Source organism: Gossypium hirsutum, chromosome D11, assembly GCF_007990345.1.
Source record: "Gossypium hirsutum isolate 1008001.06 chromosome D11, Gossypium_hirsutum_v2.1, whole genome shotgun sequence".
Taxonomy (NCBI): Eukaryota; Viridiplantae; Streptophyta; class Magnoliopsida; order Malvales; family Malvaceae; genus Gossypium; species Gossypium hirsutum.
The window spans coordinates 9,706,434-9,774,799 of record NC_053447.1 but is presented as its reverse complement, the minus strand read 5'-3'; the positions used below and the strand labels follow the sequence as shown (position 1 = coordinate 9,774,799).

At 33.3% G+C, this 68,366-nt stretch overlaps 3 protein-coding genes and 2 long non-coding RNA genes across 5 annotated transcripts in view; 1 reads left to right on the top strand and 4 right to left on the bottom strand.

The window, feature by feature from the left end:
- Window positions 1–1,653, bottom strand: part of LOC121223724 (uncharacterized) — a 3,038-nt gene extending 1,385 nt beyond the window's left edge. Inside the window, exon 1 of the long non-coding RNA XR_005921065.1 lies at window positions 1,570–1,653. This is a non-coding gene — a long non-coding RNA (uncharacterized lncRNA). The remainder of the gene's footprint in view (window positions 1–1,569) is intronic.
- A 1,028-nt stretch (window positions 1,654–2,681) lies between these two features.
- Window positions 2,682–5,375, bottom strand: LOC107912276 (uncharacterized). Its single transcript, XR_001688112.2, has 3 exons — window positions 5,029–5,375; window positions 4,804–4,922; window positions 2,682–3,198 (listed from the first exon to the last, which is right to left on the bottom strand). It is a non-coding gene; the product is annotated as an uncharacterized lncRNA (long non-coding RNA).
- A 23,882-nt stretch (window positions 5,376–29,257) lies between these two features.
- On the top strand, window positions 29,258–31,605 carry LOC107912277 (protein DMR6-LIKE OXYGENASE 2). The gene is made up of 4 exons (XM_016840371.2): window positions 29,258–29,556; window positions 29,671–29,918; window positions 30,001–30,322; window positions 31,191–31,605. Exons 1-4 carry the CDS (start codon window positions 29,347–29,349, stop codon window positions 31,434–31,436), a joined length of 1,026 nt encoding a protein of 341 aa, XP_016695860.1. The 5' UTR covers window positions 29,258–29,346; the 3' UTR covers window positions 31,437–31,605.
- A 108-nt stretch (window positions 31,606–31,713) lies between these two features.
- LOC107912278 (protein CURVATURE THYLAKOID 1B, chloroplastic) lies at window positions 31,714–33,313 on the bottom strand. Its single transcript, XM_016840372.2, has 6 exons — window positions 32,805–33,313; window positions 32,605–32,726; window positions 32,439–32,525; window positions 32,273–32,335; window positions 32,156–32,193; window positions 31,714–32,041 (listed from the first exon to the last, which is right to left on the bottom strand). Exons 1-6 carry the CDS (start codon window positions 32,971–32,973, stop codon window positions 31,984–31,986), a joined length of 537 nt encoding a protein of 178 aa, XP_016695861.1. The 5' UTR covers window positions 32,974–33,313; the 3' UTR covers window positions 31,714–31,983.
- A 9,381-nt stretch (window positions 33,314–42,694) lies between these two features.
- On the bottom strand, window positions 42,695–45,864 carry LOC107912279 (transcription factor bHLH67). The gene is made up of 4 exons (XM_016840373.2): window positions 45,028–45,864; window positions 43,988–44,650; window positions 43,495–43,887; window positions 42,695–43,317 (listed from the first exon to the last, which is right to left on the bottom strand). Exons 1-4 carry the CDS (start codon window positions 45,058–45,060, stop codon window positions 43,249–43,251), a joined length of 1,158 nt encoding a protein of 385 aa, XP_016695862.1. The 5' UTR covers window positions 45,061–45,864; the 3' UTR covers window positions 42,695–43,248.
- Window positions 45,865–68,366: the final 22,502 nt, after the last annotated feature.

Here is a 68,366-nt window from a genome sequence, read left to right as displayed (position 1 = left end):
CATAAAATAACATAAACAAATTAACTCAAACTCATTTTGTCCCTAAACCTAACTAATTTCTAGATGCTTGCCATTCATTGAACATTTGGTTGGCTAGTTCCATCCTCCAAGTAGCCCAAGCATCCGATGGATGAATATTTAAAAATATTCAGTTCATCGTCATCTACCACATTACTAGGTAATCATTCTCCCACCTCCGCTTCAATAGGATTAATACTTATATGGGTTCGAATAAAATCATGGAGCAAACAACATGCAATAATGTATCTATTGTGCACTCTTACAGGATAGAATGATGGACTCCTAAGTATTCCCCATCTAAGTTTTAATAACCCAAAGCATCTTTCAATAACATTACGTGTTGAGGCATGTTTCATATTAAAAAATTCTTGCGGAGTACTTGGCTGAGAACCCTGACGCCACTTATTCAAATGATATCATTGTCCTCTAAAAGGTGTAAGAAATCCCTCATAATTTGTGTATCCAGCATCAACTAGATAATAACAACCTATAAAAAACTTTTTTTTAAATGATTAAGAGTCCCAAAAAAAGTTTGATCTTAATGAATAATTCAAAGTCCTCTAACTATCCACTTTACCATGAGGAACTTTTAGTCCATGTCTCCTACTAATGGCATCTCGAAGAACCCGTCCATCAGCAACAGAACCTTCCCAACCAGGAAGAACATAAACAAATTGCATATCAGGTGTACAAACACCTAGCATATTTGTTGCTATGTCACCTTTTCGCTTTCGATATCTAGGTTTATCAACTGTTGGAACCCTAATCTTGATGTGGGTTCCATCAAGAGCACCTAAATAATTCTATATCACATGTTATAAAATCTTGAGTTAGGATACTAAATTTAAATCTAAATCAACTAAATTATGTACAAGCTATATATAAAACTCAGTCCAATACCTTAAACCATTTCCACCTTGTGTTTGAAGAATTAGCTGTAATTGGCTCTGCCTTTTTAAATAACACATCTTGTAACCGTATGACAGCATTTAAAACACTATGAAATGATCTGCTAACAGTTTCCCCGGACCTATTAAAGTGATGCTTGATAACTCGATTTTTAAGGTAATGAGAAATTATATGTAAAAACATTGTCACTTGCTCATCAAGAAGCATGTTCCTTGACGACTTCAATCCCCCTAACGTTTGTAACATCTCACATAGTTTAAAAAAGTCAAATATATTCATCCTAACTTGTTCAATACATGTCTCGTCACTAGCATATATAAGCCTTTTCACATAATCCCGTTGTGCATAAAAATCTAAAATATAAGACCTAATCCTTGGTCTATAAGTATGTAGGCTATGGCTGGCACCCAATGTAAGTAAGAACCAACTCGCAATTCTACAAATTTGCAACCATATTGTCAATGCAATACCAATTCTTTTACGCCTCACACTTTGTGCAATTAAAGGCAGACGAGCCATTACTGCAAGATATTAATGTGTTCCATATTGTCAAATCGTAGTAAAAGTGTCACATTTCTCCAATCATAATTTCAATAACAGTAAAATTAAATTAAATAATTTAATTGCCAAAGAACTTACAGTGATTGTGTGAAAAGAAGACGTTCAACTGTGGGTAGAGGAAGCAATCAAACAAGTCGCTTCAATAGGAAGCAATAACACACTATCAAAGAAAAATAAACAATACAAATTTAGAATCTTTACGAAGCAAAAAATAGAAATTAAAATTATCTTTGCAACTTAAAATTCATTTCTTTATATGGATATTTGTTTCATTAATTTTATAAACAATTTATATTAATTACTTAAAGAATATTTAAAATTTATATCTCGTGTATCATTGTATTAAATTATTTAAATCTCATGTAACTTAACTATCTTTTACTTTGCACTATCATCTCTAAGAAGAACATTTTAACATTTAACCGTATTTTTTGACAACAATGTTACAAATTTAACATTAACAAACCACATTTTTCTTTAAACAATTTTTAAAAGCACTTTCAATCATAATAACAATGAATAATTAGTACTTAAGCTCGATTTGGAACTCAACTTGAGACACCCAAAAACTTCATTTAAATTTCTTAAAATGCTAAAATATTTAAAAAAAATCCATTATACAAGTAATTTATCCAGCATTTTAGTTAATTTTAATTAGGATTATTATTTGGTACCATAACCAAAATTATGAAATCAACATGTGTCTCATTATTTATTTTTATTTTTAAAAGAAAATTAAGAATAAAGTGATAGTTTCTCAACTTCAATGTGGATTTGAAAATTTTTTACCACTAATATATTGAATAATTGTTTTTTAATCAAGTTGTTTACTTGATTATATCTAATGATCCAATTTTTATTTTATTTTATTTACTCATGATTGGATTAAGTTTAATTTATAATGGTTCAAAAGTTGATATATATGTAATATTATTAAAATAATATTTTTAAATTTAATTATTTAAAAATATTTTTAATTAATGCGTTGTATATGAATATACACATTTAATTAGTTTTATTTTTAATAAAATATTTCTAATTAATTCCTTAAATTTTAATCACCTTACAATTTATTCATTGTATTATATCTAACGGCTCATCTAAGTAATCACTAGTGGTTTGATCCTATAATTTCGTACAGGTCTTGTAATTGCTCGATTAAAATTTTCGAACTAGCTCAACTTAAGAAATTCGATCCCAAATTCAAATTTTTCAATACCAATAAAAATCAACTTATTACATCACCACTTACAAAATATAAAGAAAAACATTACTATGGAGTAAACCATAAAAAAGCAGAACATATAGTTCTCATAGACACCGAAACTTGAGCTAAATGATGAAGTATCGTAATTGAGCCCATGATCCCTTAAATACTCATCATGGTCGATATAACTCCTCAAGGGAGCAACATCTATCACTCTATCACTCTATCAAAATCATATATATAAATTGATTAAGAAAAAATAAATCCAACACCCTACATTGCTATCCCATTCCTACATTGCTTCAAAAAAAGGTACCTTCCAGAGGCAGAGAATTAAAGCTCCATATAAAATATTCATTATAGTGCACCCTCACAGCTTCATAAAGGGAAAAAAAGAAGAGGGAAAATCTTGAAAATAATACATTTTCCTTTCTGATAAGCTTGCAACCTTCAATAGGATCAAAACCAGGAGGCAGATTTCCACTTGGGATTGGCTCTATCTGCAGAATAGAAAAGTTCCATGGAGGTTCAAGACTCCCTCTAAATGATAAAATGTACCTATTAAAAATTATAACCTACTTAAGTTCCATGCAGCAAAGGAAAAGCACAAGAATAAACTAGAATTAAAGTTGGATGACAGAACATTTGCTTCTAATAGAAATATTGACAACATCAAAATAGAACACATTCAAATTTATGGATTTTCTTATCCCAAAAGTTGTAGTTTCAGATTATATACAATCAGGTATTCCTTATTAACAGAACGGATAGGAGAACTTATAGAGTATTGTAAAAGGAAAGAAAATCCCAGCATTACTTTTTGCTTTAGTTTACTTTTGTAGTTAAAGTGGGAGCAGATATTCATACAAACAGTAAACTGAGAAGAGGGAAAAGCTTCATTTCCAAAAACACAAAAAATTAAACAAGACGACTTACATATATAAATTAATAATAATTATCATAGTTCCCTCCAATTCCCTTAACCAAAATATACTCATACATCACAGTTTCTCTCTCAATAACAAATCTTGGTTGTGATTTGTGGGATTCATTAATCCGACACACCCATCTTGTTGGTTGTTGTTGGCCTTGACCCTTTCAACAACCTCCTCCCCCATTCCTAATTTCTTACCCTTCTTTTTCTACTCTCTTTTATTTTTTTAATGTAATTTTATCATTTTTCAAACACTCTTAATAAACTATAAGACTTGCATACAACAAAACAAAGCTTAAGTGATGATACTAATTTTGCATGGCAGCCACAACAATTTTGTAGAAATCAAACCTCCCCTTTCACATCGTGGAGCAAAGAAAGATAGCAGGAAAAAGAAAAGGGTGAAATAAGGACAAAAAATATTCACCGAAAAACATTGGCAAAATGCCAACAAAATTAAACCTCTCTCTCTTTCTTACTCTCACTAGCAAACCCCTGTACAATAATGCTAGATTAGTCTCCATATCCCGATAGGCTGATTCCCATCTTAAATTTTCACCCTAAACTACTCTATAAGTTTAATACTGAAAATCGATAAGTTTTATAAAAATCAATACTAGTTTTAGTTGAAAGGTGCTGCATAATTCGCGCAGAGATGATTTGGATAAGTCACTGTAGAGATGTTAATATCAGCTAATTGTAAAATTTTAGAGTCAAATACAGAAATTTAATAAGATGCCTCCTTTAATCAAATTCAACCATAACTCATGCACTCATAGCCACTAGAGCTTATTTTAATCTCAATTTACCATAATAATATTACAGTTACATATACTGCAGCAACTGTTCTGTATCGCATATGTGCATAAACTAAAAATCAAGAATTACTTCAAACAAAGTTGACGCCAATCAAGAACCGAACAACAAAGTCCATGGAATATCCAAAATCAAGCAAGAATATGTTGCAACAAAAATAGAAAGACTATTCAGAAAATCTACATAAAACATACAAAATATTATCACAGGCACATCAAAGCCATGTTGCTCAGATTCAGGTATAAATGTTTGATACCCCGAACCCATGTCTAAAAACATGTCGAACACGAAAATTTCAAGAAAAATGAAGAGTTGGAACACCAAAAACATAAAGAAGATGAGGAACAGTGCTCACTTCTCTGATGAAGCTGGCAGTAGGAACGAGTAGATTTGAGGTCTTCTGGTATTTCCGGATCTCTTGAAGAGACCTAGTTCCTGCTCGAAAACGATGAGGCCTCTTCGATTTTCCTGGAGCTTAAACAATAAACAAGCAGAAAAATTGACGGGCCTCAAAATTATTAATTGAATTGATTCATTGCGTGAAAAAGAGGGGGAGTTATCAGATCTGAGAAAAACTCACTTGGTGTGGCCAATCCTCCAATTTTTTTTGCAGTTACCTTCAGGAACAAATCTGACTCATATTTCTTTTGCACTTGTAATAAAGAAGGAAAATAAAGGAAAATGTAATGGGAGGTTCTGTTTGATGTTGGGAGGGAGAGGGTGGATGTGGCTTTCGGGTTGGGAGGGTAAAACAGGGCAGATGAAATCAGGAGAACCAAAATGGAAGCAAAACTGAGCTTTCCTTCGGGAATAGAAAGCAGCAGATTTTAGGAATAGGGGCGTAATGTAATAAGCATTACACCCAACCAAACGACGGATTAGGTGGGGCCCACGGAATAGGGCTATAATGGCATACCCATTACACTCAACCAAACGTGGTGTAAGGATATATCATCGTTAAGAAAGCAACTCCCGCGACAATAATTTATTTCGTCAATTAATTCTCACGTTCTCTTACAAAATAACTTTATATAGAACTGTATTAGTACAGTTGAAGCCACTCTAAGTTCAGGAATGGTGATGGTAACTTTATTTCCTAATTTTACCATGGCCCTTCAAGATCCAAATTTGTTGAATGCCTTAAGAGTTCAGTTCCAGATTTTGGTGCTGAAATGGTCGAATCAGCAGTAACAGCTATCGGATAGTGGATAGGGTTCAAGATTACACCTTTAAGCTGTCACACCATGGTTCTGAAGATTCCCTTTTCATTACTGTCAGTAGTATAGAAGAACCTCACTGTGTGCATGTACAAAAACAAATACCCAAGCAAGAGTTGTTGAAACTTTTGCCAGAAAAAGTGGGTAACAAATTATGAGCAAATCCATCAGCATGATCAACCTATCAGATCAACCAAAAGTCAGATCATCACCAAATCAGATGGAACCAGTGAAGTTCGATTTGATCACAGTCATCTAAGATCTCAGGCTACACCACCAATCTTCCTAACATAGTTGATGATGCAACCTTTTCAACCTGGAAGTCTAGGACCAGAGTCAGCTCTTATAGAGAGTTTTCAAGCAGATGGAAAACCATTATATTATTTTAAAGATCCTATTACAGGATATTGTCCATGAGATCTTATGTGTTCTTGTGAACTGTGATATGAGCTAAAATTTGAAGAATGGGTTACAGGCATGGACAATAAAGCTTACAAGCTTCACAATAAAAAATCTCATAAGAAATCAACACAGTAAGAGTTTTACAAACGATGGATAAATGGTGATCCAAATATTGGTCCTCTAGGAGAGGATAATGGCAAATTTGCCTATCTTGTTGATTATTCTATTGATAAGCCGAAAAAAAAGCCAAAAGCTGAGCAACAGTTTTCCACACCTCCTCCACCACCAAAGAAAGATCCTCAAGACCAACAAAAATGGTTGGTCAAGCCTTTAAAGCATCTATGTTATAAAAGGATCAATAAATGGGTTCAAAAACAAAATCAAATTCAATCTTGCTCCCAACAAGCGCAGGCTTCAACTCCATCTCAGATAAGTCAAGAAATATGCATGTATCAGCCAGTAGCATCTTCTTATGATCAAGACTTTCTTCCTCTTGCAGAATTTTCTAACAAAGAGTATAATCATGCTCCAAAAATTCTTTCAAAGTTACAAGCAAATCCAGAAGGAAAACCAACTAAAATAGCGGCGGCACATGTTACTTTCAACTGGCAGACAGAAAATGCTTTGGCTCAAAATTCTGTTTTGAAAAAAATAGACTTGAAAGTCAATCAAATTGATTCAAAAGTGTCCAAAGTTGAAACCAGGGTTGATGAAAATTCAAAGATGATTAAAGATCTTATTCAGCTTTTCCAAAAAAGACTAAAGGAAGTCGCTAGTGAACCTGCTGCGCCAGGATAAGATTTTTTCTCTCACCTTGCACAGAGAGAAAAGGAAATGCAAAATCTCAAAGAACAAATCCGTATATTACAGAAAACAGGAAAGATACTACCTCTTGATACTTCTATGAATGGTATTGAACTATTTCCTTCAATAAGACAGTTGGATACTTCTCTATCATCCGAAACTCAAAGTATAATTTTCCCTCCTCCTAAAGAAAAGAAAAAACCCAATACTTATGATCTTTTTTTACAGATCAAGGCTCAGAAAGAAGCAGAAAGAAAGGAGGCAGAAGAAAGAAAAAAGCAAAAAAGAAAAGGCTTTAGGGAAAAGACCTGTTGAAGAAGAAAATATAGAAAAAAAGTCATTTTCCACCCAAACAGGTGTCAAAATCATTGATGATTCAAAAGGAAAACCATTCTGACCATCTGAGCAGTTGAGGGTGGGGTATATCCTTTTGTTTAAATTTTAGCATTTTAAGAAATGAGGACATGTCCATTTCAACAAGAAAGTGATTTCCTATAAGATGAAATTCAAATTTAGATATATCTTTCCTTACTGCAAGGATTTCTTTAAAAGTGGAGTGGTAATGGATTTCAGCATTGGTGAATTTTCCACTTTTATAGCCACACAGTTGTCTTTTACCATTTTTTCTTCAAAAAGTACAGCTCCCCAGTATTTATCACTTGCATCTGTCTACAAGATTCTTTTGCCTTCTGATGGAATCTGTAAAGGTGGCAAATTCTATAACTCTTTTTTCAACTTTTTGACCGCTTGGGTTTGTCTAGCATTCCATGGAGAAGAATTTTTTTTCAACATTTTTCTTAAAGGATTTGTAAATTTAGAAATTTTTGGAATAAAATCTCTGAGATAATTTACAATTCCTAAGAATTGTTGAACTTGCTTTTTGGATAGACTTTCATCTGGAAATTTTTGCAGTTATTCTAGAATATGTTTGCCAGGCTGATATTTTCCATCTTTAATATTCATACCAATAAATTTTGTTTCTTCTCTATCGATCTGTATTTTTCTTTCTGAGAGCATGATTTTATATTGAAGGACTATCTGCTTGAATCGAGCCAAAAGGTTAGCATGTTGTTCTTGTTCTGGGCTATAAAGAAGGATATCATCTATATAAATCATGGCTTGATCCATAATAGGCTGAAAAATCTTTATCATGGCCTTTTGAAACAGTGATGGAGCAGTTTTAATCCCACAAGGCATTAATGTCCATTGAAAATGTTTATTTAGAATGCAAAAACTCGTCTTAAGCCTGTCTTCTGGATTTATGCCCAACTGCTAAAATCCTGCTTTCATATCAAACTTAGAGAAAACTTTTGCCTTTGCTTGACTGAAGAATAGCGAATTTCTGTTGGGCAAAGGAAATTTATCATCTTGAAGAAAATAATTAAGAGGCTGATAATTAATTACTAGCCTCAACTTTCCTCTTGCTTGTTCTGATCTCTTGTTGACATAAAAAGCTTTACATGCCCATTGTGAATTTGAAACTTTAATCAATCCTTATTGTTGCAACTACTGACATTCTTCTTCTGCTAGTTTCTGATGTTCTGGATTCATTCCAGTGTGACTAGCTCTGGTAGGATTGATATCTTCATTCTTTTTAAAAGGAAGTTTGATAAAAAAAAATTCAAAATTTTTCCATAGTGGATTTTCACATTTCTGAAGAAATTCTGAATGAGAGCCTGTACAAGATCTTTCCTTCAATTCTTTAACAACTTCTTGGATATTTTCTAAGTGGACTATAAATAATTTAGGGATTGGACAAAAGGTTTAAACATTTGTTTATACCTTAGTCCTTCAGGCAAAATTCTTAATTGTTTGGCTTTTGTATAGAGATCAAAACCAACAACAAGATCTTTACCTGAGAGTTTTGACCCTAAAACTATTGTAGTCACAGCACATCTTGGGAAAAACTAAATTTTGATGGGTTTGCTCACCAAATGTGTTGCAAATACTTTGTCTACTGCAAAGTTAAAGTAGCGAATGTGTGGTTTCCACCATTCTGGTGGCAAAATTTCTAGATTCATGATTGTTGCTGCTGCTCCAGTATCAATAAAAGTAATAACAGTAATAGGTTTACTATATTTATCAAGGTAGATTGAGATTGGAATATGGGGAACAGAAACCTAGGTTGTTGAAAGTATCTAAGGCTGCATCATGTATATCTCACTTGATGAAAACTCAGTCACTGTATTCAAGAGTTTGAATTGCACATAGTGACTGCTTATTTGGCTCCTCATCAATCAAAAATAGAGACTCAAGATCATCACCTTTGCCGATCTTTATCCCAGATTCTTGTTGTATCTGCTGGATCATTTTTGCTTCTTTTTTATTATTGGGGCATGATTTTGCAAAATGTCTTTTCTGATTGCAGATATAACAGCAGGTTGATTTAGTTCCTCTGGAAGATCTTTTCTTATTTAAAAATCTCTATTTGGATTTTCTCTTTCTGAATGATTTTGGAGAGTTAAAGATCTTTTTTTTTCTGAAATGCTTCTTTTTTCTAGTGGGGCAGTAGCGAGATCAGTCTTTTCCACACTTGATTTTTCTCTTTCTGAATGATTTTGGAGAGTTAAATATCTTCTTTTTTCTGAAATTCACACCCTCAATTGCTCAGATGGTCAGAATGGTTTTCCAAATATTCTTTTGATGTTAAACACATTAAAAGGAAAACCAATGTTCTTGCTGATATTTTATCAATACCCTCTGAAAATTTCATGATAAAGCCTTCATCATCAAAATCCAAGAAAACTCAACCCTCACCTTCTTCTTTTTCTATACCTTACCTTCCAAATTCACACCCAGAACATCCTCCAGAAGTGTTGAGTTTAATCATGGAAAAGAGATTCCACAAAAAGGCTAGAAATATGATGCTTTCTTACCAGCTTAGTATCTTTCGAGATTTTGGCAGACTATGTCTTAAACCATTAGGACTTCATCCAGAATATCCATTCATTCATCCACTTAAAATTCAATTCACTGAATTTCCTGACGAATTAAAATGGATGATGTGGTATTTGACATACCTGTTTCATATTGGGGTAGAAGTCTTCATTGAAGATCTTTTATTTTTTGACTATGGCTACTCAAGATGAAATTAGTCTAGAGATGAAAATTTTAGCCATTTTCTTTAAATGGTTTTATCCTTTAGAACAATGGATTGACATGATCATGAAAGAACAGCTCAAAGATATCAGGGCACAATATATTGTATTATTTTTTACAAGCCTCAGTATTTTATGCAGAATGGTCCAGTAACACAATTAGGGTCATTCCCTAGTGCCTGGATACATAAAACATATTTTTCAGAGGTTAGTTCAAATCCTTATAATTATAAGGATTTACAAAAATATTTGTTCCAGGTAAATAGAATTATTCCAGCAGATATATGGCCACCGACACCTTGTCAAGAACAGTTGAAAAAGGCATTAGAAGACTACCAGTCAAACATACCAGATCCAAAAGAATGGTCATAAGACTATCCGTGGTTTTCTATCAATGCCATAGAAAGCACGCCAGCTTGGACTAATTCGCAGGAAAAGACATCACCTATGGATGAGGAAGATAATTTTGACAACTTACATGATGGTCTTGAACAACAAATTGAACAGATGGAGATAAAGTGCTACAGAGCTAAAGAAGAAAAAGCAAAGATGATAGAAGAACTGAACCTCACTTCTGATGCTAGCAAAGACTATGAAAGTGATTAGATGTTTCACTATGTTTGTTTGTTAAATGAGTCATAAAAGTAGGTTTGTTTCTTATGTAAAAGTATAAGTCAAAAAGCAGGTTTGTTTGAATCATAAAAGTATGAGTCAAAAAGTATATTTGTTTTTTATACAAGTCATAAAAGTAGTTTGTTTCTTACGTAAAGGAGATTCCTCCTTATTAGGTTTGTTTGTAAAGATTAGGATAAGTCCAAAAAACTCCTCCTCAAAATTTTCTTATATAAGGGAAAACAATTCTTAGATGTACTCAATCGAGGAATTTCTAAATAAAATACTAGTGTGTTATAAAAACATGTTTTTCTTCTAAATATTTTTTGTTCTCTTTCTGATCAACATAGGCCAGTCTTTAAAAGAAAATCTCCCGTGAGTTTAATTGTATGCTCTGTGTTTGCCATACAATAGATCCTACACAATAGAAATTAACTTAGACCAGGGGTACTAATTGATATTGGATTTAAGGAAGTATTTGGAATTAATGGTTTGACAACTAAAAGGCAGTGTCTGTTTTGTGGCCAATAAGGAGAAATGCTCTATTTTTGGCATGGCATACTTGTTGTTAAATCCATTAGTTTCTGATATCCCGGCCTTGAAAGGCAACACTAATTTATTTCTTCAATTAATTCTCACATCCTTCTACAAGATACACTAGAATCAAAAGGTTTTGGTTACCTTAAAATGTTCAAGTCTTAGCATATTGATCCATTTCATTTGCAGTTGCATGTGCTGCAGACATTGTCTTTCCAATCATAAGCATTTCACTCCATTATTATTTAATTCCTTCTCCTTATTATTAGATTGCATGACACCTAACAACCAATTGCATTTATATACTAAGTGAATATTTCTAGTTTAATCTGTAATCTACTTGTCAATTAAAAGATTGATTAATAAAGTGACATCTTTTAGCGTTATAGTGGCTTCCTCACATGAAAAATGAAATGTATACATTTTTGGCCTATATCTTTCTAATAAGATAGCAAGCAACTCTGATATCATATTAAACTTTGTCACTGTAACTGACACATATAAACTAATTGCCATCAAGTGCACTTCGATACATGTATCAACTTTCGAAAATTTTAAATTATGTTGAATTCAAAAATTTCGATCATCCTGCTTTTAGAAAATTACAAAATATTTAATCTCGTAACAACTTAAAAATGTTTTCCTAAAAATTTAAAAAATTAAAAATTTGAGTTTGAAGCTTTACGATATTGACAATAATGTTTGCAATATGTTCTTCCTAACACCTTAATGTGATTATTTTTCTATTTTTTTAGACTTTTGATAGGATTTTTAGTGGGAATAAATGACAAATGGGTGAGGTATTTATAGAGTTGAGGTCAACTTTCATGGTTGTCAACAGATAAATAAATTCCCTAATTAAAGTTCTAAGCTCTAAACTCGGCATACTTAGATGTCGATGAATATTTTATAGTACTTCACTATTTATATATAGGGCATGAACTCTTGTAGTGATTTGCCAAAACCCAGAATTTAACATTCATTAAGATAAGTATTCCTTAAGAAAAAAACATTTTAAAAAATAACTTTTGAATAACATAATTTAGTAAATAATAAAAAGGGTAAATTCTAAAAATAGTCCCTCAATTATTAGTGTATTTTTGTTTTAGTCACTCAAGTTTAAAATTTTCTAATTCAAACACTAACGTTATCGTAATTTAATACTTTGATCACTCCTTCGTTAAATCACTAAAGGTGGCATTTTATTGGCATAATAACATATTTAACCCTCAATGTTTATAGATTCTATAAATTTAATTCTAAATCTAAAAAACTCAACAAATTTAGCCCTCAACTAGAGGTGCTCATGGGCCAGGCCGGGCCTAGAAAAAATTTCGGCCCGGGTCCTAGGCCTGGGCAGGGATTTAAATAGATGACCATTTTCGGAATAGCGACCATTATATAACGGAAGCGGCACCGACTGAAACCGCAATTGCTAAAAATAACGGTGTGAAGCGAAGTTACACCGATAGCGGTGGATCGCGGCCGCAATTTAACGGGTAACGGCCAATTGCGGCAATAACAGGCCACAATTCCTGTTATTTTCCGTTACAGTAAATTAAAAAAAATTCATCTCCTCTAAACAAAAATCAACAGAAACACTGAAACACAGTACAACAAAAGGGAATATATTCCCCTACCTGCAAAATCAGAGGGTTTTCAATCAAAAAAAGTAAAAAGAAGTCCAAATAAATAGCAAAAAAGCAATCAAAGATTCAAAACTCAACAGCAATAGAAAATATAAAATCCTATTTCTTATACCCAGGGATCGTGAATACTGAATACCTCAACAAAACAAGTAGCAAAAGCACTACAAGGAAAAGTTTTAGCGAAAGAAAACTTAGGATATGCCATTAGGAACTGAAGATGAGAAATGGGTAGCACTTAGCAGAGATATGGGCCAACAAAAAAAGGGGGGAAAAAGAAGTTGGTTGAGTAACAGTAAAAGAGGAAAAGAAAATTAAAAGCCATCGGGGTTGAGTGGGTTTGCCATCGGGGTGTGGATTAGGAGGCGGCAGTGGCGGAAAATTTGTGTGAAAACAGAAAAGGCTGGTGAAAAAAGGTTGAATTTTGTTGACAGAATTGAGAAATTAGAAGAGGATTTAAAGAGCTTCGTTGCCATTATTCGTGTTTTGTCTAGGGCTCTAGAAATTTGAGAAGTTGGGGATTTGGTTTCTAATAACAAGGAAAGGTTTGAAACAACCTATTAAAGAGGTAACCGTTTCATTTCCTTTATATGTTATTAGATTTATAATTTTAGTTTATATGTTATTTTTAATTAATATTGTAATTATGATTTATAATGATAATTATTTATTATTTATTATTATTTTAAAATTTCATAACTTTCATTACTTAGGATTTTTTTAGGGTTACACACAAAATTAATGAAAATTATAACGTCTGTGACAAATTAATTCATTGTGTTTTTCTTTATCAAATCCAATAGATGACTTCAATTCAATATTAGATAAATCTCTATTGATTTTAGTTTGAATAATATGAAAAACTTGAATTTTAAATTTGATCCAATTTGAATTTAAATTTTATTAAGATGGAACAAAACAAACTATTTATACCAAAAACTTTGGAACCAAGTAATAAAGGGTTATGGTGTATTGTTATTTTTTTAAAAATAAATAAATTATGTATTGATTATGCAATAAATTTAAATTTTCCATGTTACTGATGTTTACTTTTTTGTATTATATTGTTGATAATATAAGTAATGAGTTGCTTAATTTTCTAAATATAATTTTATGTTTCTTATATATAAATAAAAATAAAGCATGCCACCACGTGAAGAGTTCCCGACTAAAGGATTGGAGGGTGCACCAAGTAATGATATAGGTCGGCACTTTGGAACTCTAGTGCCAAATGTGAGAGGAAATATCGTATGTAAACTTTGTGGTAAAGTTGTGAAAGGAGGAATAACACGATTTAAAGAGCACATTGCTCATAAAAACCGGCAATGTTGCACCATGCCCTAATGTTTCTAGTATGTGATACTCTATTATTATTTTTAAATGTTATTGTAAATTTATCAATAAAGATTATATATAATTGATAATAATATAAAGTGTGAATTATTTTTATTTTATTAACAGGTGTCATTAGAGAAAGTATGACGAATATACTCAAAGAAAGCAACACAAAGAAAATAGACAAAAAGAGGAGAAAAGATGAATTCTTATTTCAATTAAGAGGAAAGGAGGATGAGCACAAGGAATTCATTGATGAGGTTTCTGCTATAAGGCAAGCAACTCAAGAAAGTATCCAATCACAACACGAGTGGCATAGAAGGGAAGAATTCAGACGAAGTACTGGTGGTTGGGATAACATTTATGAAGAAGGGCGATCTTCTCATGGATCAGCTAGAGAATATCATAGAGAAAGAACAAGTAAATCCATCTCAAGTGAGTTTGAGTTTACCTTAAGGGGAGCTATACCTGAATTGGTTAGAAGTAAAAGTTCAAAGCAACCAAATTTCAGTCACTCTTTTTTAAAGAGTTTTCGAAGGAAGATAGGTGAAGCGGTATCTAAATTTTTAATATATGAAATACTTCTTTTTCAATTAGCAAGCTCTCCATGGTTGTATAACTTAATTCAAATGTCAACAGAAGTTAGACAAGCTGAAAAGCTCCCAACACCTTATGAGGTTTCAGATGTGTATTTGGAGTCAGAGTATCAACGAGTTCGTGATTGGGTAAATGGACTAAAGACTCATTGGACAGATTTGGGTGCAACTCTAATGTGTGATGGTTGGACCAACAGTTTGAATCAAATGCACATCATTAATTTCCTTGTTTATTGCAGTAAAGGAACCATTTTTTGGAAATTGATAGATGTCTCAAGTGTTCGTAGTAGAGATGCTGAATTCTACTACTGTTTGTTAGATTCAGTTGTAGAAGAAATTGGAGAAAATTACATTGTCCAAATAGTGACTGATAATGAGGCAGCAATGAAAGTTGTTGGAAAAAAATTAATGTTGAAAAGAAAACATCTATATTGGATCTCATGTGCAGCTCACTGTTTAGGTTTATGCCTTGAAGATATTGGGATGATGGATATAGTGGTGATAGAGGTGAAATTAGGTCTTCTAGTTAGTATGGAGGAGAATATGGGGTTGGTAGCACTGGTGGATATTTTCGTGATAGATCAGAGTTTGATGGAAATATGTTTCCTGAACCTAGGAGAGATAGAAGTGAACCTAGAGCTCCATCAAAGGGAAAAGGCAAGAAGAATACTTTTATAGGCTCTTCATCTGGTAGGAGATCGAGTTCTAGTAACCTTGGGTATAGTGATTCATCTACTAGCACTCAAGATTTTTATCCACCAGAACAACCTTCATATTTTCAACCTTCACATGGTTATCCACAACCATATGGTTATTATCCACCATTTCCTAATTATGGTGTGCCATACCAGCCTCAAATGCATTTTCCTCCACCAATGTATCACCCACCTCCACCTCTCATGTATCCTCCTCCTCAAATATATCCTCCATATCAATTATATGAAAACCAAGGTGAAAATGTTACTTTTTTTGGATATATTTTTGGACAAAGGCCAAGAGAATCAAGTCAAGAACGCTCCCAAAGTGAAGGTGAAGGATTTGATCTTCCTCGTCATTCCACTAATTGGTGAAAACTAAATCGTACCACTATCATTATTTGTAAGGTATGTTTTTTTAAAGAAAACTTTTGTTATTGTTCTTAATTTTGATGATATTAAAACATTTAAAATAATATATATCTTTAGATAAATGAATGGAGTATATTTTAGGAAAAGATAATTAAGAATCGAAGCATGTTAAATTATATATGAAAGTAGAATGAGAGTGAGAATAAGTGGTAGGAAATAGGAATAATTAATGAGAATCTATACATTTATCTATTCCTTTTTTCCTTTTGTAGCATAAAATGTTTATATCTTCACCATCTTCAAAGCTGTCAAGAAATATTGAAGACATCTCTCAGGTATGAATTTTCATTTCTTTTATCTATAAAAACTTTCAAACTTATTAAATATGATAAATGTTTAATATTTCTTTTTTTTACTTTGTTATTAGTTAATATAACATTCTTAGAAAATTCGTAAATAAATGTAAGAATAATTAATGATTATACAAGTTGTGTTCTCATATCATATTAATAAATGTTCATAAGTGTTATAAAACACTCTAAAAATCATTAAAAGGGACTTTTTATAATTATAATTATAATTATTATGTTTTACAATAAGTTATACGAATTTTAAAAAAATTCACGACCGCGATACCCGCAGTGACCGCAATACCGTCCATTATGTCCGCGACCGCGATAAAAGCGACGCGACCGAAAACGCGACCGCAATTTAAATCCCTGGGCCTGGCCCGGCCCAAAATATGGACTTAAAATTTTGTCCAGGCTCGACCCGGGAAAAAACATAAGCCCAAGCCCGGCCCGGCCAATTTTTTTAATAAACACCAAAAATTTATTTTAAAAATAAAAAAATTAAAATAAGTATTTTAAAAATATTTTAAAATAAAAAAATAAAAAAGTATTTTAAAATAAAAAAATAAAAAAAGTATTTTAAAAATATTTTAAAATAAAAAATATATATTTATTATATTCGGGCCGGGCCGGGCCGGGCCGGGCCCGAGCAAAAAAAGTGGTGCTCGAGGCTCGGCCCGTTTTCTAAACGGGCCTCATTTTTTTGCCCAAACCCATATTTTGGGCCTATATTTTTACTCGAACCCTCACATATTTTAGGCGGGGTGTCGGGCCGGGCCGCCCGGCCCATGAGCACCTCTACCCTCAACTTTACATATTCTATCAATTTAGTATTGATTCTTAAATATTTTTTTAAACTTTAAGATATAAAAAATTATTTAGAAGTTTTTGTTTTTTGAAAAAATACATAAAGATTTTATAAAATACATATAAAAGTATAAAAATATTTATAAATAAATGAATATATGTTTTTCTCATTTTCTAACTTAAAATTTATTTATTAAAACAATAATTTAATAAATAAACCAATTTAAAGGGAAAACCATAGAGAAGACTTATGCTTATTCAAAATTTGTCTTTTTTCAACATTAATGACCACCGTGTTCAAGTTGAGTAAAAAACTACAACCTGAGGTCGAAAATGGTGAGAATTGATATCTTTAGATTGTTGCCTAGAACGAGTTTATTCTGTTTAAAGTTGGGCTTGAGGGCAGGTATGATTGGGGATATATATACAAGGATGAGGTCTTGGAGACCCAGTAAGTGGAAGGTAATGTCAGTAACTTCACAATCAATTATTAATTCTATGGCGCATTGATAGAGTACGTGAAGTTCAAGAGTTCGGAGTAAAAATTATTGGTGTCGATGATTATGGTTATTTATGCATGTGATTGCGAGCAAAAACGGTGCCCAACGATTGGCAAATTTGACGAGGACTAACAAACATGACCAATGTATAATAAAATTTATTATTTATAAAATAAACTAAAAAGAAGGAAAGCTTTGAATATAGTTTAAGTCTTGTTTGTAGGTTTTAAAAAAAACATTTTATTGATAAAAATATTATTTTAATAAATAAATTTCATGTAAAAAAAGAAAAGAAAAATTAGGATTCATTTATTTATAATATTGAGTCTATATTCATAAAATATTATATATTATTATCGAAAAATGAATTTTTATTTTATTTTTAAAATTTTTTAAAAATTTAATTTTTTAAGAAGTGAAACTAGATTGACTGGATATGTAAAGTTGATGGCTAAATTTGTTAAATTTTTTAAAATTAAAACTAAATTGATAGAATCTATAAATACTAGATAACTAAATTTTTTATTATGCTAATAAAAAAGTCACTGCTAATAATTTAATGAAGGAATGATCAAAATATTAAATTTTGATAATATAAATGACGAAAATAAAAAAAATAACCTTAAAGGACAAAAATAATAATTGGATTAATAAAAAATACAAGACTTAAGTAGTGTGGTGAGCATTTGATCAAATCGAGTGAAAAAATTTCGAGTTAATCGAGTTGATGAGTCCTATTTTATCATCTTAACTCGATTTCAAAATTTTTTCTAATTGAGTCGAATGAAATGAAATTCGAGTCGAACCGAATCAAGTGAAATTGTTCAAGTTAAATTAAAAAATTAAACATGTTAAATTAAAATATTGTTATAGTATAACTAATTCCTTATTAGAGTACATAAATTTTAAATCATATATATTTGAAAACTTTTTCAAAGTAAATAATAATAATAATAATAATAATAATTATTATTATTATTATAATAATAAGATACTTTAGTATGATAAAATTGAACAATTAATTACCTTATTTAGTTCCTAAAATTATAATTTTAGAAAATTTTAAAATTTTTAACTTTCTTTATATATTCTTCAAAAATTATTTTAAAATTATTATATTTTAAAAATATATATAAATTTTGAAATTTTTATAAATATTTTAAATTTTTAAAAATTATTTTGATTTTTTTTGAATTTTTGTTAAGAGGGATCAATTTGCTTATTTTTAAAATTAACAGGACCAAATTTTTTTTTACAGTAATCTATTATTTGAATTGTAAATTTTAACTCGATTCAAACTTGAATTACTTATTCGAATAACTCAATTAGATCAATCCAAAATTTTAAAAAAATTATTTCTTCGAATAAATCAAGTTTTATTGGCGTTAAATTATTTATTGTTTATGAAAAGTAAGCAAAGGAGTTTAGCCTAACCGTATGACGTTGTCAACCTATTTATTCAAAAGTTATATTGCAAAAATTATTTTAGCGCTTTCTGGTGGAAGAAGTTCCTCAAGTTTTCTAGAAATAAACAATTATTTTCATCTAAAAGAACAAAAGAAGAAGCATTTTTGTCTTTTTGTGATGACAAAGAAATCTTTAACGTGTTAGATATGAAATACTACATTAAACTCCAAGTTTATTGATTTTATGTACGTGCGGTGAAGAAAACAAATCCAGATTTTCATGTATTTATATTTTAATTTAGTTATTTTTAATTCGTGTATTTTTAAAATTTTATATTTTAATTCTAATGAAAAGATAATTATTAAATTTTGTTGTTTTTAAAATTTAATGTTTATTATTTTCACATATGACTCACACAAAAAATTATTTAATAGATTTAACGACGGTCATTTGCATTAAGACTAAAATTTTAAAAATGAAAAATATATAACCACTAAGGATGATTCAATTAATGAACGTGGATTAAATCTATAACTTTACGCATAATTCAAGACTAATAATATAAGGTGACCAAACAGATTTAACTGTTATAATTGGGTCATGATTAAAATTTAAAATTTAAAAAAATACATAAATTAAAATTAATTAAATTAAAGTGAAAATCTAAATTCAAAATTTGACCATATCCAAAATTAAAAACATATATCGCTTATTAAATAATATTAAATTTGTGCAGAAAGAAAGTTGAAATCAAAGATAGTTTAAACCTGGATATAATTGGATTATAAATTGAATGGTGTTAATTGTAACTAATAAGAAATATTTGAGGTATAAACTAGAGAAACAAAGAGTTGAGAGCTTTAGATAACATTCTAATTTTCTTTCTTATTTCTCCGGTGCTCCCATCCTAGGAAAACTGCCTTAATATTTTCCTTTTTCCAATCCACAATATAACATTTTGGATATGAATCTATTCATACAAAACAAGGGTGGATCCAGTGGGCCAACAGCAAACACGGAGAATGCAGAAAGCTAGAGATGGATCAACGTCCATTAACGTAACATCCCCAACGTACTTGGACCGCCATTTATTGTTATCTCTATCTATACTAATTATAAAGTTTCTAAATGAATTTCGTATTGCAACTTAACAAAACACTATAAAATTAACTACTTGGGAGTTAAGTGAAATGATAAAAATCTCTCTTACTTTAAACAGTCGTCAAGAGTTTGAATTTTATCTTAAGCATAGAGCAGTTTAGTAAATTTGGTAAGTGAGTGAATATAAATCAACCATGCGCCTTATTACTTGTCTTTGCAAGGATCTTTAGAAGGCTTGAATTTGTTAATCTTTTGAAGGAATCTCAGTTGATTTGATTGTTACATGGCAGTATATATTACAAGAATATCAAGAGTTTCAAAACTATTTGATGGTCAAACAAGCCCTATAAATATGTAGGAATCATGGTTAAAGACATGCCAAGGTGAAGGAATCTCAGATGATTTGATTGTTGATTTTTTTTTCTTTAATTTCATACTTATATGAGTGATCGATTGAAGATCGGTCAACTCTAAATTTAAGTGTATGAGATAAGCCTATTGACTTGAGTCTAATTTAGTCTCTCTTTTTCTTATTATTTTTTCACTTTTACTTAAAAAGAAAATTTTCTTATTTTAAAAAGGAATGAAAAGAATATACCATCATGCCTCTCAAAAGACCACTAACCCAATATATTTTCACCTGTTCCTGGGTATTACTTTATTTTTCTCATTTCCACTTCACATATAATTTCTATATCTTTAGTTTTCTTTTTCCAATTCCAGTTCTCACCTACAAAATACTATCCTCGAGGTTTATCACTTTTAATTTAAGTCAGTCCAGTTCAATATTATCAAAATTTGTTTGTCAAGGGATGAACAATTTTGCTCAACACTTTGATGGCGTCGTCACCCTCCATCCAATTCATTCAAATTGAAATCAATCATTCAATTCATACACTTTGTTGGTATAAGTCGAAAACTACCAACCCCAAATGACAAATTGTGAACTGCAAACTCACCACTCACTTCCAGTTGGTTGGTAGATACCAATTGAACAGATGACGCGTGCTCTGGATGACGAAAGCATCATGACGTTATCCCTTCAAGGAGAAAGGTGGGCAACCCTTTCGTAGTTCGTAAAACGTAAGCACTGATGCAAAACCCTCATTTGATTTTTATTGGGATTTTCAGTTGGTAAGTAATGGCTTTTGTCAGAGCCATTATGGACTTTTTTCCCTGTATCAATCTTCCTACTCTTTCCTCAATGCATTTCGCCTTTCACATTACACAACTGAAATCATATCAAAACAATTTCGTCACTATAAAGATAGAAGATATCCAAGTTAACAAGTGGTTTGGGAGCTGCCGAGCAGGCTATGAATCCCTATTCGTTGTCATGGTCGACATGCATCATGCATGTGTTCGGTTCTTGTTCATCTCATGGCTTAAAAATGGTATGAATTTTAGGATTCGTGTGTAGAGCGTGTTGGATGCAAACAAAATCGGGTTTTACAAATATCTCAAAACGAAACGAAACCGCCCAACTTTTAAGACTTACGACTACTGATCATAAACAAATAAAGCTATATCTCTTTAGAACATTACAATGACAAGATTTTTTAGGTATAAAGTGTTGTACCTAAACTCGTAAGACTTGTACAAATGAAGATTGTTGTTTAATTTGAACATTCTGAGTTTTCACATTATACTACTTTTCTCAACGTTTCCTTTAAATGAAATATCTATAAATTATACAAATATAAACACATGACACATAAATTAGATTTTACAAATTTTATGTTGGAAGAATATTTCCAAAATAAAAGAAAGATAAATTGACCGGAGTCACAATATTAGAAAATTCAAAAATAAATTAGAGATACATCACTTCGATTAAAAGTGTTGAAATTTACATTTTAGCTTTGTCATCATCAAGTTAATTTGACGATGAACTCTAGTTAACTAAAAAAAAACTGTCAAAAGTCTCATCACATCAATGATGTACAAAAAAATCAAGTCTTAGATAGTCTATCCTCCTTCTCATAATATCGAAATTTAATTTTACAAACACCGTCACTGTACTTTATTATGATGAGTTGTTTCGAGAATAATTCTTACAACATCCTTACTTCAACAAATTTCATAAAAAAAATTAGAACAAAAATTACCATTATTTAGTGGAAAAAATTGGAGGATATTATTGAAGATTGACATTACTATCGGCAAAAAGAAATAACTTGAAAATTTTGAGAATAAAATTTTTTGGTGAGCAAATTTTCTAACATTGAATGTATGTTTAAGAGTAATGAATCTACTTTTGTCAACGTTGAAATGTTCGTAATGTCAGGAAATCACACTAAGATTTTTAATTTGTTCAAATATTTTTCTTCTTAGGCTGTTATTTAATCAACATTTGATAATGAAAGTTTTGTTTTACCATCAATTTAAATATTCATAAATGACTAAGCATTTTGAAAATAAATTTGGACCAATTCTATATTTGTATGTTATCTTTTTTTACTAAAAAAAATTAAAAAAATAAAATCATAATTAAAAGCACCATTAAACGATAATTGAAACTTATTTCAACTTATACATGGTGAAAATAAATTCAGATGCTAATAATTTTTTGATTTAATGGTAATAACATTCTATTGTAAGTAATTTTATTACCCTCTTCCAATTGTATATAAAAAAATTAGATAACCGATACATGACTTAGATTAATCCAACATCTATAGGTTTTCAAACTAATTTGTATTAGTTAAAGTGTTTTTGTTATTTTATATATGTTATATAAAAATAGAATAAGATTTTGAATCTGTACATTTTTAGTTTTTCATTCAACAAAAATCTAATTAATTATCTATATTATTAATAAAATCTCTAACTAACACTACACCAAAACAGGCTTTTAGCGGTGGTTGGATAACAAACGCCGCTAAAGATCGATTATTAGCGGCGCATCATGGAAAACGCCGCTGAAAAAAAGCATTAGCGGCGTTTTCCATAAAGCGCCGCAAAATACCTAAGCCCAACGACACCGTTTCCCGAGCCTTAGGGGATTTAGCTGCGATTTTAAGAAAGCGCCGCTAATGCTCAGGGCTTTCGTGGCGTTTTCGAGAAAGCGCCACAAAAAAACCAAAGCCCAACGACGCCGTTTTCTGAGCTTTCGGGGATTTAGTGGCGTTATTAAGTAAGCGCCGCTAATGCTCAGGGCTTTAGCATCGTTTTTGAGAAAGTGCCACAAAAAAACCAGAGCCCAATGACGCCGTTTTTTGAGCTTTCGGGGATTTAGTGGCGTTTTTAAGTAAGTGCCGCTAATGCTCGGGGCTTTAGCGGCGTTTTTGAGAAACCGCCGCAACAAAAACTAAGTCCAACGACACCGTTTTCTGACAATTCGTGGGCTTTAGCGGCATTTTTAAGAATGCGCCGCTAATGCTTAGGTCTTTAGCAGCGTTTTTGTTGAAGCGCCGCAAAAAAAACCTAAGCTCAACGGCGTCATTTTCTAAACTTTTAGGGCTTTAGCGGCGTTTTTAAAAAAGCGCCGCAAAAACCTTTTATCTGTTATTTACTATTTAATTTGTTTATTTATATTAATTAAAATTCAATTTATTTTTAATTTAATATTTGTTAAAAATGGAAAAATTAAAATAGTGAGTTCCTCATCAACGGATTCAGATTTCATTCAATAGGTTACTATTTAATTTGTTATTTACTATTTAGTTTTTTTATTTATATTAATTTGTTTACTTTCCATTCAATAGGTTTGGAGTGGGAGGAACGTAAACGAAGAAGTTAAATGGCTCTCCCAAGGTCCAAATTGAGTGGTTAAAAGATATAGTGTGTTCCTCATCAACGGATTCAGATTTCATACAAAATATCGCGAGAGGTTGAGGAGAACGCAAAATTGTGGAATAGTTGTTAATTCCTCAATTACAAGTTATGCTAGTGCTAGGGACAATAATCCAGTCGAGGGAAATGTGGAATATTTCGGACTTCTTACTGACATAATTAAGTTGGATTACTACGGCAAATGGAAAGTTGTCTTATTTCGAGGTGATTGGGCCGATGTTAATACTGCTCGTGGAATTAAGCAAGATCAATTTGGTTTTACAATGGTGAACTTCGCTCGATTGATTCACACAGGACAACAACTGATAGATGAGCCGTATGTATTCTCATCTCAAGTCAAACAAGTTTTTTACTTAAAAGATCCAACTGATGAGGGTTGGTACGTTGTACTCCGTAACATCCCTAGAGATTTGTTTGACATGGGCAGTGGAAGTAGAGATAACATCAACGACAGATCAGAAACTTTGCCCTTTCCAGAACAAAACTTAAACGATAATATCCCTAGTACTAGTACACAATTTCAATGGGTTCGTCAAGATACGGATGAAGATATTTACGAATAATGATGTAGTAAGATTTTACGATTGTTTAATTATATGTAATATCATAATTTAAATCTTGGTCTTATTATATATTTCAACTATTTTATATGTGCCGTTATTGTTGTAATTAGTTATTAAGTTTTCAACTATTTTATGTGTATTGTAGATAAAATGCCTAGAAGAAAAATTCCAAGGGGAAGCATTGTTCAAAATGATCCAAACTTGATAGAAACAAGTAGTACTGAACAACAGACAATAATTGGATCTTCGAATGTTCCGATTACACCTGAGGATCCTACAGAAGTTCAAAGTAATTTTACATTTAATTTACATGCGTGTTGACTTATAATTGATTTATTTTTCAAATTCTTATATTATAATATACCATTTGCAGCTGAAAATGGTGGGACGCGCAGAGGTCGAGGACGTACGCTACTTAGAGATTTATACGAGTTAGATCCAGTCGAGCGTGTCAATGTATGCAGAAACAGTTTTGGTCAGCCTGTTGGATTAGAAGCTCGACTTTTAGCAGGATACATGGGCATTTTAGCACGAAATGCGAATATGTTACCTATCAACTACGAGTCATGGCATCAAATGCCCGATGGCAACAAAAACCAAGCCCTCGATAATATTAAGGTAACAAAATGTTAATGTCATCTGTAATGCTTGGGAAATAGTTTCATTTATATTTACTTTATTCAATTGTGTTTTTTGTAGGCGAGGTTTGCTTTAGAAGTCTCGGATGCTTATGTAAAGAAGGCATTGAGAAAAAGATGGAGAGACCATAAAAGTACTTTGAAGAAATATTATTATAAGACAAAAACAACCCTTGATGAGAAATTGCAAAATGTCCCGCCGGGTATGCTGAGGTACCAATGGGAAGATGTGGTTAGATTTTGGCATTCGAAGAAAGACGAGGTATGGCGTACTTCCAAACTATTATAATTATTTTGGTTTATAGTATTTACTATTTATGTACTAAAAATTTCATAACGTAGGATCGTGAACGAGTTGGAAAAAGCAGCAAGCAGAAACAAAAATTCACTCACACAGCAAGGTCGAGAAGTTTTGCATGTGTAGCTAAGGCGGAGCTATTTTTAATTTTTTAATATTGTCAAATATGTATAACTTTCCATTAAATAAATTTTTTACTACTATATTGTAGAAACTGTCGTCCGGTCAAAAAGTTGGACGCCTTCAACTTTTTGAAATTACACATGGAAGAAAGATGGATTTGCTATGAATCCTGAAACTGGTGAAATTATGGTACGTTTACTTAATACGATTTGACTTGTTTTAGTTATTTATAGTGTTTATTTTCTAATGGTTTAATTCATTGCTTGTAATGCGACTATTGTTATGTTGCATTTGTTTTTTTAATATATATTGCGTTCCTAAGTATGTGATTTATTTATTAGGAAAAACTAAAGGATAAAAAGGCTGAGTACGAAGCGATTGCTTCTAGTGATAGTTCTGTTCATTCTGAAGACATTAATAACCGGATTATTATTGAAGTTTTGGGTCCTGAAAGGTATGGTCGAGTTCGATTTCAAGGATTTTTGTTAGCCCAACCCAATATTTTAGATCCAGCTCGCAGCAATACACGGCTTCGGGGAGTCAGGCTCAAGCTGAAGTTCAAAGGTTAAAAGATCAGATGGCTCAGATGCAAGCGACCACAGTTGAGGTTCAAAGGAAATATGAAGAACTCCAACTACAATTAGAGCAGAGGCTGCAGCGAGAGAAGCAGAGGCTCAAAAGAAATATGAAGAACTCCAGCTACAACTTAAAGCAGATGCGGCATCGAGAGAAGCAGAGCAGAGCAGAAAGTACGACGAACTCCAATAGCAGCTTCAGAGTATGATGAATATGTTTCAGCGGTCGCAACTTCTGCCGTCATAGTGTATTGCATAAATATTTTTATCATTTTAACTTTTAAAATTTTTGTAAAAATAATATGAATTCACTTTTATTTATTGATATTAATATTATTTTATTCGTTTAATTTGAAATATTATATAAATTTATTGCTTTTGGCTGGTTTAGATCTGGTTGCTTTTGATTTGTTGCTACAGGAGGGCTGAAAAAATGAAAAATTTTATTTTACAAAAATCCCAAATTAGTGGCGTTTTTCACAAAAGCGCCGCTAAAAGTCATATTCTATAGCGGCGTTTGTGAAGAAAGCGCCGCTAAAGATCATGTTCTTTCGCGGCGTTTTTCTTAAAGCGTCGCTAAAGAACATGATCTTTAGCTGCTTTTTTTTCTAAGCGCCGCTAAAGAACATGACCTTTAGTGGCGTTTATTTTTGTAAACGCTACAAACATTAGAGACGCTGTCGTTAGCGGCATTTTTTGCGGCGCTTGAGGAAGCGCCGCAAAGACCTTTTGTGGCGCTAAAAAGCGCCGCTAAAGGCCTAAAAAAGCGACGCTAAAAACCTGTTTTGGTGTAGTGTAATTTGGTGCCACAAGTTAATCGGGGGCACCAACTCGATTAGGAAATTACAAAAACGACCTTTCATTTTTAAAACAAGGTATACTGTTCAAAGGTACTTTAGTCTTTTAATTAAAAAACAATATAAATATGCATATGGTAATATTTGAATCCATGCTAACTACATTAGAAAAACTCTAAATTCACCATTCAACCAAAATATTTATTTTAATTTACTTCTCTATATTATTAATAAAACCTCTAGTTGAGTTGGTGTGACCTTCAATCGGGTCACCAACTCAGTTATGAAGTTATGGGGATGTTCTTCCGTTATTAAAATAAGTAATATTATTTGAGAGTATTTTAATTTTTCGCTTAAAAAAACAAAAAATGTGTATACAATGACCAATTGAATTAATAAAACATTTAATTTACCACTAAACTAAAACTTTATTTTAATATTTTTATACATTTTAATTTTATTATGCACATTTTATTACATCTACTAGTTGTATATCTATAATATTAATAAAACTCCTTACTGAGTTAATGTCACCCTCAACCGGGTCACCAACTCAATTGAAAAATTACAGGAATGTCATTTTGTAATTAAAATAAGTAATATTGTTTGAGGTTATTTTAGTCTTTTCACTTTAGTATATATATGCATATGGTGGGTTTTGAACCCACATCAATTGCATTAACAAAGCTTTATTTTTGACATTTTTAAACATTTTAATTTTATTATGCACAATTTATTACCTTCAACGATTATATATATTAATAATATATTTGATTGAGTTGTGTCACAAGTTAACTCGACACCGACTCAAGATTAATGACAACACCATGATAAACAATTTAATCTAATTTTTTTCGTTTTAATAACATAAATATTTCATTTACTATTATTAATTCGTTTCAAACCATACATTTCATTAATTATCGTATGTTATTTTTAAACAAACACTTGTGTTTTAAGTTTGTGGTTTCCACACACATACACGTGAAAGAATTTCTAGTATATTTTAATTTTGTTATGCACATTTTATTACTTCCATCAATTGTATATCTATACTATTTATTTCAGCCTTTCATTGAGTTGGTGTCATCCCACAATCGAGTCCCAACTTAGTTACAGAACTATCAAAAAACCATTTAATTTGCAAAGTAAAATATGATTATGGGTATTTTTGTTTTTTTAATATCGTATATATTTGATATGTTATTATTAATTAGTTTTAAAATCATACTTCTTTTTTATCATTTATTGTATTTTATTTTTAAGCATACATATGTATTTTAAATACATGATTTCTACACAGATACTTGTGTGATAAAATTTTTAGTTTATATAAACTTTTTAGGAATATATATATTTTTATTTTTTCGAAATAAACTACCTATTTTCATTTTATGACAGTTAAAAGGAAGTTTTCTTAAATACCACTTCAAACCAAATCATCTACTTGCTCTTCAGAGACAATTAAAAATGAGTAAAATTCGATTCGATTCGAAAAATAGAAAAAAGTTCAAATTTCGAATTATTCAAATTAAATTAATCAAGTTAATCAAATCAACTTGAATTTTTTTTTTAAATTTCGAGTTAAAATCAAGTTAAATTTTCAAATTTAAATAATTCTAATAATTCGAATACCAAACCCTTTTACTTCCCTCCCCTTCAACTTCCCCTATCAAACCCTTTTTCTTTTTCCCTAAAAAATTGTACTTCCCCCAAACCCCAAAAAAAAATTTTCTTTTAGTTTCCCCCATAACTTTTACTTCCCCAAACCCCAAAAACTATTTTCTTTTTATTTTCCCCAAAACTTTTACTTTCTTTCAATTCCCAAAAACTTTTTTTTTGAATTTGTGTTTAATATTTACATTATTGAATTAAATTTCACATTTTGTATTATTTATATTATTGAATTGTTTAATCATATTGAATCTTTATCATTTTCTGTTAAAATTAAATTATTGATGATATCATCAAATATTTGTATTAAAATTTTAGGTTGGTATCAATTTCACATTTTATCTTTAGGATAACTTTTATTAAAAAAATCACATTTTTACAGTTAATATATTTTTTGAAACAACTAAGCAAATAAAGAAACTAAATTGTATATAAAAAGATTAATAAATAAATTATGAGAGAATCAAAGTTAATAACAAATTTGATTACGGTGAACAAACTTGATTATAGTGGTGACAGTGACTACAAGGATCCAAAGTCATCTTTTTAAGTTAGCTCGAACAAATATATCTGATTTGATTCGATTTGAATTCCATCTCACTCGACTCGATTCAAGAAAATTTCAAATCGAGTTATGATGATAAAATAGGATTCATCAACTCGATTAACTCAAAAAATTTTCATTGGATTCGATCGAACGCTTATCCCTCAAAACAACAAAAGAGATAATTTATTTAGACTTGTCTGCCTTAATTATTATTTCCATTTTTCAAAAAAAGAGCAAAAAAAGGAGAGGACCCCCACCAAAATTTTAAGACATCATTTTGATGATTTCTAAGCCATAGGCCTCTCTATAAATTAGTTTGTTTACCATCAGCAACACCATCGCACAAGTTCAACTAATTATTAGGCAAAGATAAAAACAAGTGTTATCTTCAACTTCCATTAATCCTCCAATGAAGCCGCTATTAACCGACCTTGTATCAACTGTGAATTCCATTCCTCAAAATTTCATTCGACCTGAGTCAGATCGTCCAAACCTCGATGAGGTTACCTTTGATCATTCCATCCCTCTCGTTGATCTCCAGCACCTTGATGATGGCCCCAACCGCTCTACCGTTGTCAAAGCCATTGGCGATGCCTGCCGAAATTGTGGTTTCTTTCAGGTATGAATGGATATATATACATATATATATATGATAACTCAGTTTCTGTCTGCACTCCCAATTTACTTTTCTGTAAAGAAAAAGGGTTGAGCAGTAACGTTAATTTGTGTGAAGGTTAAAAACCATGGCGTTTCGAAAGAGGTGATCGGTAAGATGTTGCATGTCTCGAAACAATTCTTCCATTTACCGGAGAGTGAGCGATTGAAGAATTACTCTGATGACCCTATGAAGACCACGAGACTTTCTACGAGTTTTAATGTGAGAACTGAGAATGTATCAAGCTGGAGGGATTACTTGAGACTCCATTGCTACCCTTTGGAAGACTATGTTCATGAATGGCCAACCAACCCTCCATCTTTCAGGTTTCACAATATGTTTATTAATTAATTATTACCTAGATCTTCAAGGGTTTTAATTTATATGTCGTTTTCAATTATTTCACAGAGAAGATACTTCTGAGTACTGCAAGAACACCAGAAGGCTGGCAGTGAGACTGCTTGAAGCAATATCAGAAAGCTTAGATCTAGAAAGGGATTACATCAATTCAGCACTTGGAAAGCATGCACAGCACATGGCTATCAACTACTACCCACCGTGTCCCGAGCCAGGGCTCACCTATGGGTTGCCTGGTCATGCAGATCCTAATGCTATTACCATTCTCCTTCAAGATGAGGTGCCTGGTCTGCAAGTGCTCAAAGATGGAAAGTGGATTACTGTCAACCCCATTCCCTACACCTTCATTGTCAATATCGGTGATCAGATACAGGTTAGAGGATTACTACATATATGGGAAGTCTTAAAATTTGCCACTGCACCACTAATTAATTACCAGTTTCTTTTTATGCTTAATTGGTCATCATTATTACCAAACCTAGTACAATATAGTCATAAAGCTTAGTCAATTATACATGTTAAATGGAGAGTTTAAAAGAATGGAATTTTCTCTGGAACAATCATATGCATTTTAATATAATATTAATCCTAAATTATTGCTCAAAATTTAAATTGATTTCTAAATTTGAAAAATGTTATAATTAAGTTTTTAAAATATCAATACTATATTAATTAATTCTTTCTGTCATCTTAACCGATGATTTAAGCATTAAATGTCACTTTAGATTTGACATGGAACATATTTAAAATATGCGGATCAAATTGTAAACTTGTGTGTATACTATAACATGGACATCTTAGATCTAATATTTATTTTTGAAAAAATTACAATATCATTAAATTTAGGAGGATTTTATTTTTAACATATCATATTCAAACTATCTACGAAGTAGATACACAAATATTTATAATAATATTCATGTGTTTTAGATGTTTTCCACCTCAAATTTGAACTGACATTGGCTAGCCGAAGAAAGATCCTAATTGATATAATATTATTACTTTAAATAACGTTTACAAAAACTTTGACCTTTTTAAATTCACTTGAAGACCCATGTAGCTTTTGTAATCACTTTTCCACCATTTTTTATTGTAAAAGTCAAATACTTGGGTAGTTGGTTTTTCAACTTGATAATCTAGAATTTTAGATGGCTATATATAAATTATGAAATTCGACAAGGTCGGCCCCAGTTGTTCCAAGTGGTTGTATAAACTAATTATATATGTAAATTAAATACCAGGTAGTGAGCAATGATAGTTACAAGAGCGTGCTTCATCGGGCAGTGGTGAATTGCAAGGAAGAGAGGATCTCCGTTCCAACGTTCTATTGCCCATCACCCGACGCCGTGATGGGACCAGCTCCGAAACTGATCGACCCCCTCCATCATCCTCCCTTATACAGGAACTTTTCATACGGTGAATACTACCACAGCTTCTGGAAACGGGGTCTCAATTCTGAAACATGTTTAGACATGTTTAAAATTTAAGAACACCCATTCCTTCGTCTTTATGTCTTTTAAGTACCATTATATGCGTTACCAGAAATAAAGATTTAATTCATAGTACTCCTATAGATTTAGTATTCCTACCAAATATGTAACCTTGGATCCAATGTCTAAAGTGCTATTCAGAAATTTTAATCCATTGTGTGACTCATGCATTTCGTCCAAAGGTAGATAAGCCATCTGACATAATCTTTGCTTGAATTTATGTTTTGGGGGTATATGAATAATTGTATCTTAAGTTACTGAAATTATATCAAAATTCATATGAAGAGGATATTAAAATCATTTCAAAAGTTTACAAAGTTATATCAAGAAGGTGAGGGAGTAATCGAGATTACTTTTATTCTACACATAGGGGAAAATATAAAAATATATAAGCCCACCACAAGACCACATCACATCGGTTTACTTTTGTTAGAACTTTGTACTGACAAACTGAAGCAAGTGCTGCAAGTATTGGGCCTCAGGTATATTCTCGCCTTCGCCTCATCTCAGCACCATCCTTTATTAACCACTGCCTAGTTTCCCTCTAGCTGGTTCCAAGTATTTCTTTGTATGTGTCTTTTATTTTGCTTATCAGAGCGGCCCTAAATTTTTAAGTAGGATGAGAGAAAGTTCATCACTAAAATGGGATTTCTTTTACAATTACATGTAAATATGTAATGCGATGAATTGGAACCAAGAGATTAAGTTGACCTTACCTGTCTGGCTTGAAAATAAGGTTTTTGTATGCAAACCACTGCAATAAGAGAACACAAAATGCCTAAGAAAATGGGAATTTCTGAATGTAAAAGCTTTGATAATTGAGTTCAGCATACCCCAGTGTAGCCAATACCCACGACCTCGAGAAATGTGGAAATCACAGGAAGTTTATCAATTGCCTGTAACAGAGGACATCCATTTCACTAATTTAATTGTTGGTGTTTCAACTTTTTCTAGTATAATGTTTAAGGCTCAAGACAATCTGCATATTTTGAATCTCACCGAGACCATTCCAGCAGTACCCCAGACCAAAACAAGACCTGCTACAGCAAGTGAACTCACTGCGTACTTGTCCTCAACTTTATCCCACTGAAAACCAACCACATGCATGTGTTGTAAGAAGGTACATAAACAGGGAAATGAACAATACGTGAGGCGAAATTCTTACTGTTTCTTGTATTTTGTTGATAAACTCTGTCAGCTCAGTTGGGGTAACTTCGGTTGGAGCTTCACGCGTGGCCAAAGTCTCACCAGTGGCCATAGCCATCACATTTCGAGCAATCTTGCGACCTGCAAAAAGTGGAAAGACCATTTGGTATACCAGTTGATGCATGTCAAGTGTGTGATATAGTTAGTCTATGAACTTACAGTAGGCAGTGGTCTTCCAGGGACGACTCTGGGACTGAACGGGTGGGGGAGGAAGAGTAGGAAGAGTGACACATTGTGGGGATGCAGCAGTTGGTTGACGAGGAGCTTTGGCATCCACGAGGGTGGATGAGGGTGAGATTGATAGTGAATTGGAGGAAGCTGAAGCCATGGCAACTCAACCTCTTACCAGGATGTAAACACTCTAGTTCTGATCTGAGAGAGACTCTAAGGCCAATGAAATGGGAAAATGATGCAATTTGGGTGGTTCGTTTAAATTTATTTATTTTTTTCTGGTTTTAGTTGTAAGAAAAAAAATGAGATAATTCTGAAATGAGGATGTGGAGATGGTTTGTGTTGCGCGTTTGCACCCACACAACCACTCATTCAGTTGATCTAGATAGTGCTGACATGGCAGTTGGATAGGCAATTTATGGTGTTTGATTCCAATTCAGCCCTCTACTGTGCTAAAACCATTGGTTGGGTTATCTTTCAAAACAACCAAAGCTTCCATTTCCAAACCCAAAATATCTTTCCTTTAACTCGACGGTATAACTCTTAATTTTACATTTACTTTTGCTACCATAAAATTTCTTCATCCTTCCATTTTTGCTAAACTTAACTGGATAGTTTCGCTCAATAAATTTTGAAATTCAGGAATTTAATTATTTTACATTTTAGATTTTGAATTTTAGGTATAATTGTTAACATGGTTAATTTTTTTAATTTGTTGGTGTAATATTTTGAAATAAAAAATATCTACTTGAATTTTAACTTGAATTTAAAAAAAAAATATTAACAGTGTTAAACAATTTAATTTAAATTTTAAAATTTAATAAAAAGACTAAATTCCTAAAAATAAAATTTAAAAATTAAAATTTAAAATTATGAAAATTTCATCAACCTAGTAATGTATATAAAAGTAGCAAACACGAGGATCGTAGAGATGTTGAACCTCGGCATTTTGTTATTTTCAGGCTTCAGCTGGGACGTGGGGAAATGGGGATGGATGGGAGAGAGGGGATTAAGAGAAAATGGCTAAAAAGAAAGCGAGACTAAAGGAAGAAGATAGCAAATTTGTTTTTCTTTCCCTTATTTTTTTTTGTTTTTTTAATAAATTAATAATTTTATACATGTTTTAACTATTAATTTGTTTAAAACACGATTCTGCTTTCATTTTCATGATAATTCAATTTAGAAGAAATATTTTATTCCATAATTATTTTTAAATTTATTATATACATTAAAAGGGTTAGTAGGGATGTTAATTAATTTAGAATTTGTAGCAAATTTCTTAGATTTTTTTTAAATGCCAAGTTAGTTTGTGCAATCACTTGACATTTTATTTGCATTATTTATCTTTAGAGATTGGTTGGACAAAAAATAAATTTTATATTATTTTGTATTTATCATGTTTAATTATTGGCATAATTACAAAAAAATACCCTCAATATTTATGAGTTTTTGAGTTTTAGCCCTTAACCTTTTTTATTTTTTGATTGTCACCCTTAACGTTACGATTTTTTCATAAATCAACCCAATTTTAACGGTAAACGTGAGTTGACCGTCAATTAAACTATATGTCAACAAAATAACCTATGTGGCATGCTAAATAAACACGATGTCATAGATGACATCATTTGTAAAAAAATTGTTCTGAGTGAAGCAAAACCAATGAATACAAACAGCGAAATAAAAAAACAAAACAAAAATTTTCTTTTACTATCTTCATTCACCATGAAAGCTATGATTGTAATACTACTACTAATACAAACAAAAATAAGAATTTTCTTCTACATAAAATAGATCATCAAGTAAATCGCAAATACCAATGAAAACTAATAGCGAAACTAAAAAAAAAAAGATAATTTAATTAGTACCTTATTAAAGTTCAGTTGAGTACCCCAATGATGAAGAAAATAGTAGCAGTAATCAAGCATCTCCGACGACAACCTGAACTCTTTCAGACCAAATTGGATACGACTCAAATCCGGTGACTCATCTAACTTCTTCTCCAACCTTTCTTCCTCTACGGACTTCTCTAGTTTTTGCTTTTTGGAAACATCTTCGATTTTTTCGTTGTCTTCCTCTCTCCCGCACTTCGATTTGGAGTCACCATTGGTATTGTCTCCGACATGAGGGTTTTGGGCGAAGGAGTCAAGGTTTTCAAGATCCATGTCTTCAATTGCTGGGTTGGCCTCGGCAGGCTCCGGTGACTCCTCTTTCACCACCATTGAGGAAGATAATATTTCAAACCTTAAAATGTTTGGTGGCAGTGGAGGAGTTAATAGAGTTTGCACAGACGTTTTGTTTAGTTTCCCATGGGTAGATATGTGACGAGGAAGATGAATCGAGTCGCGCATGTACTAGCTTGTAACAGCCCAATTTTCAGTGATGTCAGAAACAGTGGTTCGAGACCACCAAATCTGGCAAATAAGCTCGTAAATTTTTATTATTTAATATTTACGAGCCAAATGTAGTTTTTAAAATATATTTGAATTTGTAATTTATTTTTTATAAGGCTTTATTAGGTTAAGTGATTTAGAAAAGAAGTATCAAGATCTCAGTCCTATAAACTGAGCGGTACATATTTTTATAAATATTTACGGGATTTCATTAAGGTAATATTAAATTTTTGTTATAAAATTTTAACGTTTTGGTAGTTAATTAATTAAAAAGAACTAAATTGAAAAAGGTGCAAAACTTGCTAATTAAAGAAATAGTGATTAAATAGCCTAAATAGTAAATAATAGAGGACTAAAAGGGAAATTGGACCCACATGGGATGGATGAGGTGGCATAAGCATAGAAAAATCAAGGAATTTATGTGAAATAAGGGCAAAATTGTAAATTTTACCAAATTTAAGTGAAATAAAAGGGAAATTGAAATTCTAGACATTTCAATCATCATTTTTCAGTTCTAAAACAACCATTGAAGAGGGTTTAAGCTGGTTTTTCAATATTTGCTTCATGTAAGTTTAATTCTTGCTCTTTCCTCGAAATTTTTATGTTTTGGGACTTTTACAATTAGGTCCAACTAACCATTTCATTAGTTTTTGACTTTATTGAAAGTTTTGGAAGATACCATTGATAATTTTATACAATTTTAGTTATTATATGATGAAATTGAGATGTTGATGGATATTTAAAGGTATTTTATTAAAGGATTTTGGATGAAATCATGATTTAGGGATTAAACTGAAAAGTTGTTGAATTCATGAAAAATTCTAAAATTTCATGGAATTCATGGGCTGCTATTGATATATATGAAAATATCTAGGCTTGGGATAAGGATTTAAATTGTATGAATTTCATTTTCCGAGTTTAGGGACGAAATCATCATTAATTAAAAGTATAGGGGCAAAACGATAATTTTGCCTAAGATGTGAATTGGATTGAATTGAATATAAATTGTATTAAATTGATGTTAAATTTAATCGTATAGATCCAGATAGATCAAAAACAGAGTTAGATCGTGGAAAAGAAAAAAAGTATCAGATTAGTAGTTTACAAGTCACGAACAATTGTTGAGGTAAGTTCGTGTAAATTAATTATGTATATTTGTATGCTTTTATTGAGTGTTTAATATGTAAATTGTGTAAATGTCATATGTGTGTATATAATTGATCTCATAATTGAAAATCCCTGATAAATAAATAAGTCCCGTTTGGATAATGAGATTTGATGGATACAGGGTTCTGTGTCCCGAAATGGTAGTGGTCCTTCATATGTTACGGATGTACCATAGCTCAAAAGAGCGTCACGTTACAAGCCCTATCAAGCTTCCCGTTATAGTGTTCTTACGAGCTTCCTGTTAGATGCTATTCGAAGTATCCCGATCTGTTGTGACCCTGCATGTGTTGTGGGCACACCCAGCTCTTATGAGCGTCCCGTTATATGGCTCTCTTCATGAGATTCCTAATTAAAGGCTCATTGTGAGCTTCCCGTTAGTGCTCGCTTGAACTTCCCGTTATATAGCTATCCGGTGCTTCCCGTTAATTGCTCTTCGGAGCTACCCATTAATTGCTCTTTGGATCTACCCGTTATAGGCTCTTTGTGAGTTTCCCGTTATATTGTTCGAATAAGCTTCCCGTTACAAGGCTCAATGAGCTTCCCGTTATAGTGCTTGAGTGAGAGCTTTCTGTTTAAGTGCTCTTCGGAGCTACCTGTTAATTGCTCTTTGGAGCTACCCGTTATAGGCTCTTTGTGAGTTTCCCGTTATATTTTCCTGATAAGCTTCCCGTTACAAGGCTCAATAAGCTTCCTGTTATAATGCTTGAGTGAGAGCTTTCTGTTTAAGTGCTCATAAAAGTAGTCCCGAATATGAATTAACGGATTTATAGTATTGTACACTTCAGGTGTACTACCCAAGTATCCATCGAGATTTCAAATAATTTAACGGGTAAAATTCTAACATGAGAACATGTGAAATCAAAATAAAACTATTATCTGTATATGCATGAAATACTTAGAAACTCGATACCTGATGAACTCATCCTTGTTCTTTTTATTCACATGAAATCCATGACTAACATGTTTGTTGAAGTTATATGTGTTAGGCTAATTGCCAAATTGCTTTGGATGTATTATGCATGTTTATTATATAAGTAAATGAATGATAAATTAATTTCCCGTTATACGAACATACTAAGCATTAAGTGCTTACTCTGTCTTATTTCCTCTGTTTTATAGTACTCGGAGGCTCGTAAAGGTTGGAAGCTGGTCAGAGCTACATCACACTATCCCCCGGACTTTTCGGTATATATATAAATAGCAAACTAATTTTGGTAATAATGACATGTATAGGTTAAATGTTACCATTGATGGCAATCTAATGTTGGTTGAAACTAGCCATTGGAATGACTATTGAATGATATGTTTTGATATGTAAATAGTCTTAATATGCTTGATGAGTATGTTTAAATGGGTGAATGAGGAAAATTATATAAGTATATTGGATGTTAGTTTATGACAGTGTATTTGGTAAAACATGTTTATAAATATTAGGCTATCTTGGTAAGTTGGACATTTAATCATAGGTATTAATATGTCATGCATAAGACTTGGATTTGGCTAGGTTTAAATGTCTTAAATTGACTCTTGAATGTGTTTAAATGTTTATATAGGTGGAAGGTGAAATTGGGTGAAAAATAAGGCTTGGAAATGACCTTATTTTGTCCACACAGGCTGAGACACAAACGTGTGTCTCAGCCGTGTGTGACACACGGCCTAGCACATGGGAGTGTGTTCTGGCTGTGTGTCCCTTGCATCTCAAAAGTTTAAAACAAAATGCTTAAAATTGATCACACGGCTTGGCACGCGGGTGTATGGCTTGGCTGTGTGACCCTTGTACTTAAATGTATTGCAAGTCAGATAGTTACAAGGGTTGGGGACACGGCCGTGTGCCCTGCTTCAAATACCACACGGCCTAAGACACAGGTGTGTCACTTGGTTGTGTGAGCCACACGGGCGTGTGTCCCCTACACCTTGGAAAATTTTGAAATTTGGCAAAAAATTCTCTAAGTTTTCCATTTAGTCCCGATTCGGTTCTAAAGTGAAATTTGAACCTCAAGGGCTCTCATAAAGGACTTTATGAATAATATCCGACATGAATGTTAAATAATAATATGAAATGTTTTTATTTAATCTATTTATTCCGGTAATACTCCATAACCTTGTTCCTGCGACGGATACAGGTTAGGGGTGTTACATAATTGATGCAAGAGGCTCCACTGGCAATGGAGATCGCGATAGAGCAAGATCTTTGGTGGGTGGATTTCTAGAAAATGGATTTGTGAGAGGCTACCTGAGGCATGCCACATAGGCTACTTTGTTGAGCTACAGTTTGATTGACGATCAACTAACGTTTACCGTTAAAATTGGACTGATTTTTGAAAAAAAACGTAATGTTGAGGGTGTCAATAAAAAAAAGTTAGGGCCACAAAACCAAAAACCCCTAAATGTTGAAGGTAGTTTTTGCATTTATGCCAAATCAAAATGACATTTTAGCTATAGTCCAGGGACTAAATTAGTAATTAACCTTTTAAATTAACGTTCTACGCCATCATTTAACAAATAAAATTTAAGGGATGGGTTAATTTGCTAATTTAGAAATATATAAAGACTAATTTGTTTATTTTTTCAGTAGAGGGGTTGAAATGTAATTTTCCCCTAAGTATAAGGGTTTCCCTAGTACTTTTATTGATAATTTACCCATAGATTTAAGCAGAGCCTATATATATATATATATATATATATAAGCTTTTCCTTTTGTTTATTTAGTATGGCAAACATGCACGAACTGTGAGAATGTAATGTGTAGTTGAGACGCCCCAATGGATAATATTTTATTTTGTAATAATATAATATTTTGTGATAATCAATATCATATATAAACTTAATAATAAATAATACTTAATTTAAATTTAATTTAATTTACATATATTATATATACGAGATTACATATTGACAAATTAGAGTTGTAAGAGATAAATGAAGCTAAACATTATTTAAACAAATACTTATATTTATATAATTAAAATATACATATTTTATACTAGGTTAAAATAAAACATAAAACCTTGTACTATTCGTGAATTTGAAATTTAGTCTTTGTACTTCTATTTTTGAGAATTTAATCCTACTTTTTAGATATTAAAATTCAGGTTTAGTTATTCGAACTATTAAAAATAATTTTTAAAATTCAGGTTTACATGACTAACAAGTGAGTTTTTTTTATTTAAAAATGTGACAAAAATAAAATTGTCAAAAAAAAATATTGTTAACAATTGAACTTAATTTTTAGATCTGAAAAAGTAAAGAAATTAAATTTTAAATTCGTGAAGAGTACATGAACTTATGATATATTTTAACCTCTATACTACAAAACATTTATTATTAAAATAAAATTTTAATAAATTATATTAATAAATTATTGTATTATTAAATATAATAATTAAATATGCATGTTTAATCATATTGAAAATTATAATCTTTTATATTAATATTGTAATATTTTTAAAATTAAAATTTAAAAATTAGTATTATAATAATAATAATATTAAACTTGATTTATTTATTTTTTTCGAAAAATAATTTACTTTTTTTCAAGAGGTAAGTATTACAAGAAAAAAGATTTTTTTTCAGATGAATAAATTTTTCATGAAACAAAAATAAGAAGATTAAAAAACGTTTTACATAAATCATTTTCCGTCAATCAAAGTAGCCATTAGGGAAACATTGCTGAAGAGCAGAGTGAGTGGTGACTGGCGACTTTTGGTCAAAGATGTGGATTCAGATTCATCTATTGCTTTGGTTGATGGAAGAAGGACTAAGAATGTGAGATATTGCCATGCCGATGCCGATGCCCATGGCTATGGCTACGGGGCCTTGAAAAATAGGCACAGATTCTACAAGAAGATCGCTCTGGTCACCCTCTGTTAAGAGACGGGATAGTGTATACCTTCGGGAGAGAACAAGCTCTGATTGCGATTTCATTTCACCCTTTGGGGCATCTCAAAAAACCCAGGTTTAAAAACTTAACCATGCTATCACTCAACCAAATCTAGATATAGTATATTGTTGTCAGGATATTGAAGTTGGGGGAAAAAAATTCTCCAGAGTTGATTGATATATAGATAAAAGCCAGCACTTGGTCAGATTCTTTTTTTTAATGGTTGAATTTGTAGTTAAAGACTGCTATATAGTACAATTCTGGTACATGATAGAACTTTAATATTTTCTTCATTGGAATTTGGAGAATGGTAGATGGTCATGATTTTATACTTTATTTATTTTCTACTTTGAAGGTGACTGAATATATAAATCTTTTAATAATTTCTTAGTATAATAACTACATGTTTGGGGAAACTAAAAAGAAACACACACTTAAAACAAAATAATGGAGGAAATCTCTGTACTACTTGGTACTAGATAAGATAAAACTTACTGAAATATTAAGAGATGAAAAAGAAAGAATATGAGGATGAATAGGGAGCAAGAAATTAGGTTTGGTTCATGAGGAGACGTAGTCACATAGTCATGCCACCTGGGCTGGGAATAGGGACGGGGTAGATAAGCCAGAGTCCAGAGACGCTTCAAAAAAGATGGTACCCTTGTGGATGTGCCACTGTGGGGCTGTAGCTGGTCCCAAAGTCCTCTTCCTTCGTTCCAACAGCTGACGCCTGACGGCCATGTCCCTTGCTAAACCACACCCACCTTTTCAGACTACTTTCCAAAAGTTAAAACAAAATTTGAGCAATGCCAACGATAATGTGAGAACTGAGAAAGCTAGAGTTATTAAAATAAACTAATGCCAACGATAAAAAATATATATTAAGTAAAAAAAACGATAATCTATATATAGAGAGAGAGATAGAGAGATTAATTTTGTAGTTTGAATATGCTATGCTATATAAACATTCACATCTTTCGAAATATCAGACCATTGTTCCCCCCTTGGATCTGTTTTTATATAATATGATTGGCGTTGCCCAATGCTGTAGCTCCACTATACTCTGTCGACCTACCTACTATACAGTGGTAGTATTATTTTATTAAGGTATCAGTTTAGATGTTTACGTGTTGGATAAAAGCAACTTCTTTAAGGTCTTCTTCAAGTTAGCATTTTCTACTTTCTAAGAGTATGCAGATTTTTTAAATTATTATTATTATTTTATAACATTTCCAATTTCTTAAGCTGCTAAGAACTGAGCTCTGAGATTAGCACTTCCAATTAATTAACAATAATGTTTCACAGTACGCCTAAACAACTAATAATTCTCAGGAACTATAAGAAATGAAGGTAGTACTTTCATTGACTTAGGAAAGAGCTAAGGATCATTAAAAAGAACCTGATAGCATAGAAAGAGGAGGAAGGCAGTAATAATGATGGAGGTGCAGCTTGTAATAGGGTTTTAAGAAAAATGAAATGCATAACAATGGTGGATTAGGACTGAGCTTGGGAAGGGAAAGGCTGTCAAAAAGAAGGAACACGAAGACCCAAAATGACTAGGACATTGGCTACAATCAGAGAGGGATTTGTCTCCGGCCCGGTCTTCTTTTGATGCTTTCACATGGGGATGTGTGCTTTAAGCTGCTGCGCATTTCTGCATTTGCATCTATCTCCCTTTCTCTTACCCGTATGACAATTTTCAGTGGGGTTGCTCACTTGCTCTATAAGCTTCCTCAAATTAGCACCTTTGACTTTTTATTATTTCCGTCAAAACCCTCGCCTTTCTTCTTCTTCTTCTTGCCATTGTAGTTTTGTACCCTCTACCCAAATATCCATCACTTCTACATTGTGTTTATCTAAAAAGGTTTGCCACCTCAAGAACCTGTCACTGCAGGGAGGCAGGTCAAATCTTTGATAATGTCATTTAACCATGTAAGATTTAGATTGTTATTTCAGTCAAACACCCTTTACTTGGAGAAAATTTAAAGTCAATGAATATCTCCGAGCCATGATCATGAGACATGAGATGAGCACATGAACTCTGTTGGTTTTGGTAATGCGTGAGACATGGGATTTTATCGAACACTTGTAAGATGTACAATCCCATCCATCCTGCCATTCTTGTCCTTCCTATTACATCTTTCCTAAGCTTAAATGAGTTTATTTTGCTAACCTTCCTTTATTCTAGTCCATTAGATGTGATAATAATGTTCAAAAGTATCAACCCTACAACCAACTTCTTCCATAAATGTTTATTTAATTATTTCCTCGCTACATTTAGGGAAACAAAGCAGATTAGCAAATGGATTATTAAATTTACAAATTGACTTTTTCAAAGAGGAGTCACTGAGATAGAAGGCTGGAAATGAAGTGTGTCAAAAGGGAACTAGAGTCCAAAAAGAAAGGTGCAACCAGGAAAATTTAAAAGAAAAAAAAAGGAATGGCGGAGAGGACATTGTATAATGATGAAACATACATACGTACATCCCCAAAGTCAATATAAAAAGGGGAGCATCATTCGCTAAAGTGTAATCATAAGATTCAGATTTATACAACAAATTTTCAAACTTGATGAACCCCATACTTTCCTAAACCTCCACCAGTCCCAGGGCAGGGCATGCTGGCTGGCTGGCTGGCCCTCGGTTGACCCCACACTCCAGAAGCTAGTACCAGAATAATATAAACATAGAATAAAGGAAAAGGAACTTGGAAATTACATAGATTTATCATTTCAATTAAGTAAGCAAATTAAATCATTAGTGATGAACAAGGGAAGTTTCTTAAGTTAAGATGTAAACATCAAGAGCTCTGTCTTCAATTGTCTTTGTGGAACAAAGCATTGCTTGGAATGGACCCCTCTTTTTTCTTTTTTTTTTCTCTTTTTACCTTTTTTTCCTGGTCTGCTCTTTTCTACCCTACTTTCGCTTCAGGAATCAAGTCAGCTGCCTAATGAATAATGACCAAATCCTTTTTTTTTTTCATTTTAATTTTGAATTTAGCTGAATATTTGATGAACTGCTGCTGCTATCTCATCCGCTGATCTTAGCGCAGAGTCGTCCTCCATCTGCCATTCCCATTTCCAACACAGACCCAGATAAAGAAGAAAACAAAACAAAACCAACAAAAAAACAAAGACAACTGTTGAGAAATTTTGGAACTAGGGTTTGAGCCACGACTTGTTCCAACACCAGTTTGAAAACGCAAACTAAAACTTGTTTTAAAAAAGAACAAACAATATTACCTTGAGATTGAACGAGTAAAGAACAGATGCTCGCGAAGTGGTGATGTTGAGGTGCAAAACCGTTAATCTAAGAGTTTCCAGGGTGACAATGGCTTGTATCAACTGACCAGCTCTTCTTGAACACTGAATCTTTAAGTTGACATGATTGTGTATTACATTAACCTCTACTTCAGCTGCACCTGTTTTGCTTTCTGCTTTTACTTCCTCCCCGCAATGTCCATCTTCAGATCCATTTTCATATTCTTGCTGATGAATTTCCATGGCGGGATTTGACATGCTATTGTTGCTTTCCTCGACTTTTCTTGTTCTCTTCTGTGCTTCCAGGGATTGAAGAAGTTGCTCTAGCTCCTTAACGAAGTCAATTGCACCAGCTATGATTGACGCTTGGTCACCCTGCAAACACAAACCCAAACATGATTTTTTTGTGAAAGAAAGTAGAGCTAAATAGCCCAACAGGGGGACTAAAATGTTGGTGAAGGATAGATTGTTATACTCTTTGGATATAACATGGAGGCATGAGAGAGCGGAGAGAATTTAGATAATCGTTCATTTGACGTCTACGGTTTCGTTCAACGGCAATGTGGGTCATGCGTTGGCTTTCAACTTCTTCTTTGTTCTTGGCTGCCTTCGTTCGTTTTCGCTTTCTTCGTTCTCTAGTGATCGGAGGGGACTTTGTGAAAATCTTCTGCGGCGAGGAGCCCAAGTTGGGTTCTCCGCTACAATTGTCAGACTTTGGTTGGTGTTGGTTAGACCCAGAGCTGAGAACTTCAGCGCATGAGCTTGAAGGTGGACTTTTCTTAAGCTCTTTGGTCTCGGGCTTGACTGGTGAATGTAAGTCGAGTACTGTTTCATGGGTGACACAACTTTCCAGTTCTAGGGCTTGAACTTGGGTTTCCATTTCAGGAATAAAAGGATTGGTGTTTAGCTCCCAAGGCTTCTTCATGTGTTGCAGTCTCAGAAGTGTCTGAAAGTTGGGTTCTTTAAAGGCAAAAAGCTGAGGAGACTCCACGCTCTGAAGCATCTGAAGGAATGGCATTTTCTCTTCAAAGCTTGGTATTGAAAAGTGTGCTTCTTCTTCTTCTTCTCCAAGCTTTAATCTCTCACAGCTAATAAAACCTTGTTCTAAGCATTCCACCTCCAAATGCTCTCCTAGGAACTGCAATGAGTAATTTGAAGGGAGAAAACAAAAACAAAAGGAAATAAGCAAAATTTTTAACTTGGCTCAAATGCTAACCATCTAAAGATATTTGAAAAGAAAAATATCATTTAATTGGGTGGAGGCCACATGGTTCAGTCTCTCTCAGCAGATAAAGAGATAATGAAAGTAGAATGAGAGTAGAATGTTGAAAGAGTAAGAAGAAGCAGTAGTGCAGTAGCAGATGTAAGTATTTTCCTGCAAAACAACATAAGATGCAATGAATGCAAGCATTTTTAGAGTAAATGCAGTCTCCATCTTGAATCTAGAAACGAGATTCGAGAAAAGATGAAATGCAGCAAGATACACAAAGTCCTAAAGCAAGCAAAACAACATACATAAGGATTAATGGGTCCTTGGAGTCTCTCCATAACAGCTTAGCAGTAGTTGAAGTAAATGCCTTAAATTCTTTCTTTTTCTCCTTCTGTGTCCCTCTCTCAGTCACCAACATTCCATATATTGAAGCTAACAAATCAATACAAGTAATAAATGTAACCCCAATGAAGCAGAATAAGACCCTAACACCACCCCCATAGCCAACACACAATTTATTCCTCAGTTTCCTGGTACTGGTAATAAATGATTTGAAGGACTCTCACGGAAAAGAGGGAAAAATATGTAAACAGAGTTGAAATGCTGCAACTAGAAACTGGGATAAAACAATGGTGAAGGAAAAGGAAACGAGCAACAGATATGGTAAGAAACGAAGGGTGGAAAATAGCCAAAGTGAGAGTGAGAAGATATACAGTATGTATTTGAGTATATGGGAGTGGGAGGGTTGGTGAGGGTTTTGCAGAGGGGGAGAGAGAGAGGGATTGTCTGATTTACAAGGTCCCAAGCATTATTGGCGATGGCAGTTTTGTCCAGCAGCGGGGACAGACAGTTGTGGGGACTCCCTTTGGAGCGTACACCAAAAGGAAAAAAAAGCTTTGGAAAGTCCTCCTATAGATTTTGTCACCCGTCTGAATGATGATGGGTCATTTCCTTATAGCGCATCTCCACCATTTGCTTTGTTTTTAAAATATTATTATTTCATATATATGCTTTTCTTTTTATGTGAATTCCCCCTTTCACTGCAAGTCATACAAGCCTTCGTTTTCTGTTTGCACATGGCATGGGGTTCAATTGCTCAATTTAAAGAGTTCCCTTGCCTCCAGGGTTGATACAGCGACCCCTCAAATTTATTCCACCATCTGTCTGGTTATATAGTTGCCAGGGTAAAAAGGTTTTACCAATTAAGTTATATTTACATTCCAGTTAGGTACTTACATTAAATGCTTAAACATTCTCCAATACAATAATTTAGATTCTAAATTAGTCTCAAATTCTATAATATTTTGGTTGAGTACTTTAAAAATTGTTCTTGCATATCATTTTATCAATTTCACCATTAATTTGAGGGGAAATAGCAATTAAAATATGATTTGGAATATATTTAAAATATATGGTCAAATTACATTTATGTATGTACCTATTAAAAGAATTGTTTGAATTTGATGCGTTTTAAAAAAATAGGCTCCTAGATTTTAATGGCACAATCTATATTTTTGACATATCAAATTCAAATTGCCCATACAGTAGCTACACATGTTTTAAAAATGCTTGAAAAACTGATTGCTACAAATAGTTGATCCTCCTCGTCTTGGTATGCAATCTGAGCGTCAAGCTCTTGTTGCGAAATTTTACATTTGCAAATTACAGAATCATGTCTTTGATTGATTGCATTTGCTACATTCTGCACTAGGCCTTCTTCGGTTCTTGAAATGAGGATGACCTTTTCCACCGCAATATTGACATAGAGAAAATTTTCCCTTTTTGCTTCCACCTTTGCTGCTGTTGTTGTTGACGGTAGCTTCACTAAAATTTTCTTACCTTGCTTTTTCATATCTTTGCCACCATTTTCATGCTTGGTTGACAATGCTCCTTCAGCAACACCATCTTATCTCATGACTCGTCTTTATTCATGAGCATGCATGGCATTTAATAGTTCTGCCAAAGTAATCTTTAACAAATCCTCATAATTCTCCAAAACAATAGTAATTGTCTCAAAATTTTCAAGCACGGTAACAAGTTTTTGAACAATTCTTAAATCAAAAAGTTTAGAACCCAACAACCTTACACTGTTGGTGATGCTAAAAAATCTGTTCGAATATATTTTTGATGGTTTTTTACTCCATTTTCTTTGCACCAAGTTCACTTGCATTTTTCGACCCTTTCATCTTCTTGATATTCTTTCTTGAGATGGTCACAGATTGCTTTTGTTAAACCGAGGATCATGATTCGAGTAAAAATTGTTGGTGAGATTGCAGCAAATAGACAAGCCTTTGTCTTTGATTTTCTAGTCATTTTCTCCCCATGATTCTTAATTTGAGCAATGGTAAGATTACTTGGTAAAGGAGGAACTTTATAACTTTATTCTATTACTTCCTAAATATCCAATACATCCTAGCAAGTTTCCATTCTTGTTGTCCAAATATGATAGTTGTCTGCATTGAAAACGAGAGGGACCCTTGCAGAAAAACTAGTTTTAGCTTCCATGAAGGTTTTTACTAAAAAATGATTGGGTAAAGTGCAGGTTCACTCGGATACTGACATGATCACAGGTCTCTTAAGAAAATGGTTTAGATACCAAAGATTTTTTATGAATATGATAATTAAGGTAAAAATTAAAAAGACAAAATGTAAAATAAATAAATAAATTAGATTAAATTAAAAATGAAAGGAGATACATTAAATTGGAGTAAAATACTCGTATTATAATATACATGAAAAATGACTAAACATAGTATTATGTCCACTAAATCAACATGATAGTAACAAACCCACTAATTTAGCCATGAAAAAGAATACATGTGAATCACGTCTAATTTATTGCCTAAAATGAAGGAATACCAGTGCTCTTTAATGAATGTAATAACAAAACTACAAATATGTATGTATTGTATAAAGTGTTTGAATTCGATGCGTTTTAAAAAAAAAAAACCTAATAGCAGAATCTATATTTTTAGTATATCCAATCTAAATTATTTATTTTAAAAATGTTGTACATAAAATTTGATTTAGCATTAACATACAACTCAACTACTGAGATGTGGAAGGACTTTATTGATACTATTCTAAAACTTTGAGGACTGGAATAAAGTGTTTTGAAATTTAGGACCAGAACTATAGTTTTGGGATATTTGGTGAATTAACCCTTTAGCTTCTTATCTCGAACGGTTAAATGATTAAAATTGAACTTGGTTCTCAGGAAATGGTTCTAACGGCAGACTGTTGAAAAGTCAACAAAGGTAGGAAGCAACTTGTTAAAAAGGTTGAGCAAGTTGCACCGAATGTTGAAAAGTTGAATGGGATAATTGCAATTTTGGTCCCTAATTTTTTAGGCCATTTGCAAGTTAGTCCCTGAACTTCAACTATAAATAGGCCTTTTCATTTTTCATTTCAACCATCCCAACCAATCTTTCTCTCTTAGTTTTCTCTCTTCTCCCATTTGAGAATTCTTAAGGAATTCTATTTGTTTGTAATACTTTGGAGATAGTAAAGTTATCATCTGGTGTTAGTGCCCGAGGATGTAGGTATAATTTACCGAACCTCGTTAAATCTCTTGTGTTCTTTCTTGTCCTATTTTTCTTTCAATATTTGAGGGTATAATAGTAGTATTTAATTGTGCTATTAAATTACTATAGAAGAGATATTCTGTCTAAGGAAAGACTTGGTATTTAAGAGATCCATGTGATCCACCTCTCTTCCCTGGGAATTGAACTTTGTGTGATTTTTTAGTACAATAATTTACACGCTTCCGACCCTATTGGAACAACAAGTGGTATCAAGAGCCGAAGGTTAATCGTAGTATGCTCTGTGGTTGCAGTTTGAACTGATCTTCCACATCAGAAAAGATTTCCTTAGGTATATTGAAAGATTATGGAGAAAATGGTCGGTGTAGGAGCTTCAACATCGTCCATGTGGACAAGACCGACAATTGCAAATGCAAGATTGGCCGTGGAGATCTTTGATGGCACGGGCCATTTTGGTATGTGGCAAAGTGAGGTTCTAGATGCCCTTTTTCAGCAGGGTCTAGACATTGCCATTGATGAAGAGAAACCAGATGATGTACAGGAGAAAGATTGGAAGGCGATCAATCGGTTGGCATGTGGCACAATTCGATCATGCCTTTCTCGAGAGCAGAGGTATGCTTTTTCAAAGGAGACTTCTGCAAATAAGTTGTGGGTGGCACTTGAAGAAAATTTTTTGAAGAAAAACAGTCAAAATAAGCTCCACTTGAAGAAAAGACTGTTTCGCTTCACATACGTCCCAAGTACCACAATGAATGATCACATCACCAAATTTAATCAGTTAGTCACTGATTTGCTGAATATGGATGAGACATTCAAAGATGAAGATTTGGCTTTGATGCTGTTGGGGTCACTTCCTGAGGAGTTTGAGTTCCTAGAAACTACTCTACTTCATGGCAGGAGTGATATATCTCTGAGCGAAGTCTGTGCGGCCTTATACAGTTATGAACAGAGAAAGAAGGACAAACAGAAAAACTCAATCAGAGATACAGAAGCTTTAGTAGTCCGAGGTCGTTCATACACTCGGAAGAAAACTCAAAAGGGGAGATCAAAGTCAAAGTCCAAACTCGGGAAAGATGAATGTGCTTTTTGTCATGAGAAAGGCCACTGGAAGAAAAATTGTCCAAAGCTGAAGAATAAGGGAAAAGCTGCTGTAGATGCTTGTGTTGCTAAGCATGATACTAGTGACTCTGAACTATCACTGGTTGCATCATCATCGTCGTTTCATTCAGATGAGTGGATATTGGATTCGGGTTGTACCTATCATATGTCCCCTAACCGGGAGTGGTTCTCTGATTTAGTAGAACTAAATGGAGGAGTTGTTTATATGGGCAATGACAATGCCTGTAAAACTGTTGGGATAGGTTCAATCCAATTAAAGAATCAAGATGGATCAACCAGAGTTCTGACTGATGTTCGGTACGTGCCCAATTTGAAGAAAAATCTCATCTCATTGGGAGCCTTGGAATCCAATGGTTCAGTTGTTACTATGAGAGATGGGATTTTGAAAGTGACATCTGGCGCACTTGTGATATTGAAGGGCATCAGGAAAAATAACTTGTATTACTACCAAGGTAGTACAGTTATTGGAGCAGTCGCTGCAGCTTCCGGTAACAAAGACTTGGACTCAATGCAGTTGTGGCATATGAAGTTGGGACATGCCAGCGAAAAATCCTTGCAAATTCTGGCAAAGCAAGGATTGTTGAAAGGTGCAAAGGCTTGCAAATTAAAATTTTGTGAGCACTGTGTTCTGGGAAAGCAAAAGAGAGTGAAATTCGGCACTGCTATCCATAATACAAAAGGTATTTTGGAATATATTCACTCAGATGTGTGGGGCCTTCCAAACCACCTTCGTTGGGAGGAAAACACTACTTTGTTACTTTTGTTGATGACTTTTCCAGAAGAGTTTGGGTGTATACCATGAAAACTAAAGATGAAGTGCTTGGAGTTTTTCTTAAATGGAAAACTATGATCGAAAACCAGACTGGCAAGAAAATCAAGCGACTTAGGACAGACAATGGAGGGGAATATAAAAGTGATCCGTTCTTCGATGTGTGCCAAGAGTATGGTATTGTTCGACACTTCATAATTAGGGATACACCACAACAGAATGGAGTGGCAGAGCGTATGAATCGAACATTGCTGGAGAAAGTTCGATGTATGTTGTCCAATGCTGGGTTGGGCAAGCAATTTTGGGCTGAGGCTGTGACATACGCTGGCCATCTTGTTAATCGTTTGCCATCATCTGCATTAGAAAGAAAAACTCCTATGGAGGTATGGTCTGGAAAACCGGCTACAGATTATGATTCCTTACATGTGTTTGGATCCACTGCATATTACCATGTGAAGGAGTCAAAGTTAGATCCGAGGGCAAAGAAAGCTCTCTTTATGGGAATCACTTCTGGAGTGAAGGGATTTCGTCTTTGGTGCTTAAGCACAAAGAAAATGATCTGTAGCAGAGATGTTACCTTTGATGAATCTGCCACATTGAAAAAGGTAGCAGATAAAGATATTCAGACGAGCAATACTCCACAGCAGGTGGAGTGTACTCCAAAACAGGTGGAGTTTGAGCAGATGGGGATTTGCCCAGTTAATAAGTCTAATTCTCCAGCCACAATGGAGGAATTAGAGGTTGAAGAGGTTCTGACCCAAGAACCACTAAGTACACCAGAACCAGTTGCAGTTGTAAGGCCACGGAGAGAAATTCGTAAACCTGCTCGATTTACTGATATGGTGGCCTACGCCCTTCCCGTTGTTGATGATATTCCTATCACTTATCAAGAAGCAATGCAAAGCTTAGAAAGTGATAAATAGAAAAGCGCCATGGATGAAGAAATGCAGTCTCTCCTGAAGAACAATACTTGGGAGTTGGCGCAATTACCGAAAGGTAAAAGGGCAATCGGATGCAAGTGGGTATTCGCAAAGAAAGATGGATCTCCTAGCAAGAAGGATATTCGCTACAAGGCAAGATTGGTAGCTAAAGGCTACGCTCAGAAGGAGGGAATTGACTACAATGATGTATTTTCCCCTGTTGTGAAGCATTCCTCCATTAGAATTTTGTTGGCCTTGGTAGCACAGTTGAATTTGGAGCTAGCTCAACTTGATGTTAAGACGGCTTTCTTGCATGGTGAGTTAGAAGAGGAGATCTATATGACTCAGCCCGAAGGATACACAGATGCTGGTGGTAGAAATTGGGTTTGTAAGCTGAACAAATCGCTATATGGATTGAAGCAATCCCCGATGCAGTGGTACAAGCGATTTGATAGCTTTATGAGAAGGCAAAAGTACACAAGAAGCAAATATGACAATTGTGTATATTTGCAGAAGCTGCATGACGGATCTTTCATTTATCTACTCTTGTATGTTGATGATATGTTAATCGCTTCGAAGAGCCAAAATGAGATAGATAAGCTGAAGGCTCAGTTGAATCAAGAGTTCGAGATGAAAGATCTAGGTGAGGCCAAGAAGATTCTCGGCATGGAGATAAGTAGAGATAGACCGAGAGGCAAGCTCTGTTTAAATCAGAAGCAATATCTGAAAAAGGTATTACAATGTTTTGGTGTAAATGAAAACACAAAACATGTAAGTACCCCACTTGCTTCTCATTTGAAACTTAGTGCTCAATTATCTCCGAAAACTGAAGAAGAAAGAGAATATATGGCGAAAGTCCCATATGCTAATGCAGTTGGGAGTTTGATGTATGCGATGGTGTGTACGAGGCCTGACATTTCACAAGCTGTTGGAGTTGTGAGCAGGTATATGCATGATCCTGGAAAAGGACATTGGCAAGCTGTGAAATGGATTCTACGGTATCTTCGAAAAACCGTAGATGTTGGTTTAATTTTTGAACAGGATGAAGCACTTGGTCAGTTTGTAGTTGGATATGTTGATTCCGACTTTGCTGGTGATTTAGATAAACGTCGTTCAACTACGGGGTATCTGTTTACTCTTGCGAAAGCCCCAGTGAGTTGGAAGTCTACCTTACAGTCTACAGTAGCTGTGTCTACTACAGAGGCAGAATATATGGCAGTTACAGAAGCTGTTAAGGAGGCTATTTGGCTTAATGGATTATTGAAAGACTTGGGAGTTGTTCAAAGTCACATTAGTCTATATTGTGACAGTCAGAGCGCTATTCATTTAGCGAAAAATCAAGTCTATCATTCAAGAACCAAGCATATCGACGTAAGATATCACTTTGTGCGGGAAGTCTTTGAAAAAGGAAAAATTCTACTTGAGAAGATTCCGACAACAGATAATCCCGCAGATATGATGACCAAGGTGGTAACAACAATCAAGTTTAATCATTGTTTGAACTTGATTAACATCCTGAGAATTTGAGCACCTTTAGGTGTATGGCGCTCGAGAGCGCATTTGGAGGCACTACAAAAGATAGCTTTATCGAATTTGGGGAGTTGAAGGAAGTATGTGAAGATGTGATTATCCTAATCAAATCTTCAAGGTGGAGATTGTTGAAAAGTCAACAAAGGTAGGAAGCAACTTGTTAAAAAGGTTGAGCAAGTTGCACCGAATGTTGAAAAGTTGAATGGGATAATTGCAATTTTGGTCCCTAATTTTTTAGGCCATTTGCAAGTTAGTCCCTGAACTTCAACTATAAATAGGCCTTTTCATTTTTCATTTCAACCATCCCAACCAATCTTTCTCTCTTAGTTTTCTCTCTTCTCCCATTTGAGAATTCTTAAGGAATTCTATTTGTTTGTAATACTTTGGAGATAGTAAAGTTATCATCTGGTGTTAGTGCCCGAGGACGTAGGTATAATTTACCGAACCTCGTTAAATCTCTTGTGTTCTTTCTTGTCCTATTTTTCTTTCAATATTTGAGGGTATAATAGTAGTATTTAATTGTGCTATTAAATTACTATAGAAGGGATATTCTGTCTAAAGAAAGACTTGGTATTTAAGAGATCCATGTGATCCACCTCTCTTCCCTGGGAATTGAACTTTGTGTGATTTTTTAGTACAATAATTTACACGCTTCCGACCCTATTGGAACAACACAGGCTGTATCATCAAAGCAAAGACAAATGATTTCAAGATGTGGGGGGTGTTGCCATATTCTTTCTCTCAGAAACTGATAAACCAGCTTTGACTGGGGCCTAAACCGACAGATCCACAAGCTGTGAGCCAATAAAACATTAAAGTCTCAAGGACAGAAATTTGTCTTCAAGGGGAAGAAGAAGCATGTCGGGTTTTTAAATCTGTCTTTTGCCTTGAAGCTTGAAGTTCCTCTTGTTGAGAATAGTTAAGATTGAAGTTTTTATGTACCAACGAGCTTTAATGATTTCCCTGGGGGCTCACATAATTTGTACAAGTTTGTTCATCAATCTTGTTAGCTCATGATAATACTCTATAGGCATAACCTTTATCCCCATTTCTATGTATAAATTTGTATACTAACAAGGTTATTGTATCATCTATTGCGACAGTCCTAAGTCTCTGTCTCCAACATTAGATAAAAACACCGTTTATGCGATGCTCACATCCTATTTAACTTTGTATCTGCTTTTCCAGTTAATAAAAATAGGACCTCCTAACATTTTACAGCTTCGGTAGGAATTACCTGATGGTGAAGGCAGAACTCTGATTCAAATCTTTTAGTAGCCTAACACAGACAACAATCTTGATTGACAGACCTAGTTGTAATAATTTATTCAGGTTGCTATCATAACACCAAGCTGTCAACTGTTCGATATACACTAATCCTGTCTTATAAGGCGGTTTCTGTCCCATTCAATCAATTCTTTAATTAACCAAAAAAAACCCCTTCTAGATGATCATCTTGTATGTGCCAAACTCTCTACTTTCTAGAATCTAAAGCAAGATATGTAATATTATATGTGTGACTTATAATGTGTTCATAATTAAATATTCACAGCTTCTCGCACCACCAAAAGCAGAGATAAAGTTGAAGCCTCAGAATTGTGGGCACCGATTTCATTTGATGATGTCTTAAAATATCTTATCCATATGAACTGCCGTTTATCCATTTTCAACCTGAAACTATTTTGCACGTCTTCAGCCACACAACCAGGGGGCATTCTCTTTCTAAACAGAACTCCTAACTTTGGTCTTGTCCTGTAGTTCATAGATTTATTAGGCCCGGACATAGAAGAGCCAGTTAAAAATAAAAATTCGTAAATATTACCTTCAATTCTATATCATCATGCTTAAATCAAAGCCCAAAGATTGCAAGGAACCTTATCGGGTTTTTTTAATAAAAAATAATACATAAACAATAATTAAATACAAAAGTATATTATAAATTAATTAATTACAAAAAATAGGATTTTTTTTTACCGTGCATTCACCCCATTTTTTCAATCATCATGCAATCATATTGTTTAAAAAATAATTTTTTATTTGTATCACTTGACATAGTGATGGCACTAATATATTCTTTAAAAATATTCGTATTTTCATGTATATACAAAATAATTTCAAAATACGAAAAAATATTTTTTTGTGTTGTCTGACACACCACAACACCGCTTTAATTAAATGTAAGGTTTCTCTTTTGAATTTTTCCTTTAACTATTGTAAAGTTATAATATATTTTAAATTATAAATACTTTTTCGGCTTATAATTAGTATAAAAAATTATTTAAAATAATTTAAAAAATTTTAAAACACTTTAACTAATAAAATTTATAATTTTTATATGGAATTTATAATTTTTTTATAGTCAACAATATAACAATTTTAAGTATTAAAATGTAATATTTAAATAGCTTATAATATATAATATTTTATACAACATTTAGAATACATTATTTTATATCTTTTGTGAAAATGTATAAATTTTTTAAATAAATTTTATGAATAAATTTAATATTTTGTAATCAATACATACAATTGATGCACGAGATAAAAAAATAGTAAATATATATAAACTCAAATTCAACGTTCCCCAAAGACGAATAATTTCATATGCATCATTCTTTTTCAATTTTGAAAATTTATTTATTCAGAAAATTTAGCCATCCTAATTTTCAATCAACATGTAAGAACAAATTTTGAATGGATTTGGTGATTTATTTGCTTCAAATTTAGACTAAATTGTAACTATCTGATTTCCAATGGTGTTGGAAAAGATAGTTTTGGGATTTTGTTTTCGTAAATCAGAGTTATTATATTGGTGAATTAAATTTTAGATAAGTAATTTTTCCGAATTGATTGTTAATTAAGCTACAAAAAATAAATTGTACAAATGTTATCATTGAAGGTTTTTAATAGCCAAAGGCTTAAGGACTTACATAACAATTAAACCAAGGTCTAAAATGGTAAATATACTATCTTAGAAACATTAATGGAGGGTAGGTGAATAGCTTATATATATTATAAAGATTATAATTAAATTATTTATATTATAAAATGTATAAAATAAAATTACCATAGTGGAAAGAAAGAGAATTCATCTTTTTCCTTCATCCATGCTCGAATGTAGAAGAAGAAGAAAAAAAAAAGAGAGAGAATTCAACTGTAACAGCCTGATTTTTAGTGGTGCCGAAAATAGTAGTTTCAGAGTCTTGTTCCCTGACAATCGAGCCTGTAAATATTATTAAATAATATAGAATGACTTGTAATTCATGAGAAATGGTTAAATGGTTGAATTGGTGTAGCTTAAACTGATTTATTTTTGCCAAATTGGTGGAGATGTTGGAATGGAACTTTAGAAAAAGTTATATGAATGGTTAAACATGTTTTGGACTGATTTTGTGCAGGTTATAAGTGTGCATTAGACACCAAATGAGCTAACGGTTTGGCTTGGCATAGAATAGGAACCAAATGGCCTAAAATGTACCAAAACAAAGTGATGTGAGCCACAAGGCCCAATTTCAGACCCATGAATGTGATGGGCTCACACTACCTCAAGGCCCAATAACAATATCAAAGGCTAAGCAAATCAAATGGTTCGATCAAATACAAGATTCAAGGACGAATCATTTTGAGGAATGGGGGAATGATACATGCATGGATGGGGTGAAATTTATTAAATTCTATTCACCGAAGTTGCCACTTTTCAAGTTTGGAAAATCAGTAGAATTGTGACGACTTTTTGGATGGGATCTTGACATTTCTAGGTTGAGATGTCTTCATGGCGTTTGAATCTAAGCAAAGAGTTGTGAAGGTTAGTCAAAGATAAATAATTTTGCCTAAATCAGACAAGGATGCAAGGCTGTTTAGTGAGTAAGGCTCATCTCACATCTTTTCCACTTGTATAAAAATTTTGAACCACTTTTTTTTTCTCACCAGAGGATGCACTCACCATTGGGCCATCATTAATTTGGCTATTTTCACTAGAGACCTCTTTTCTCTCAGCCGTTTTTGAATTTTGTGTCTTACTTCCCATAACCTCCTTACAAAACTTCATCATCTTCATTTGATCATTGTGAATATCTTTCAGATTCAAATGGGTGAAAATGTACTTCTTCCCATGAAAAATAAATGAATATCGATTTAATTTACCATGATGAATAACATCACGATCGTACTGCCATGGTCTACCAAGTAACAAGTGGGCAGCATGCATGGGAACAACATCACACCAAACATCATCAATGTAAGTCCCAAGTTTAAAAGTGATCAAGCATTGTTTTATCACACAGACCTCTGAACCTTCGTTAAGCCATTGAAGATGGTATGGTGTAAGGTGTTTGCTACATGGCAAAGTAAGAGAATCCACAAGGTAGTTGCTCATAGCATTATCACAACTTCTACAATCAATGATAAATGAGCAAAGTTTACCTTTAATTAAACACCTCAAATGGAATATATTACTCCTTTGAAGATCATGATCATCCCTCAATTGGATGTTGAGGGTACGCCTCACAACTAGACAATGAAGATGAGTTAATGGTTCCACCAACTATTTTTCACCATAAAACTTACATCCATCATCGACATCATCAATTAATTTGGGTATATCTGGGTCTATTTTATCGGAATCAAAGGTATAATCACCATATTCTTTGATCAACAAAAGTCTCATGTTGACACAATTACGACTATAGTGCCCACGCCCTTTTGCACTTAAAATATTTAATTTCACGAGCTCTTTGTTGTTTTGGTGAAGAAGTAGTAGAAGTGGGCTGCTTAGAAGATGAAGAAGAAGGTTTTGTAGGAACCCCACTTTTCCACTCAAAAGGTTTAGTCTCATCCTGTTTTGGCAACAACTTAGTAGTAGCATAAGGAGGTTTTAAATTCTTCAAAGTAGAATAGAACTCGTACCTCAATAATATTGTGAAGCACTAAATGGACGAGATTGACGTTGTTGAAACTACCGTTCAATCTCAATTGCCTTGCGTACAATGTCCTCAACATCAATGTAAGTTTAAAGATCAAGAACATTGGCTATCGAAATGTTCAAGCCATCTACAAACTGCACCATTATAGTCTCTTCATCTTCTCGAACATTTGCTCTATGCATAAGCATCTCCATCTCCTTAAAGTACTCATCAACAGATCGATTACCTTGAACAATGCGTTGAAGTCTCCATTTAATATCTCTATAATAATGAGGTGGGATAAAACGTTTTCGTATGATTTGTGTCAACTCATCCCATATTTCAATTACCCTTTAAAATTTTATTTAACGATCAATTCCAAGTTGAATCCACCAACTCAATGCATAATTTGAAAATCCAAGGGTCGCAAATAAGACTTTTTCCTCTTCTTGACATTTATAATAACGAAACAAAAGTTTAAATTTTGATTCCTACTCACAATATGCTTCGAGTTCGTACTTACCTCGGAATGGTGGAAAATTGAACTTTGGTTTAGCAAAAAACTGCAAACTGCACCATTATAGTCTCTTAATCTTCTCGAACATTTGCTCTATGCATAAGCATCTCCATCTCCGTAAAGTACTCATCAACAGATCGATTACCTTGAACAATGCGTTGAAGTCTCCATTTAATATCTCTATAATAATGAGGTGGGATAAAACGTTTTCGTATGATTTGTGTCAACTCATCCCATATTTCAATTACCCTTTTAAATTTTATTTAACGATCAATTCCAAGTTGAATCCACCAACTCAATGCATAATTTGAAAATCCAAGGGTCGCAAATGAGACTTTTTCCTCTTCTTGACATTTATAATAACGAAACAAAAGTTTAAATTTTGATTCCTACTCACAATATGCTTCGAGTTCGTACTTACCTCGGAATGGTGGAAAATTGAACTTTGGTTTAGCAAAAAAATGTTGCCTACGGTCATTATTAACCAAAGTCTCATCATTTACACGAGAGACAAGTCGAGCATTATTTGCACGAAGACGAGGTTGATCAATCTTATCTCCCCAATTACGATTTTGACGTAATTTTTGTACTTAGACATTCCAAATGTTTTCTGATCGTGTCTAGAATAGTGTCACATTGCTGATCTTGAGCATTACGAACCTCTTGATCCCTTCTCAACTTCTCAATCATAATATTGCAAATCATTAGGAAAGCCTGAAAAGAACACAACACTCAATAAAAGAAAATTTAAGCAAACCTCACTATTATCCACTCAAAAATAAAAATCAAATTCTTAATGACGTAAGAATTAACTTTGTGTGTAACATCCCATTTTCAGTGAAATCGGAACAGTAGTTTCGGGACCACAAATCCAAAGTCAGACAAAATATTATTATTTTTGTTATTTTATGGTCTACAATATGATAGAAATATCGTATAAAAATTTCGTTTAGAACTTTTGTCGTTTGCATGTCTAATTTGATAAAAAAGACTAAATTGCATAAAGTGCAAAAGTTGATTTCTTATAGCTAAAGGGATTAACTAACTATAGAATTTTAAATTGGAGGTCCTTATATGGTAATTAGCCATTAAGGTTGATTAATGGTTAAGAATGAATAGTCATCATAGGAAATTGAATAAATTGTTAAGGGTAATTTTGAAAATTAGCAATTAAATTTATAATAAAATTAATAAAATAAACAAATATCATCTATTATCATCGTCATCCACCAAACATAAAAAAAAGAAAAGAAACCTAGCCCTGGAAGCTTGAATTTGGACAAGCTTATTTTGCTCAATTAGGTATGAATCTTTGTCCCGTTTTTGATAATTTCTATGTTTCTAAGATCGTAGTAACTTAATCTAGCTAGCTCGGGGATTAATTTGTAAAATCGTTAAAGTATTAGGGTTTTTCCATTAATGAGTATGCTTGACTTTTTAAGTTTTATGATAGAAAATGAAAGGTTGTTGTTAGATAAACAACTTTTGTAAAGAGAATTTTGATGAAATTATCAATTAAGGGTTAAATTGAAAAAGATGGTAAATTCATGGCTAAATTGTGAAATTTTGAATTATGTGGGTTGTTATTATTATGTGTAAAAGTTGACTAGGCTTGAGTAAGGATTAAATTGCATGAAAGTCATTTTCCGAGCCTAGGGACTAAATTGAAATGAATTAAAAGTATAGGGGAAAAATAGTAATTTTGCCAAAATTCCATGTTGGATTAAATTGAATGAGAATTATATTGAAATAAGTTAAATTCATTCGTATAGATCCTATAAAACCTCGTACAAAGCTAGATCGAGGCAAAGAGAAAATATTTGAATAGTCGCCTTCATATCTACGTAAACTTGTCAAGGTAAGTTCGTCTAATTAAATTGTACATTTATATGTTTTAAATTGAATTGTTTGTTTGTGAATTGTATAATTGCCATGTATAAATATCGATCGCATATCCGACAATTACCGAGACCTGTTTGAACATTAGAAATTCGTAGGATACAAATGACATGTCATTAGGGTTATCGATTTGGCTGGGGTCTTGCATGTGTTACGGACACACCACAACTCGTATGAGCTTCTCGATATTCAACTCACTTGAGATTTCTGTTATACAGCTCGCATGAGCTTTCTGTTACACAGCTCGCATGAGCTTCTCGATATTTAGCTCGCATGAGCTTCCCATTATTCAGCTCAGAGGAGCTTCTTGTTTACAGCTCGTATAAGCATACATTAATATGAATTGACATATTACCATTCAGTACACCTCGTGTGTACTACCCCTGTATCCAACAATATTCTAAATGGTTCAACGGGCACAATTCTGTTACAAGATTATATGATTTCGATATGAACTATTATTGGTATTTATATGAAAAACATGAAATGTGATTATTTGATGAATTCAACCATGTGTGATGGATCTTATATGTGATTTTAATGGCTAATATGTTGGTGATCATGTGCTTAGGCTTTTGGCCAAATTGGTTGTGATATGTTATGTTTACTTACCTATTGTATGAATATATGGTAAGTTAAATTTTGTGTTATACAAACTTACTAAGTTTAAATGCTTACTCTGTGTTATTTTTCTATGTTTTATAGTAATTCGGAAGCGCGTACGGGTTGGAAGCTAGTCGGAGTTATTTCATACTATCCATTAGTCCTTTTGGTACTTTCAGTAAATTAATCTCGGGTATAATGGCATGTATAGGTTATTTTGGCCAAATGTTGGCATATAGATGTTTTGTTGAGACTAGCCATTTGAATGGCTTGTGTTTGGTATATTTTGATGTGTATATAAGTGGCCTTATCATATTTATTATGTGTTTGATATGGTAGAATGAAAGAAAGTAAAATGTGGTTTGAATATGCATACATGAATTTGGTCATTTAGGTAAATTGAGATCCTTGTTGGCATGTCTTTAAATTGTCAATTGAAGTGCCTAATGACATATTGGTTGTATGTGTAACACCCCCTAACCCCAAACCGTCGCCGAAACAGGGTTACGAGGCATTACATGACATATCAAACAATTTACAAATAATTATATCAATTTTACTAATTGACTTCATTTATTTTTTTATACAAATTTCGGCAGCAATTCTGCTTATTTTTACATACAACCCCCTGCAAAATTTCAAACATAACCAACTCAATTCCAGTATTTCAACCAAGGCATTTATATACTTAAATCTTACTTGACATATTGACATAACAAGTTATTTAATAAAAATCCTATTATCATTTCTAATTAACACATAAAACTAATCAAGTCATTTCAATTCGATACCAATGCCATAAAGGACTTCTACCAATTTGCTAATATAATCATCAAAATACATAATATCTTACTTTACAACAAAACTATATAACATACCAAAATAACTATTATAATTCTTATGTACATGCCACTTTCTCTTAAAGGAAGAAAACATTACCAAAATCTTTATGTCGGAGTCGGGATTGTCTTGGATGCTGAACCGAGACTCTAATCCCTTTTTGTAACAGCCCGATTTTGACTCTAATTGGACATAGTGGTTTCGGGACCACAAATCTGAGTCTAAAAAATATTTTAATATTATTTTGTGTGTTTATGATGTGTGAATTTAAATGTGTGAAAGTTTCGTGAATTAATTTTGTTGTTTATGTGTTTAATTGACAAAAGTATCAAATTGCATAAAATGTGAAGTTTGATTATTAAGGTGTAAAGTGCTTATTTGATGGTGGCTTTTAAATATGAGGTTCTTAAAGGGCAATTAGCCCATTTTAAAAGATAGTGGACGGCAATGATAGTTAATATATACTTTTTATATATTAAATATAAAAGTTATAATAGTAATAGTATAATATTATATTATTATATCATTAAAACATAAAAGAAATAAGTTTTTTTTCTTTCTTCATTGTTTGTATCACCGAAACAAAAAGAAAGAAACTTTGTTCTTCAAGCTTTAGCATTCGGCCATCTTAGGGATTTCAATTCAAGGTTAGTTTGATTTTAGTTTTTGATAATTTTTACGTTTTTGAGATCGTTGCTTTGAATACTTCAAAACCCATGTCTTAATTTTGTGAATTGATGAATATTTTGAATTATGCCATTGATGAATATTTGTGTTTTGGGATGTTTGATGATGAATAATGGAAGATATGTCTTAGATTAACATGTTTTGTATTGGTATTTTTGATGAATTTGAGTATTTAGGGCTAAATTGTGAAAATAAATTTTTGAGGGACTAAAATGTGAAATAAATGCAATGTGTGGACTTGTATGAGAACCATGAATATTCGGCCCTTGTGTGTTATGGGCAAATTTTGTGTATTTTGTGTTTTGTGCAAAAAGGACTAAATTGCAAAAAGTGCAAAATGTTAGGGGCAAAATGGTAATTTTCCCATTTATGTATTGTTGGACTCAAATGAATGTTTTGATGAATAAAAAGGTTAAATTTGACTATGTTTAGATCAAGGAACGAAGAAAACGAATTTGGATCGGGGGAAGTCGAAGATAATCGAATAGTCGATCGTGTTTGCTGATATCCGAGGTAAGTCTATTAGCTATTTAATGTCATAAAATCAGTATATAAATAAGTATATGAGCTGTTTTTGGATGAATTATAATTAAAAATATGATAGTTGAAATAATTAAAAGTATGAGTGAATTATATATATATTATGCAAATCTACATCTATATGTTCTCGTATTGAACTTAGGTATGCCATTTATACAAGTTTATAAGGGGTTCGACTATGCAACTATGCATGTATATGTTCTTGTGATAAATTTAAGTATGAAACTTATATATGAAAAAGGGAGATTCGATTAGGTATGTATGTTCTTGTAAAGGTTCTTGAACGGGGTTGAAGAGATGAAATTATTAGCTTGGATTATCTTAATGTGTTCGAAAGTACGATATTAATAGTATGCTTCAATGTGTTAAGTTATATATATATATATATATATTCGGATGTATAATTTAGATATTGAGTTGAATTTGATGACTGAACTTTTTATACCGATGTGGGTTAAGGATATAGTTTATAAATTATTGAGCTGAATTTTTATGTGAATTCTATATACCATTATGATATACAACTCCTATGAATTGAGATTCTTTTGTTAAAGCTCAGTATCATTCGGTTTATCGTTAGTGACATAATTCAGACTATAAGTCTAGCAGGCTTAATGCCGGTGACACATTTCAGACTATAAGTCTAGCAGGCTTAATGCCGGTGACACATTTCAGACTATAAGTCTAGCAGGCTTAATGCCGGTGACACATTTCGGACTATAAGTCTAGCAGGCTAAGAGCCGGTGTATTGAATCAGGTTTTAAAACCTAGCAGGCTAAATGCCGGTGAATCCGTTTAAAGCATGTGATAATATACAATTGATACCTCTATGATTTTGATTATATGAAATCGATGTATACATAAATGTTCAATCACATGATTTTAGTCATATTAACTTGATGAGCATATATATACATATATTTGGTCTAAGCAATTGATAGATATGTATATATATATATGTTGCATTCGGCATAGGTGGATATATTTATGTGTATGCATTCGGCATAGGTGAAAATAAGTGTATGTATCTATGCATTCGGCATAGATGGGTATAGGTGCATATGTGCATTCGGCATTTATGGATGATAAGCATAAAAATTTGGCTTTTGATATATGTAGTTGAATAGTTGTATTTAAATGGATTCGATGAAGTGCGAACAATAAGTACTCTAGAAATCAGTATATGCTGTTAAGGATTATGCTAGTAACTTGATTATATGCATATAATGTATATACATTTGTCCGTTTATGCGTATTAGATAAATATACATCCTTCTAGACTTAAACAAAATGACTCAATAAAGTAGTGTTTGATTAGTAATCATATTTGATGATTGTAATTTCAATAAATTTACTTAAAGAATTATATGATTCTTTTATATGTATTATAGATATGCTGTAGACTTACTAAGCTATAAAAGCTTACTTTGTTTGCTTTCGTTCATTCGTTTTTATAGATTTTTTTTTTGGAGATGCGTTACGAGCTCGGGGATCATCAGCACCGCCCATCACACTATCGACTTCTTTTGGTATTTTGTTAAATATTTGAACTCGATCTTATGGCATGTATAGGCTTGATAATGTTTTGGAAAATTTTGAATCCTATTGTGTAAATAGCAATGCGAAAAGAGTTTAACTTCCATGCTTGAATTTGATTATATATGTTCATGAATTGGACTTGCATTTGGAATTAGATATTAAAGTTATGTTTATGTGAGCTTGGTTTCGTAATGCCTCGTAACCCTGATTCGGCGACGGAGACGGGTTAAGGGTGTTACATTTTATTGGTATCAGAGCTACGGTTTAGTCGATTCTCGGAACTAGCGTAGCGTGTATGAGTCTAGCTATACATGCCATATTTTTATATCGAGATAGTGTGATGACTGCTGACGTCTAAAAATGTGTTTTCGTATAGTAATGGATCCCGAACGAGCCGTAGCTGATGATGTTGAGAGTATAGCGCCTGCTCCCGCGCAAGGGACAGAGCCAGTAGATTCTCGACCAATCTCGAGTAACCAGGAGGGAGAGGCTAAACAAGCCTTCTACCAAATGATGAATGACTGGTTTACTCATTATGTCCGAACTAATCCGGTTACACAACAACCTCCACCCCCGACTAATCCATCTTCGATTCCTGTTATACCCCAAGTAAGTGATCCGATGAGATTACTTAAGCCTCCAGTTGACAAAATTCGAAAACACGGGGCCGAAGAGTTCAGAGCTACTGATGATGATGATGCTGAGCGAGCTGAATTCTGGCTTGATAATACTATTCGAATGTTTGATGAGTTGTCTTGCACCCCTGATGAGTGCTTGAAATGTGCCATATCCTTGCTACGGGACACTGCATATCACTGGTGGAATACACTAGTATCGGTGGTTCCGAAAGAGCGAGTGACCTGGGAATTCTTTCAGACTGAGTTTCGTAAGAAATACATCAGCCAGAGATTTATTGATCAGAAACGTAAGGAATTTCTTGAACTGAAACAGGGTCGTATGACAGTGACAGAATATGAACGGAAATTTGTGAGACTTAGTAGATATGCTCGAGAGTGTGTTTCAACTGAAGCTATCATGTGTAGAAGATTTGAAGATGGGCTGAATGAAGATATTAAACTGTTAGTTGGTATACTTGAGATAAAAGAGTTCGTAGTACTTGTTGAACGAGCTTGTAAAGCTGAAGAGCTCGGGAAAGAGAAGAGGAAAGCTGACTATGAAGCTCGAGATTCTCGTAAAAGATCATTCAGTAAATCATTTCAGTCGACCTCAAGGAAATTCAGAGCGGATCATAGCCAATCTAAAGCTACTGCAGGGTTTCCTAAGTATGATCGAGATCGACCCCCTGTGAGTTCACGAGCTACTTCAGTTGCTAGCGTTGGTAGTGTTCGACAAAATAGATCAGAGTGCAAGCATTGTGGGAAATGGCATCCTGGGGATTGCAGATTCCATGATCGGTCTTGCTTCAAGTGTGGTTCAAAAGATCATTTCATTCGAGAGTGTCCGATGGTAGCTGAGCAAAACACTGTGCAGGATACCAGACCGAGTAATGTGCCAGTCCGAGGTAGACCGCCGAGACAATTGAGTAATGTAAGTGGTAGTCAGAGAGGAACCAGGGACACAGCAATTCGATCTGAGGCCCGTGCACCTGCCAGAGCTTATGCCATCCGTGCTCGAGAGGAGGCTTCTTCTCCAGATGTTATTACTGGTACTTTCACTATTTATGATACTAATGTTATTACATTGATTGATCCTGGTTCGACTCATTCTTATGTGTGTGAGACTTTAGTATTCAGTAAGACTTTGCCTGTTGAGTCTACTGAGTTTGTAATTAAAGTATCGAACCCCCTGGGCCGGTGTGTTTTGGTTGACAAAGTGTGCAAGAATTGTCCGTTGATGATTCGAGATTTATGTTTTCCAGCTGATTTGATGTTGTTACCATTCGACGAGTTCGATATAATTCTGGGTATGGATTGGTTAACTCTGCATGATGCTATTGTAAACTGCAAACGGAAAACTATTGATCTACGGTGTCAGAATGATGAGATTATTCGGATCGAATCTAATGATCTGAATGGTTTATCAGCAATAATATCCTCGATGTCGGCTCAGAAGTATGTGAGAAGGGGTTGTGAAGCTTACCTTGCATTTGTTCTTGATAGTAAAGTGACCGAAAAGAAGATTGAATCTGTACCAGTAGTGTGTGAGTATTCAGACGTGTTTCCCGAAGAATTACCGGGTTTGCCACCTATTCGAGAGGTAGAGTTTGGTATTGAGTTAGTACCAGGGACGACTCCCATATCGATAGCTCCGTACCGTATGGCACCGACCGAATTAAAAGAATTGAAAGTACAGTTGCAAGAGCTGACTGATAAAGGTTTTGCACGACCGAGTTTCTCTCCTTGGGGTGCACCAGTTCTATTTGTGAAAAAAAAAAGACGGAACGATGAGAATGTGCATTGATTACCGGCAACTCAATAAAGTGACTATAAAGAATAAGTATCCGTTACCACGGATTGATGATTTGTTCGATCAGTTGAAAGGGGCTACTGTGTTTTCAAAGATAGATCTGAGATCAGGCTACTATCAGTTGCGAGTTAAAGACTCTGATGTGCCAAAGACTACTTTCCGAACGAGGTACGGACATTATGAGTTTCTTGTCATGCCTTTCGGACTTACTAATGCACCTGCTATTTTCATGGATTTGATGAATCGGATCTTTAGGAAGTATCTGGATCGGTTTGTGGTAGTATTTATTGATGACATTTTGATCTACTCTCGAGACGAAAATGAGCATGCTGAACATCTGAGACTTGTGTTACAAACTTTGCGAGATAAGCAGTTGTATGCAAAGTTTAGTAAATGTGAGTTCTGGTTACGTGAAGTCAGTTTTCTGGGCCATGTTGTATCAGCATCGGGTATTTGGGTTGATCCGAGTAAAATTTCAGCTATACTTGATTGGAAACCTCCGAGGAATGTTTCGAAAGTTCGAAGCTTTCTGGGGCTCGCTGGCTATTATAGACGTTTTGTGAAAGGGTTCTCTATGATTGCGACCCCGATGACAAGGCTACTACAAAAAGACGTTAAGTTTGAGTGGTCAGAAAAGTGCCAGAAAAGTTTCGATCAGTTGAAAGCTCTTTTAACCAAAGCTCCAGTCCTAGTTCAACCCGAATCGGGTAAAGAGTTTGATATCTATAGTGATGCATCTTTAAATGGTTTGGGCTGTGTATTGATGCAGGAAGGCAAAGTTGTAGCCTATGCCTCGAGACAGTTAAAGCCGCATGAAAAGAACTATCCGACGCATGATCTGGAATTGGCCGCTATTGTATTTGCGTTAAAAATATGGCGTCACTATCTGTTTGGCGAAAGATGTCATGTTTATTCCGATCATAAAAGCTTGAAATATTTGATGACTCAGAAAGATCTGAATTTGTGACAGCGTCGATGGTTAGAATTGTTGAAAGATTACGAGCTCGTGATTGACTATCATCCGGGAAAGGCTAATGTTGTTGCTGATGCCCTAAGTCGAAAATCACTGTTTGCTTTGCGTGCAATGAATGCACATATGGTTATGTCTGATGATGGTGCGATAGTAGCTGAGTTGAAAACAAAACCGTTATTTGTTCAACAGATTTGTGAAGCTCAAAAAGCCGATGATGATTTAATTGCAAAACGAACTCAGTGTGACTTAAATGTTGATTCAGAGTTTCTAGTTGATACTGAGGATTGTTTGAGATTCAGAAACCGATTATGTGTTCCGAAAAATCCAGAGTTAATTCAGATGATTTTGAATGAAGCCCATAATAGTCGATTTTCTGTTCATCCGGGTAGCACGAAAATGTATAATAATCTGAAACAACACTATTGGTGGCATGGAATGAAACGAGACATTTCTGACTTTGTTTCGAAATGTTTAATATGTCAGCAAGTAAAAGCCGAGCATCAGGTACCTTCTGGATTGCTGCAGCCGATCATGATACCTGAATGGAAATGGGACAGAGTTACGATGGATTTTGTATCCGGTTTACCGTTAACACCCAGCAAGAAAGATGCAATTTGGGTTGTTGTTGATAGATTGACAAAATCGGCTCACTTTATTCCGGTTCGTATTGATTATTCGCTTGATAAACTTGCTGAATTGTACATTTCTCAGATTGTAAAATTGCACGGAGTGCCTATTTCTATTATTTCGGACAGAGACCCGAGATTTACATCGCGGTTTTGGAAGAAATTACAAGATGCTTTAGGTACGAAACTACATTTTAGCACAGCTTTCCATC

Excerpts from the sequence above, each read along its gene's own strand:
- LOC107912277 (XM_016840371.2), top strand. The coding sequence starts at position 29,347 with ATGAAGCCGCTATTAACCGACCTTGTATCAACTGTGAATTCCATTCCT. Across the intron at positions 29,919-30,000 it reads ACCAACCCTCCATCTTTCAG|AGAAGATACTTCTGAGTACT; the intron begins GTTTCACAATAT and ends ATTATTTCACAG. Across the intron at positions 30,323-31,190 it reads ATATCGGTGATCAGATACAG|GTAGTGAGCAATGATAGTTA; the intron begins GTTAGAGGATTA and ends ATTAAATACCAG.
- LOC107912279 (XM_016840373.2), bottom strand. The coding sequence starts at position 45,060 with ATGGAGAGACTCCAAGGACCCATTAATCCTTAT. Across the intron at positions 44,651-45,027 it reads AAGGACCCATTAATCCTTAT|TTCCTAGGAGAGCATTTGGA; the intron begins GTATGTTGTTTT and ends TACTCATTGCAG. Across the intron at positions 43,888-43,987 it reads CTCCATGTTATATCCAAAGA|GGTGACCAAGCGTCAATCAT; the intron begins GTATAACAATCT and ends TTGTGTTTGCAG.
- LOC107912278 (XM_016840372.2), bottom strand. The coding sequence starts at position 32,973 with ATGGCTTCAGCTTCCTCCAATTCACTATCAATCTCACCCTCATCCACC. Across the intron at positions 32,727-32,804 it reads CTGGAAGACCACTGCCTACT|GTCGCAAGATTGCTCGAAAT; the intron begins GTAAGTTCATAG and ends CACTTTTTGCAG. Across the intron at positions 32,194-32,272 it reads TGGGTATTGGCTACACTGGG|TGGTTTGCATACAAAAACCT; the intron begins GTATGCTGAACT and ends CTCTTATTGCAG.